The sequence below is a fragment of the Pholis gunnellus genome (genome assembly GCF_910591455.1).
Source record: "Pholis gunnellus genome assembly, chromosome: 11".
Lineage (NCBI taxonomy): Eukaryota > Metazoa > Chordata > Actinopteri > Perciformes > Pholidae > Pholis > Pholis gunnellus.
The window spans coordinates 22601521-22670272 of NC_136538.1; the positions used below are offsets into that span (position 1 = coordinate 22601521).

At 42.2% G+C, this 68752-nt stretch overlaps 2 protein-coding genes across 2 annotated transcripts in view; both read right to left on the reverse strand.

Annotated features, from left to right (window-relative positions):
* The window catches only part of ehbp1 (EH domain binding protein 1), a 129384-nt gene extending 111421 nt beyond the window's left edge, over window positions 1–17963 (reverse strand). The window contains exons 1-4 of the mRNA XM_079169122.1: window positions 17839–17963; window positions 5901–5958; window positions 5708–5803; window positions 3166–3219 (exon numbers count right to left, since the gene is read on the reverse strand). Coding sequence (XP_079025248.1) covers window positions 3166–3219; window positions 5708–5803; window positions 5901–5958; window positions 17839–17942 — 312 coding nt within the window. The 5' untranslated portion in view covers window positions 17943–17963. The remainder of the gene's footprint in view (window positions 1–3165; window positions 3220–5707; window positions 5804–5900; window positions 5959–17838) is intronic.
* Window positions 17964–35365: 17402 nt separating this feature from the next.
* Window positions 35366–55272, reverse strand: b3gnt2b (UDP-GlcNAc:betaGal beta-1,3-N-acetylglucosaminyltransferase 2b). The gene is made up of 3 exons (XM_079168419.1): window positions 55064–55272; window positions 43460–43613; window positions 35366–38941 (listed from the first exon to the last, which is right to left on the reverse strand). Exon 3 carries the CDS (start codon window positions 38914–38916, stop codon window positions 37726–37728), a length of 1191 nt encoding a protein of 396 aa, XP_079024545.1. The 5' UTR covers window positions 38917–38941; window positions 43460–43613; window positions 55064–55272; the 3' UTR covers window positions 35366–37725.
* Window positions 55273–68752: the final 13480 nt, after the last annotated feature.

A 68752-nucleotide genomic window follows, 5' to 3' on the forward strand; every position in this document is an offset into this window, starting at 1 on the left:
GCACAGACATCCCACATGTTTGGATACCTTTGCATCAACACAAAGATAGAGCTTCTTATTGACACACAAACACTGAAGTGACAGAAGGAGGTGATCAACAGATTTATCACTGAATGTTTTAGAGGAAAAAGGTTTTCACAGATCTTAGACTGCCCTCTTGTGGTAAATGTATAGAGTTCCTTAAACCAGGAACCAGCAGCACAATTCAAATATCATCTTAAGTGTAGAAGTAACGGTGTCAGTACTCAGTGACTCAACGTGATCAATCGGTGGCACTTCAGTACCAAACAAATGTCTCAAGGGTTTAGTTGTTGCTTTTCTATCCTCTCTGTGAAGATATCCTGAAAGCAGAATGTAAATGAAACATTCAAAATACAAAACAGCAAACTACAGCGGAGTCAGGACTCGTCTCCTCAGATGAATTTAATGAAGCTGCATTATAGAGTTATGATGTGACGAGTTATGGAAAACTGTTACTCAACATCTGGAGTCATGTAGCATAAAAGACTACAATCAAACAAGCAATTAACCTAAATATCTTTAACTATATCTGTATTATAATTATTCTGTGGGTTTTAATTCCATCTAGTGTTATGAATTATATATATATATTTGTTATCTTTTTTTTTATTGCACTTTGCTACACACTTCTGCAATTCTTTCAAAATGTACTTAACTTGATGTTATGCATTCTACACAGTGATCTTAAAAGTAGTTTACAGATTACATAACTTAAGTTAAATGTTGGACCTAAGATGACACTTTGTCTTCTAATTTAACATTTTTAAATCTCCACCATTGAAGTAGAAAACATAACGCAGCAGAGAATGGAGACCGTGTGACGCAGCAAAGTGTTCATTGATGTATTTTGAACTGATCTAAATATTATAACTCTTATTATTGATGTTATGCACTGTGTATACATATAATACATTATAATTTAAATCTTATTTATTATTATCATTAGTGTGGCATTCCAACCCGGTTTTATTTCCATTGTCTAATTTCCTTTATTGTGCAACATTTCTTGTATAAAAGGTGCAATACACATAACATTTACTATTATTATTATTATTATTGACACCCGTAACCATCTAAAAAGTATTTCATGAATACCTTAAATCCCACCATTAGTCTCTCATTTCATCATTTCCCTCCCTCTGTATCTGAGCGTGTGAGGGTATAAGGTTGCCTCCTCCCTCCCTCCCTTGTTTCCTCCCTCCTCTTTCCTCTCCATTCCTGCTGTCAGGGGGCTGCTGACGCTTTGATCTCTCTGTCATTAGTCAGGTATGCAGAGAGCGAGAGAGAGACAAACTTGTCTCTTTCTCCCCCTTTTCTTGCTCTCTTTTCTCTCCCACGCTCTGGCCAGAGAACACCGGTTGACCTGCTTGTCCTCTCGGCTTTCTATCAAAGAGAAGAAGGTAGAGCCGCTCCTGCCGGCGTTCCTTTGAGCTTGACGTGTACAGAAAGTGACAGTTGCGACTCGGCCAGTTCTCAAACTCTTTCCTTCACCTACATTCCTAAAGAGAAGTAGCTGAGGAGTCCCAGAGGTCCTTAATGATCACTAGTGGTGCACAGTTTACACATCAGAGCATCTGGAAGTTTTCATCAGCTTTGAGGATTAATAAAATATGTATTTGCTCATCTTAGTCACTCTCAGAACCTCTTAAACATTAAGAAAGTTTAAAGATGAATTAAACACCGAATGTTTCCTGAAAATGCTGCAAATCTGTTTCTGAAGCGTCACAGAAAACTACAACTTCATAAACACTTTGTGAAAAGCTCAGAAGTCAGAACGGGAATCAACATTTTGTTTACCCAAGCGGTGAAAGACATTCTTACTTCACACTATTCCACCAGGTTTGGTGACGCAGGTCACAGTTTGCATTTCTCAGAAACTTTAAACGTAACGAGCGACAAACGTGCTGAAGACTTTAATCCTGATCTTTAAAACCTTGACCAGCAGAAGCAAACGTCAGCGCCACACAGAGACACTTGAACACTTTAAGAGACGAGCGTGCACTGAAAACAGAGGTCAGGCTTTTCTTTCTTCAACTACAGGACCAGGACCAGGACCAGGACCAGATCCCTAACAGATCCAGAGGTGCTGTGGTAAATCCTGATCTCTGATCTTGCAGATTCACCGATTATTAGCAATTTGAATCGCTCCGACAACTAATAGGGTGACACTGAGATGAGCTGTTGTGTTTTCCTCTAATGACAGTTCAAATGTTTTTCTCCACCTTTTGCTTGATTTGGTTCTCATGGAGCGAGACTCTTTATATAATCTTGTCAGACACTTCTAAACACAATCAGAGCCTCGTCGTGGTAAAAACGAGCACGTTTAGTGGATGTAAATGAGCCAGTTTGCCCAAATAAATGCCAACAGCGCTCCCCTCTCAACACTGGACCAATTTGACCAAAAACCTTGGAAAAACAGGGTCCAGAGTCCCCCTACAAGAGTTTAAGAGACGAAGAGAGAAGAAAGGCTCATGTGTAAGTACAAACATGTCACAGACTCGGCTCCAGCAGACATATAAAAACACTTGTGAACGCCAAGTTTCCAGTTTCCTGGCAACTGGTCTCTCTTTTCCTCTCCTCAATCCATCCCTCCCATTTAAAAAAAATTGCTCAATCAACTCCTCTCTCGTATCCTTCTCCGTGTTATTCACCGTTTCCATCCAATACTGCATGGAAAGCAACAGAAAACAGTCGTGTGACTGATGAGAAGAGAACAAATAAATAAATCCATAACTAGGGTCAGCCCTTGTTGGTGGTGAAGTCACAGCTGGATGTGACACAATCACACCTTAAGGTTTTCAGCCTCAGGATGTAGACTGTAAACGACACTTCACACTTGCTTGTAGAAATGCAGGCGCTTGTTACTACCATAAACACACACACACACACACACGACTGTTTAACACTCATGTGTGCCAACATGATGCATGTCGTAGCAGAGCCTGACCACAAGGTGGCAGAACCCGCATGTGTAATGCAACGAGGTTTAACCAGAAACAAAGCTGAGAATTAGGTCTTGTTTTATGTCCACTCCAGTCATTGTGAGTGACCGTCCAGGAGCCTTTAAGCAAGGCACTCAATCACACGGTGCACGTATATCCCATAAGGTTGAAGAAAGTAGAAAAACAAAAAGACTCTACTCACATTTTCAATGACGAACGTCCACTCTTTGTCTTCAAACTCCTCTGCATGGGGGTCCTGCAAGGGCAATAGAACAAAATGTATGCTTAATAACAATAAAGAAATATTTAATTTGTATAGCACACTTAAAAATACAAACCAAATCTCAAGGTGCTTTACTTAAAGGGTTAAAACCACTATAGTACAACGTGATTATAGGGTTGAAATAGGATCAAAATCACATTATAGACTTAATATTTCAGGAACGTTTCTCTTAAAAGGGCAAGAAAACTTTAAACTGAACAGAAAAACATCCTTGAATCATTAAAACGCAGAAAAATACAAAACTATGGTTGTTTCTCTCTCTCCATCTTTCTGGTCCAGTTTGAGCAATAACACAAACATGCACACTGCACTGCTGGAACAATAAAACGCATCAAATCATTTTAATTGTCAATGCAAAGCCGAAATTGCAGTTTTATAGTTAAAAGAAGGATAGCTTCCAGGGGCCATAATGTAGTTCTATTGTGTTTCTATGTAAATGAGTTTCAATGTGTCCTATCTAGATGCAATATTATAGGTTTTAATGTACCCTCTTGTGTGGTTTTGCACATGCAAACCACAGACAAATGTCAGCCTTTTAAAACACAAAACGTAGACGTAGTGGTGGAAGTATTTCTTGGACTCATCAGTAATTAAATACCTTGTGCTTAACCATTAAATTGGTCTTCTACTGCATCACTTTAGGCTTTGGTAGTATGCTGTTGCCACTACTTTTTACCTCTAACAGACTAAACAATGAATCAATACAGAGTGTAGTCGTGTGTTGCTTCCTCAGTACTACACCTACACACACTCAGTACTACACCTACACACAAGCAAACACCCGTCTGACTGACTTCCTGTCTGACTGCGCCCCTGACACACCCCAGAAAAAAATCTATATTCCTGCAGTCTGGCACATCACTCAAACACAACACACACGGACACGGGGACACACACACACACACACACACACACACACACACACACACACACACACACACACACACACACACACACACACACACACACACACACACACACACACACACACACACAGCGTCCTCATCCTCCCGTTATGTCACTGCCACATAGAGTACTTCTAAAAGCCAACAGAGCCTGAAACTATCAGCCATCTGGGTTTATTCTCAGTTTACGGTGTGTTGTCGGCTGTGTTTTAGTGCTACAACCTTTTTATCTAACATACTGTTAACATGTTTAAAGGATAAAAAGGTTCTATTAAGCTTCCAAAAGCTCAGAAATGGCAAAAGCTTCACTGAGGATTGCTTCCTGAACATCGTCTCTGTTATGATTCAGTCACACCACTGCAGTCTGAAGTTACATATTCATTTCAGTAGGTTTTCCTGCCGTCTACCAAGTTAAACTCAGGCTGCCTGCCGGTGTGCACACCTCCCTGAAGGTGCAGGCTGCAATACTGCTGAGCTCAGCTGTTTTCACTGCAGAGCTTCAGGCCAGTGTGAGCCCTTCTTTAAATCTCTGTTTGCTTTAGTCGACACGCTGCAGAAATATACGAGCCGTTTACAGATGTAGGATGGCATTAAGTCATGTTTTCTATATTAAAAAGGGATACTCGAGCAATTTAGTATTGCGTGTTCATAAGGTTGGGAGACTCCAGAGACAGATTATACAGCAGAGGTTCACTATCCTTACTTCTACTGCCTCATACGTCTCACGCTCTGATAACTCTGGATTCTACCTCTGACATAACGCAACTAAACAGCAGATTTTTGTTAAGACAATCCCCGTCTAGTAAACACCTATGGATTGCTAAATCCACGGCTTACCGTCATAAACGTGCAGCATAACCACAACAGACTATATTATACAGCTATTTAAAACAGGCGGAGTAGGTCTCTCTGTGACGAGGGGAACTGACTTTATTCATTATTTATAAAACAGATGTGGGTGAACTTCAGTGGCTTTGCTTTGTGTCTCATTACAAAAACAGCTTTATTACTTCCTCTGGGACAGGAAGTGGAAGTGGGCCCCGAGTAGAGAGGTACTGTACAGCAGTGTGAGACAAGCATGGGCCGAGAAAACCAACAGTGTGCTTTATAAGTAAAACTACTGCGACACAAAGCAGAGGCCGGTACGTGATATTTGTGGTTGAGACGCTGGGAGAGGTCACGAGATACGGAGCTCTGGGCGAGCCTGTCAGCACAGAGGCCCAGCATGGGTTAAGTAAGACAGTGTGTCCCTTACAGAACACTACTGTGTTACTGTACACACCTAAATATGCCCCGAATACCTTGAATGCACAGATCAAAACGTGCCAACATCAACAGTCTTGGCAGGAAAATATAACCTACATAATATCGCTCTTTAATATTCATAATAAATGCCTTTTTATGTAGTAAAAAATACACATTGTGCTGCTTTTGGGTGCTAACAATTGGTGATAGATCTCCCAATTCATGAAGACCGTCACGCTCCATAAATGACCCTATTCCACCTTAAACACAGAACTGCTTGCATCAGCACTAATCACACATCTGCCTCCTACCTTGAAGAGAGTGACCGTGATCTCTATGTTCTCTGGTACCGGCCACACCACCACTCCTCTGTAGGGGTTCTTGATGCCAGGCTGCCAGCTGTGAGCCTGCAGCACAAGAGGGACAATAAACAACAATGTTTGCAAGTGAGAAACTTCTATTTGTTTTTAGCATTTCTTTAATGCCTCTCCCGCAAATACAAACCTTGGATGATTTCCGCCGACTCCTGCGTGTCCAAACCACCACCAGTTTGTCCGGTTGCCTGTGAGGAAGGAGAGGAAATTAGACAGATGAGTGAACAGGGCGACGGTATTTATTCCTCAATCCATCAACACTGATCAGCTTGTATCTTAATGCCTGAAGTTTAAAACCCTGATAAGCCTTCTACACACACACACACGCACACAATTGTAAATCTGAACCTGCTCACTAAATCACAACCGCAGCGCTACTTTGCCTTGATGTGAAAATAACACTTTGACGAATTAGGGACTGTCAAATGTTCTCCCTATTACGCACTATATATATTATGTTATGTGACTGAGAATTCATCCAAAAACACAGCCAGTGCAGTTCACTAGCTGGCAGGGCTGGACCCGTCACTCCTGGTCAAAGTAAGTCCTGAAGCTGAAATGTTTCATTTCTAAATCAAAAGTAACATTTAATCCGTAAAACGTATATTTACAGGGTTGCCCTGGATTGACGACCTTATTAAGCAGATCGGGCATCGGTCAAACTATGCTTTGGCTTTGTGGTCACAGAGAGGCACAGTTAGAGGATGACAGTCTACAAGATTATCTGTCAGGAGAGTCCAGGTTTAAGTCCCTGTGTTGGCAATGCTCTCGTTATTGAGCCTGACCTCTGACCTCACAATGGAGAAAGGAAAGGGAGCCAATAGCCCTCCAGAGCTCAATTAAAATCACTTTATTCTACTCTTCTGCCCTGCTCTGTTAGAGCCAGACTGATATAAGGCCGATATAAGCTTATTACAGATATATTGATATCGGTGTTAGATTATAAGTATCTATAAGATCTATTTATCGATAAGAAACTAAAATACAGGAATGCCAAAGATGTGGTTCAAGTAATTTAGGATCAGTGTCTCTATTACACAAATGTTGCACCCAAGAGCACAGACGTGGTGAGTATTGTGGCCGATCCCACAGCCTAATTTTACAAAGTCTGTGCACTTTAATTACAGGTGAAAAACTAATGTTAAGTCACTTAAAAGCATCACATATGGATGGAAGTCAACATGTACAGTAGTGGTTACATAGACTCTCATTACCCGTCATTTTTAACAGACAGGGCTGTAAAACATTAAGGTATAATCTATGATTAACCTGAATTAAAAATACTTTTATAATAAGATATTATGTATGTATGTATGTATGTATGTATGTATGTATGTATGTATGTATGTATGTATGTATGTATGTATGTATGTATGTATGTATGTATGTATGTATGTATATAAAATAAAATATATAATAAGTCCATCAATGATGTTATTGTGCAAACACTCCAGCAGCGTGAAGCACATCAAGTACAACACTGGCTTTATGTCAAAGACTCTCACAGAACAGCAGCAAAGGAAAGAATGAGGAAAAGAACGACAGAGAGGACACAAGAGAGGGAAGACAGAAGAAAAAGAAAGGAGGGAAAGAGGCGGAGTGAGAGGGAAGAGAGGAGCGAGGCCTCACATAGAGAAGCTATTGTCCAACAGCACAGACCGTATCAGAGACACACGAAATATCACCCCCATATTTACCCCCTTTGTATCGTACTCTCTGTGCTGCGAGGACAATTTAAACCATGAATACAATCCTGACAACTGTACCAAATCAATGCTGCTGCTGCGCTGTATGTGGGAATGCCAAAGAAATCCAGCTGTTCTGGAAGCACACAGTCAACCTGGTGTCACATATAGCTGCTTTAGACATCGCTCTCTGGGGAGGCAGTGCCCTTGATCAATGTGTACCTACTTCAGGATAGCAGAGTGATTACACCTGTGATGTGGTCACGAGTAATGGTGTCCTACTCTGTGGTCAGAGGGAAACGCACGCAAAAACTCATCGGGGGTGGAAAAACATGACAAAAATTTGATTAAGAAATGGCGAATTTAACTGAAAGGTGATTAGTTTGCATGTCAGGGAGAAATCACATACATTCAGGATTATTTTTGGACACTTTCATTCGATTCCTCGCTAAGATCCGGCTGAAATGAATGAGTTTAACTCATTACTTTAACTCGTACAAAAGCTATTTAAACATTAAAGCCTTTTAGTTTACACTATTATTAGTAAGATAGATGTAATGGAGGTGGGGGGGGGCTGGAGCGAGAGCGTGAAAGTGGGTCAGTAAAGATGATCGACATAAAAACACAGATGAATCCTCCTACATTTACATTTAAGGCCTTTAGCTGCAGCTCTATCCAGAGAAACCTGCAATTAGTGAGCATGTAGGTGTTCAGTGTTTTCCTTTAGGACTCTTTAGAATCACCCTCCAGTTACTGAAGAGCACACATCTCATGTTCATATTACACACTTTTTTAGACCCCACTTCCTGGCTTTAGTGCGATTAAATTACTACATTTTCTACATTCTAAATTTGGCTTTACGCTGCTTAAATGTTCTTTCGTGAGTGTGTGTTACACCATGTCTATTCCGGCTGTGTAGTGTAGCTGCTCCTCTTCATCGGTGTCTGCAATGTCAGCACTCGCAGCTCGATACAAAATCAGGTGCTTATGGACACGAGTATAACAAAAACCAGAGTTAAAGAGACACTTTGGGCTGCAGTTGTGCACATAAAGATCAAGTGAAGCAAGATAGCTGCTGACTGCAGAGCTGCTGCAGTGAAAATAAGAATCTCCTCCAATCAAATGTAAGTCAGGAAGGCTGAAAGATGTTCGTACGTCCAACTATTTCATCAGAGCTCAAGGAAACAGATGGGGATTCTTTCTTTTTACAAAAGCTCTTTTAGGATAATTTGTAATTAAACAGACGTAAAAACAAAGCTCGCTCATCAAAGACATTAGTTCCGCCGCTTGTATGTGCTCGTGGTTCTCACTCGAGGCTCTGTGTGGATCTGATCTGCATGTTTGGGAGTCGAGGGTGCGACAGGATGTTGCTCTATCTTTCCTGTAGACAGGAGGAAGGGACCACTTCACCAGTCAGACCAGCACTGAACACTCCAACAAACAGAGTGTTATGAAACACAAACACGTAGCAGCGTAGGGCTCAGTAGTGCTGCCATATTTCAAGCAATATTCAATCAACTGCTTCTTAAGCACTGCTTTAAAAAGGTGCAAGATACAAGACTGTAAACGCCAAAATCACAGTAAATGATGTTCATATAATTGTGGGAATCCGAAGTCATGATCGCAATAAATGTGTTTTATTGTGCAGCCGTTGTGGATGGTAATATACATTTGAGGCATAAAGAAATATACGAGAGAAGAACACATGCTAGTATTTCTCCAACAGGAGGGAAAAACACCGTCATAGGTGAACTAAAAAGCCTCTCGTCGTACTTAACATCCTCTACCATGGATATTCATTTAAACACTGCCCATCATGCAACATGGACGTAACAATCCAAACATACTTCTTTTGCTTCTCTACCATTAACTGTTACAACACAACAGTGACTGAGCTTGTGTATGAAAGCTTTTAACGTTTCTCTGATCTAAACACCTCATGTATTCTGTCACACATTCACAGAAATATTGAGTGTTATGCTTCCAGCGACAGCAATGGCTGGTTAAAAAGCTTGGATTAAACTCAACTGATCGCTCTTTGACTTGGATATCCTACAGTTCTGTTGTATGTGTTGATAGAGAGGTCTTCTTTTTCTGGTATGGGCAGTAAACTTAAGCAAAACTGTTTGACAGATATCAGTGTGGTATAGGGCTGTCTAAAGGACTATATACAGTAATATAATAACACTTAAATGATCTGCATTTGTAGAAATATGGACCAGGACAGAATGGAAGAAAAAGACAACTACAGACATTTAAACCTCCCCATACTTTCAAATACGAAACCTAACAGCCTCATGAACAGCTGAGCTTTTTAACTCATTTTACTGACCTACTTGTCAAATTTCTGAGTCAGCAACAAGAGGATGGTTGAAAGTGGGAAGTGAGAAAAAATAAAAAGAGGAAACAGAGAGGGATGACTATCAGTCACTGTGGCCTTTACCATCAAGAAATTAAACACACACACACACACACACACACACACACACACACAAAAACACACACACACACACCCACACACACACACACACACACGAGTTTGAATCTTCTTTACGTCTGTACAATGCATTACTAACAGGGTGTGACAAGCAAAGGAAGAAACACAAGAGCCGATCTATCTATTGTGTTGTCTCACATTATTCAATATGTCAAACCATCACTCTCATTGAAGCAGAAGCTGCGTCTTTGGTCCTAAACTTTAAAACAAGAGCTATACTGAGAATAAAAGAAGAAATGGATTATGCTGAGGAAGCGGTATGAGAAGTTTCATTTCAGTCATTAAAACCGTTGGAATCCATTATTAAAAAAATGTAAGCTGGTAACAACAACACCAGAAGTGTGTGTGTGTGTGTGTGTGTGTGTGTGACTGAGTTCTTCTCGTCTACACTGACAGTCCCTTGACCTCCGGTTAAAGAACAGTCAGTCAGTGTTTATGAGGCAACCAGGAGGTCAATGGCACAGAGGTAACATTGAACACACTAACCCAGACACAAGTGTCAGGAGTGAGAGAAACATCCTTTTACTAAGCTTTAAATAGTGAATGTTCTGTAACTTATATTATATTTTCCTGCATCCAAACATTTTTAAAAAAGGTCAGTCAGACTGGCACTGAGCATCACCTTTATTTGATCAAAGTCTGACCATTATTTATCCAAATATGAACTTTCTTCTTTCTGGCTCAATTTAAAAGACGTCATTGCCCAGTTGGATTCAGCTGTGTCACATCACTCTTTTGATGAAAATAAACTATTGTTAACATCAATACAGTATCTGAAGTGACAAAAAAGAAAGCTAAACAGTTGTGTGTGAATTGGGAACTGCAAAACATTTTGCGAAAGACTTTATTATTATTCCCAGTGAAAGACGTGAAGACTCTTAAGTTGCACTGAGACACTTGTAGATGGTAACAGAGAGAGTACACATTTAGGAATGGTATGCATCTTTATTCATCTTGTTGCTTCAGTTTACTGGCTCTTTCATTCCTTCCTTATCACTAGAGTTCTGCGGCGGTGGGGGAGTCCACATTAACTGGGTGTGTGGAAAAGGCCTGTGAGGATCTGAGAGGGGAAACTCAAAGCATCGTATTTTATTTGATCTTTCCACTGTTTACCTCATGAGAAAGAAATAAGGCAGATTTGGCTTCTATTGGTATCCTTAGCAGTGCTGCTAACATTACTAGCTCTCCTCTTATCAACACCAACATGGATTTATTGATCACGATGTAGCTTTATCAAGAACAGCGACTAGAAAAGTCATAAATGCTGACTCATGATCGCATATTTTACCTGAATATCAGCCTGAAATGATCGTGAGTAAAACATTATTTCACACTATGATGGTTAGCGTTAAACTGTGTAATTAATCCAACAAGATAAATGCAGTTGGATCATGGGTTTGGGAGTAAAGGAGGGAATGATAGGAGGCTTCCTTTCAGTGGGTAAATAAGATAATAAAGCAACAACAACAGCTCTCCCTATACCAGCTTGCTAACAGCCCAAAGGGTGAGACAACACAGTGGGAATCACAACCAACAGCAGAGAAACAAGGAGCTCTTAAGGCAACGACATGAGCAGTCAGGCGATGCTGATTACTGCCCGACAGACAAAACATATTCATAAACACATCAGCTTGTTTTTGTTTCTCTCAATTCATCATCGAGCCGGCAGCAGCATCATCATCCGACCGAACAGTTAGCGGGTGGGAGCGTCTGCAGAAGGAAGTGTGTTGAAGGATTATATTACCGTTCTACCTAAAGGTACATTACCACCACTTGACTACAACGTGATCAATCAGGAGCTACTAAGATGTTCCATTAGTCCAGAGAGCCGGTACAATAAAGACAGAGGATTTAAATGGCCTGCAGAGACGACATCTTTGCTTTACAGAATAAGAGAGGAGGGGAGGAAACTTCTTCTTTCACTACCAGAGAAGGTAGTAAAAATCATAAATTACACATGAACCAAGTTCATTTTTTCCTAAATGAAACACCAGAACTCTGGTGGTGTTTGCTTTGCCATCATGACACATTTGTCAGCCTGCAGACGCTGCAGCATCGCTCTGCAGGCTGATAAATGATGAGCAGTCTCCAGGGCCATGTGTTTCTGGTGTGTCTGTTTCTACTGCTGCCAGGCTGTTTTCACCACATTTAACACCCCATTGACTGCTTCACAACCCGGCAATGTCTCGTGTCTCATGGTGTGCGTGTGCGTGTGCGTGTGCGTGTGCGTGTGTGTGAGGCAGGGGGGGGTATGTAAATGCCCATTCGTGTCCATAATTGCAGTGCAGAACTACACTTGGGAGAATTCTGCTGCAAAGCAGTTAAAGCGACATTATTGGAAAGAGAGAAGGAGGGGAGAAGAGAGATCAAGTGATAAAGGAAGAGAAGGAGGGGAGATAAGAGTGGTACAGGGAAAGATGGAGATGAGGAGCTGCCAGAATTAAATTAGCAGCATGTGCTATGATTAAGGAAGTTATAAGCAAGCACACAAATTACAACAAATCAAGTACTAACTATGAAAAAAAAAACTGTGCGTTGGCCCCAGTTTAGTTAAAAAAATGTCCAAATCATAGACCCATGAGCAAACACAAAAGACAAATCAGTGACTGAAGCCTTAAAAGCCAAATTGTGTGGATTCATCCACAACAGGAACTACTGCTCCACGCTATACGCTGGCAGTAGAAACCATCTCCTGCTGCCAAAAACATATTCTCAGGAATGTGTGGAGGCCTTTTTAAATGTGAGAAGAATGAAGAGTTGGCAGGAGGAGGTTTCTCTGGCAGAGACGTGATGGACGCCTGCCATGAGGCACACATGTTCAACAGAAAGTCAACATGTCACAGCCGGTGACTTCCACTGGACTTGCCTCTGCTCTTATTACTTATAAAGACACTTTTATTCAGTGACAAGTGAGCTCGTTGACATTATGTGATGGGATAATGTAAATATAATAGGGCTATTATATGTTCTATAATTTAATATAATAGTAATTTAATGGTTTACCTCTGAAGAACGAGAGCTAATCAGCCGCTGCTCAATATTTTAAACTCATCACTGGACACTAAAACACGATTAACTTTTAGTTTATATTAATTAGACAGCTCAGAAATCGTCTCTTCTCGGGAGATGGATATATTTTGTATTTGGAGCCCAGCGTGGATGCTTTTCAAAAACACCTTGTAGAGAAGTGTTAATCTGCGAATGCGTGTTCAGAGTTTCTAAATCCCTATGAAATGACTAGTGTGTGTGTGTGTGTGTGTGTGTGTGTGTGTGTGTGTGTGTGTGTGTGTGTGTGTGTGTGTGTGTGTGTGTGTCTGCAGGGTTTTCAAGACATCCTCCATCCTCGTCTTGTCATGTAGCATTGAGTGAGTCTTGATTAGCCACGCTCGCCTACCGCCCGATAGAATCACCGTGTAATCAATAGCGTCTCTGGGTCGTTTCCAGCGTATTAGTCTCGGATCCTCGCCGCACGTGTCAACACCTTTGTCGGCGGCAGCGACACTTGTTGGCTTTTGACTCAGTTTTTTCTTTTTTTCTCAAAACTTTGTCTTTTCACCAGACAGGTTGACGAGCAACACATTCTTGCTCAAAAGCAGCAGCCTCGAGGGAGGAAATACTAAAAGCATTCATGATTAAGTTCACACCGAGTTGCCTTTCGCTGTGGGGGTTGCACCCTTTATGACGGTAGTATTGCTATGAATCCGAGGGGTTTGAACCAACAACTCTCTGGTTACAAGCTTATATTTCTAGTCATTGAGATGCAGCCCAGTCTAAAACATAACATAGCAGAAACCAGCAGAGAAAGGAGAAGGTTTCACACAGGATACAATCCTTTTCTAAGGGTATGATCTGACAATCTGCAGGGTTTGAAACCAGCAACTCGCTGGTTGTAAACTTTTCTGTCTGACTAATGAACTTTACTCCGCACTTAACAAACACAGCCAGTTATTTTCAGACCAGGAGTTTTAGTTTTACATTCATTGGCCACAAGAACAAGACTTAACTGTACGCCGCATTCGTCCACAATTAATAATCTAATCAAAAAACACATTCAAGAGCTAGAAAGAGCACTGACTTGACCATACAGACCTGGACGCTTGACATTGACGAGCTACGTTATCAGAAAACAAACCAACCTGCGAGACAAACAAGAACAACAACAATTTGTGGAGCTCTTGCCTTTATGTACAAGCAGCACGCACACACAACGCACAGACCTTTCCACACAACAATACACAGGAAAGACGAGGCTAAAAGACAGATATGGTTCTGGTTATAAAAGATGAGAGAGAGCATTTTGTAGACAACCGCTTAACAGCAGGAGTTAGATATTAAAGGCAGATTGTGCGCCGTCACACCAGTGTACATGTAGAATATTTGTTCACGCCTTAATTAAAAATTATATTAGCTTCTTTCTTATTGAGCCTGTACAGATGTACGCGTGGAAACAGAATATTTGTTTTTTTTAGCCGATGTTGAAACAGTCTTAATATATATGAAGACAAGCGGGATATTTGCTCAGCCATCTCTTTGTGTAGCCATCAGATGAGATAAACAAAGAGATCTCAAACCTATGACCGTTTAAAGCAAAGCCTATAACAGCAGTAGTCCATGAATACTCTGTTACAACAGATTTATATTATAACTTGTCTTTTCAATCATCTATTGTAATCTGATATTGAACTTTCCTGTTATCATCCTCTCAATGATTGATTGTTAAATGTCTGATTTTACACTGATAGCTCCATTAATGACACTTATGGAGTCAGTCAAACAGATGAAAAGAACTACAGATTAGAAAATATCAGAGAAATAAGTGATGCAAGCATGTGCATCTAAACGAGGCGTACAACAACAGACAGTCAATTGAACAGATTGTACAATCACAACAGTGAAACAGGGTACAGAACATGCTTGTGTGTAATGGTGAGATGGTGGATGTAATGGGATCCGTCAACTTCACTTACGTCAACAGATTTGGTGTATTTCAGCCATAAACATCACTGAGTTTATCCATTTCTATAGAGGTCAACATATACATTTAAAGAATGCTACTCATGTGCTCAGGAGGTTTGATTTCTCCCCCTGACCTGACTGATCACAACTATCTGCTACTGATGGAAGGCAACAGAAAACACGGTTTGATGGATCAGGTTTCAAAAAGGAGGCAGTGCTGCAACACCGTTAATGGTGCTTCATTTCACTGGCAACACACAAACACTGAGACTCATTAATGTTTTAGTGGTCGGTCTGAATTGATTCTGGAGTCTGGAAATTGGGTGTGTGAGAGGAATGCTAACTACAGCAACTAGGGCAACAGATAAAGACCAAGAATGACTTTACAATCATACATATATATATAGGGTAGGATGTCTCCTAGTCTGTCACTACTTTCCTTCCATCTCAAGGATGAAAATAACAAAGATCTTAAGCTTGTAGAAAAAGAAGACGTGGGGAAAAACAAGCAGATTGATTTGCTAGTAGCCAGAAAGCTCTCTCACAGACAGCCTCTTTTAGCCACTGATAAGGGCCGACTAGTGCAAACGCGAACAGCAATATTGCAAGAAGCTTTGAGCAACAGTCAGCAACAGGAGCTTAACTATGATCCAGGGCCCTTACATTTCCATTATCTTCCATCTAAAAGGCTCAGATGCTTCTACCTCCTCTTTAAAAGAACCAAATCAGTTATTATGCATCATGTAACCTGGCAGGTCAATGCTCTACAACTCATCTTAACTACTTTAAAAAGGTCCCATCTGGAGTCACGTTCTGTCTAGAGAAAGAGACCAGAGACAATTTAGGACGATTCAAGCACCAAGACGTTTATTATGGAATGGATTATTAAGAGGAGTCAAGCGACTTATCACAGCTAACCTCAGGGAGAGACTTACTGAAAAAGTACCCCTTTAACCCCATATTTAAACAATATAGCTTAACACCTCTCTCTTCTCTCTACGATGGCCAACTTTTCACTCCACCTTCAAGTGTGGCGTTTGATTTCAGACGTGATTGTACAGCCTGTACTGAAAAATGCAAAACAGACCCTTGAACTTCTTACCTGTTGATTGTTTGAAGTGAACCTAACTTATCTAGACTTTAGAGGTTATTCTACTGAGCCTTTTAGGTGTCAGCCAAGTGTACATTTCACACAGTGTACATTCAAAGCACCCACATCCTTATGTATGGAAACACATACAGTAACTGAAGGGCTGTAGTTTTGTTTTTTTGAATCACGTCTGAAGGCCTCAGGATTTGAGATCTATTTGAGCTCTGGGGACTGTTTCCAGTCTGCGTAGATGGAAAGTTTCCACTGAAACAATAACATACCGTACTGATGAAGTCCGAGGAAGGCAAGAAAGCGTGCGCCAGAACACACGCTACGAGCCAGACGTGCACACGTACACACCAACGAAGAAGAGCAGAGACCCTTTAGGCTGCACTATCAGCTGAAGGTAGACCCTTCTCGTATCACAGTTTTATGCTGTAAAGCTGACATTTAAGAAGAGTGGTAGCATCACACGCTGTCTGGTGGCAACTGAAATGAGCAGACTTTTTACTAGAAGAAGAAAGACTGAGCCCTAATCAATCCATCTTCAAGGGCTGCTCAAATTAGATGTTCTGTCTTTCATTTAAGAGCTAAATTATGAAACAACAATTACATATTTCTTCCTTTCAACGACATAAAAGAGATCAGCTCGGATTGTAAAAACAAAGCGTATTGCTGACGGTGTGCTGAGCCCACCCACCCGTTTTTGCTCTGATGTACATTTTTCTCATTCCATTCTCCGACACGTTAACATCTGTCCCAGGTCTTAGTCACGCCTACGGCAAGAAGCTGGAGAATCCATGTCTGCAGGCTATGTCTTCTCTTTACAAGTCTCTGCTGTTCACTCGTTACAGGACACACACATACCTGCAGGCTCCAGTGTGGCATACATCCACATATCATTCATTCTTTACAACAGAAGTGTCTCTGAGTTGAACTTTTATACAAGATGCTACACAGTCCGTGTAGATTACGTCATTGTTTCTCAATTTAACAAGGTTCTTTGTATACGTAACCTCTCAAAGTGCACTGGATTGATGTATATTATATTTAAAATGCATGCCTCCAGACCCCCTTAAAAAGGTCCAGGCAAGGTCCACTAAGTCTCACAAAATCCTTTTATCCATCCAATCCATTTATGATTCTTGACTTTGGCCATACATGTTTTTCGTTACACACCAAATCACAGAAGAAAATTACTTCCGACATGGCAATAAACCAGTTCTTCTTCTTCTTCTTTTGCAAATAGAAAAGACACAACGTGTGGAGGAAATAGTCAGCAGGTCATATTTTCAATAGACGCGCTATGAACGACTACACATTATCCGTTTGCTGATACAATAGCGCCCAAGAATAATTGTCTCATAGCTCCTCTACTTCCAGTGGGATCAGAAGTCAAGATCAGATTCCCAATAGCATCCCTGGAGCTGGTAGGTGTTTAGTGGTTTGCTCAAGGACATATTTCAAGAGAGCGGGGGCAGCTTTAAACCCAACCCTTTTCGGGTTAGAAGGAAAGGGAAATCTTTCTTCCTGCAACCCTCTTCGTGACTCAAACCATACAAATTCTACATCAGCGGCACAAGAGAGAAAAAACATAGCAATTTTACAAGGAAGCCGGGCCCCTCCCAGCATGCAGACATGCCTGAATGTGTGTGTGTGCTCAGCATTCCAACACACACACACACACACACACACACACACACACACACACACACACACACACACACACACACACACACACACACACACACACACACACACACACACACACACACACACACACACACACAGTGTTTCATGGGGGCTTTAAATGACACCTCTGTGGCCGACAAAAACTCACCATTTCTTCGTGCATTCCACCATCAGTTCCTGATAGGAAGCCACGAACTGGAACTTGGACGCATGCTTCCCAACACGTTGCAGTCTCTTCCACACAGAGGCCATGTTTCTTCCTTCTTTTTTTGGGGGGGGGGGGGGGGGGGGGGGCTTCCTTTACACGAATTCACGCTATAGTAGTGTTTATAGGAGTCAGAGCATATCGAACACGTGCTGACACATAACTAATGAATAAATAAAAATGCACATTCAGTCAGTGGCTGCTGCAGATAAATCCAAATGTAAAGGACACGGAATCTCTGCAGCAGTGGAGGTTTTTTGGAGATTTGATGGCGCTCATGATGTTATAAAATACATTTTACTCCATATTTTATATTATTGAAAGGCACGATGAGTTAATCCACTCGGTCTTAATATTATATTTGCATCTGGTGATGATCCTCCTGCAGAATAAAAGAAGAAAGAAGCCACAGTCAGTAAGAGAAACAGCGGGAACGTAAATGTCCCGGAATTCCAAAATCAATTCTCCTGCCAGCACGGCGTGCCGGGGAGGCGGTGGCTATTTCCTGGCGTGGTTAAAAAAAGATAACTTATGATGTTTTATAATAATAATAAAAATATGAATGTGTGCATTGAAACATTGTCAGCTAAGCTATGACATTACATTACAAATATAAGTCACCACATCAGTCTACAATAAACCTGCAACCGAGAGACTCACCACCCAAGACGCGAATAAAATAAATTGTAAACATGTTATAATTTGGTTGGAATGTCTGTGAATCCAGGAAATAGACGGCGCCGCTGCGCTCTGCTATAACCAGAGTGATTCAGCTAGCTGTGCTAACGCGTTTTAACGTGTTTAAACTAGGTTACATGTGTGACACTCACCTCACTGGGATATCCGAAAAAACATAATCCGTTAAGTGGCCTTATAGGCGAACTGTCTACGACAAAAAAAGTGTTTATTATATGCTAATTATCGCTAATTCTCTGCAGCGGTACCAGACACCAGCCATTACAGCTAGCTTAGCTGAGCCTGCTAGCGGACGACGGCGGTGTTGCCATCACAACAACACCGCACGAGCGGAAACCGTTGCTCGCCAGATGACACATTTTTTTGCTCCACAGGTAATTAAAGCGCGAGCTCCGGGACTCGGGACTAAGTCATCATCGATATATTATATATATATATTTGAGCTTGTCCCCCCTCCAAAAGCAAACAAACAAAGTTAACAAAAAGCCAGGTATTCCCACAGCAAAGTAGTCCCAACTGTTAACTGGTAGTGTGTCCGCTGTGTTCCTCTGGGTAGTGTAAAGTTAGCAAACACTGAAAATGTATTTTCGTTTGGGCTTTTCAAAATAAAATCGTTACGTAGCACCTAATAGCAACGTGGAGTTACATATATATGTGATATTTTATAATAAATATAAAGTTAATCTGATTACAGTTGATTGCATTTAAAACAACATATTTTAAACACAAGCGTGAGTCCTTACTCTTTCGGTACATTTGTTTTATTTTGAAGGCTAATCCATATGTTTCCGTTCTTGTTCTATGTGTACACTTCTAACTTGATGCAGCTTCGCCTCTCCATCATTTCGCCTGCCGCCTGGATGATTGACGGCTAAAAGGAACGCCCCCCCGGGCCTCAGCCATTGGTGGGATTCTTGTGCCATTTTACAGATTGTTTACGATTCATGAGGCACCTCTGGGCTGTTTCTATCACACACTGGTCAAATCCTAAACCCTTCAAAGACATTTAATCCCTCACTGTGAGAGGAGATATAAAAAATAATCACTGGCTCTGTTTGTTTTTTTATTAATTGCTGCTGTCCTAAAGACTTGTATATCTCACATTTATCATTAGATATTCTTACAAAATAAATACAGAGCTTTAGGGAGGAAAACATCACATTAAATCTCAGCCCCTCACTTTAGTGCTAATGAGGATGAGACCTACACTTCCTGGTCCTGTCACATTAGTAAGTGAGTGTTAACCTTGTCTTTTTCACATGTTGAGAGGAAATAAAACACCCAACCATCCATCGGAAATCAATACACCCTCCTCCACACACACACACACACACTTCCCTGTAACCACATGGCTTGTAAATGCAGTGGAAGCAGCACTGTAGGAAAGACAATATGAGGCAGATTAATTAAAACAGATATGGATGTAATAACAGGAAATTGATATCATATCCGTTTACATGTTGCTCAGGGTTCTAAGCTGCAAGAGAGATGGAGGATTTGTCTGCTTTGACAAAAAAAATGCTGCTTTTCATGAAACAATAATGATTTCCAAGTTACATTTGTTGACCAAAAACAAATATTTCTGATCATAATATCCACAATCTTTACAAAAGTATAAATATTCGCACCCTAAAACAGTTTTGCAAAGATAGACGATAAATTGGGTGTTTTGGGCTCAAACTGTCACAACACACAGCAGTGTTTCAGCTCAGCTTTCATTCAGATGTGTGTTTGTTAACTGAGAACATTTCGGGGTTTTTTTTTGGGGGGGGGGGGGGGGGTCAGAACCGATTTGACAGCGGGGGGGGGGGGGGGGGGGGGGGTTACATTTTACGCTCCCAGATTACAGGGAGCCTCCTCTCTCTCTCCGATGCGTCAAAGAATGCTTTGATGTGACAAATGACCCGGTGCTAAGTGACGCTTTGTCTGTCCGCCCACATGTCGGCGGAGGCCTCTTTTCATACACAACACGGGGGTGGGGGGGTATTATAGAACGACAGTGAGAGAGAGCGGCGAAGGTCAAGTGGAGCTCTGGTGCTTCAGACACCTCCTTCCCCCCAAAAAAACAAAGAAATGATCATTTGCATCCCCTTGTAGCCAAATTATGATTATTATTATTTTTTCACATTTACGCTGCTTTAACGGATTAATTACCGGAGGAAGATATTCATAATAGAGGAGTATAGACTATAGAGAATAGTAGAGATTTAACCTATTTGGACAAAATATATTCTGTTTCCAGCACTGTCAAACTAAAGAGAGACATTAAACTCCAAACATGATCAATGAGTGATTGGAGATATAAGCAGGTCGTCTCTGCTGCTCGTAACATTTTGACTCTTGATTTGTTTTTGTTTTGTCTGATTCTACTTCAACACAAAATGCTCAAATGTTCTGACACGTTCCTTCTTCTTAATTGAACACGGTCACTGTAGTAACTAGCACTAAATGTGTATCAATCCGCAGCTTAATATAGTCCCCAACAAGTCAACTTTTTACTCCTTTTAAAAACTTGTGTCCAGCTGTTTTTGAAAAATGATTGAGAGACGGATTAAAAAAGGTTCAGTGTGCAGATTGCAACCATGTATTTACACTCTGTGTCCCCCTTAGGCCTTAAACCCTGAACCCTCAGGGCCTTACCGAGGGTTCCTACTTACTGTAAATACGAATGATACCTTGAAGCTTTGTCTTTACACAGGTTGAATCTGCCAGTATAGCAGCAGAGAGGCTCTTGTTGTCGGCTTTATGTCGATTGTGCTAAACGGTGACTGACTGTGCAGAGTAAAGTTTCACGCCGAAGTTCTCTCTCTAGTGTCCGTCTGTGACGAGCCAACAGAAACACGTCCTGCAGGATAGCAGACAGCTCTTCGGGCGCTGCGGCTCTGACAGTTGGACCACTTGAAAAAGAGCTTGTTAACAAAGCAGAGTCCTTTAGATACAAAGCCAAGTGAGCCTGAACCACTTCAGTGGAGCACAGAGAGCCAAACGTGTCGCTGCCGACAGCTGAAGCCGTTTAACTTTGACACCTTCAGTTGTGATCAACACACACTTTAGTGAGTTAGTGCTTTAGTTCTAAAGACTATTAAACAGAGTTCAATCAGTGCAACAAGCCTCATAGAAATACCATGTAGTCAAGTGAAAAAGATCAAAGTTAGACCGAAGACCAAAAATGAAAAAGAATCGGTCCTGTTGTGTAATCTGTGAATCCTAACCCGGATATATCTTCTTCCTCTGTGCCTTAGAGCTCCTTTGTTGGACCATAATATGTTTGGTCGTCTATGGCGTGAAACAATTATATTTTATATTCTGTTTGAACTGTGCGATGAATTAAACATGTGATGTTTGTCAATTTAAAAGAAGTTCATTCAGCGGTTTCACACAAAACTAAATGACAAACTGAGGAATGTCTCAACTTGTGAAATGATCTTTTAAATTGACAAACATCAGCTACGTAATTCATGTTTACGAGAGCACCACTTTTGTATTCATTCACAGCTGCAAATAGTCCCCAACAAAACATTTTACTCCGTTTTGAGCAACATTATCTGGTTTTGGAAATTATTCTGCCTGTTTTTGAATAACGTTTAGCGGGGAAATTGCAAAGTTTTGAGAGACGGTTTAAAGAGAACAGGTGACTTAAAATGTTTCTCTCTAAAGCCAGAGTTTGGTTTTTGTCTGTTCTGGGCTTCTGTAGAAACATGGCGGACTTTGTGAAGAGGACCTGCTCACTACGTAGACGCTAACAAAATCCTTACAGGTGATTATACACAAATGAAAACAGTATGAATATTATATTCCATTTTGGTGAATAGATCCTTAAATGCACACTGAACATGGACTGGTATTTAGGATTATGATGAGGAGGGAAAACTCATCCTATCAACAGAGCAAACCCTAACAACGAACAAGAACATATAACTGATCTTCACAGAGGCAGCTCGGGTCATCGTATCATATTTTCCTCCTTCCACAGATTCCTGTTGGTGCTGCAGTCCCCGAGGAGACGCGAGTGCCTGATAAGCATCTTCTGCTCCGATCTGGACCATCTTGACCCGGAGCTCAGTGACAGGGAGCCTCTGTGTTTCCGGGTGGATGATTGGATTTACAGATGGATGAAGGGCGTGGTCGTTTCCTCTACGACTGGGTTAAATATGGATTTGATTTATATGTGATTTGGTTCCATAGTTCACGATGCAAATGTTATGTTGTGTTTCTTGTAAATTGTTTTGGGTATTTTTCATAGTTTTAGTTCTATAGACCAACTATTAATTAATGAATCACTAGTTTAAATCAAAAGAATCGTTAGTTGCAGCCCTTAATCCAGTTAAAGCTACAAGTAACTTTCATGTTGTGTTGATTCTGTCGGTCCCTGTGGACGAAGGCGATAGTGTTTCTGAGCACCAGACGCTTTAGAAAACCTCTCGTCTAACTGCAGCAGGGTCTGACAGTCTGCTCCTCTCAGTCCTGGTTGTGGTTCTCCCGTTGCCCCCCTTCCTTCCAGCGGTCCGAACAGTTGGGCCTGTGTCTCCAGCAGCGTGGTGTCGGGTACAGTAACTGTAAGGCCTCCTGAAATATACTCACTAATGTACATTGTTGGACATTGTTTAATGTACCTTGAATACCTTGAAGCGCTCATGAATGCAGAAAGGAGAGATCTCCACCAACAACGGCCCAGAATGCAATGCAGCCACAATATTTGCATAAGTGACAGGTGCAATCATGAAAATATGCAAATATTTCATCGTTTACTGAAAGCAACAAGCTCACACCTGATCTACGAGAGGCTGCCAAAGAAAACGAAAGGTTTGAAGTAGAGTCACACAAGAAAATGTAAATGATTAACTCGAATAGAACACCGAGAATATGTATCAGTGTGAAGGTGGATCAGAGGATTTCTTCACAGTTATAAACACATTTTATTGAAGTCTTAATTCCGCGGAGGTCAGAGCTCCTCCATCTGCTCTGGAATCACAAGTTAATGAATCTGCTTCGTCTCTGCTGAGGAATGGCTTTTTACCCCGTTTACACTCGTGATGTCGTTTATCAGACTCATGTCTGTGTGAAATTAAACCCACATTGGAGAAGAGGAGAGCCCGGACCGAGCACAAGTGATCCCCTCGTATGAAGAATCGCTGTCCCTCCAGAGAGAAACATGGCCGCTGATTACATGTGGGCCTGCTGGCTGCTGATAGCGAGAGCCAAACACATCACGTTCACCGTTTTAATGCTGACTGTGAGAGCGCTGCAGATACTATAGCGGCCGGTATTTATCTCACAATGATTACAAAATAAATGTCTACTCAAGCAGTCATGGTTTGAAAATCCCATCGTCTGCTGAGTGCAGAATTATTTGAACGACCTGCAGTTGAAGGTGCTTCTAGAGCAGGCAAAGATCCATCGAGGGCCACGAGTCTATAATATATAATAAATAAAGGTTTTAAGCATATGATACAGCAAGATACAGGGTGAATGAATTAAGAGGTATATGGAGATTATTTCGGTTGAAAATGAAGTTATTCTCACTTTTGTTTGTGCCATTAAACGGGACAGTCCTACAAAATGACTCCCATACAACTAAACCGCCCTCTCACTCGTTCTCAATACTTCCTCCTGGATTATGGTCAAAGTTTCAGAACACATGGTGAACATTGTAAACTGAAATGAAACAAACAAAACTACGTCGTTAGGTTTACAAAACATCATTGTTTGGCTTAAAATTACTACGACATTGAAATAAAACAAAACAAAAATGCAACAAAAGTATTGTTCACAGCTCCTGGATGAAATCCACGTGTTTTTAATTCATGCAGACTTTCACGGACTTATTGAATCTTATTTTTGACACGTCAAATACAAACATAATCCACTATATCTTTCCTTTAAAACGTAACTCCCGATGCAGTGGAGTCATTAGGAGACAGGTCTGCATGAAGAGGACCAGCTCCCTGAGTACATATGAAGAGCTCTTTGTCACAACAAAAGCACAATCATTTGCACAGCTGATGATACACTAATGAAGCTATTATTATCATGTTCCATTTCTGCTAATAGAGCCCCTAAATGATTCACAAAGGCCCTTAAAACGAATTTTGGAAAACCATCCACACTTCCCTCTGGGACTCATGGACGTGGAGGAGAAAAGATAAATAGATATAAATTCACGGTGGCGTGATGGTGGAAAAATACGAACACGCACCCTTTTGTTAACCTCCCCGACAGAAAGGGAACGACCCGGAGAGGTGCCACCAGATCAGCACACTGCTGCGAGATCATTAGCTAACAAGCGTCAGCCAGTATCAGTCCAGCAGACCAGCCACTCTCCAGTCACTCCCCCCTAGAGAGAGAGAGAGCTCCACTTCCATTCACACAACCTGAACAAAAGGCTAAATTAGTCCCTGGATGTCTGTCTCGGGGGCCTGAACCCAGTCAGGCGGCGGCGGCGAGCAGAATGACTTCCTTGTGAGCTCCGCCACCACCAGCCTAGATTAGACACTTCCTGTTTAAATGGATGGTTAATTAGCAGCAGGGCGGCTGGATGAAGTAATCAAGAGGTTCACTGCAGGAAGTGATTCATCAACACCACGGGGCTCGTTTAACCCTGAAATCAATACCGCCTTTGCTGCTCGCTGAAGGTTCTTATTGGTTTTTACAGGAGCTGATCTGCAGTATGTGAGGCACACTTTCAAGATGTTCTCTGTGTTGTTTAATTTGTCTTTTTAAGGCAAGCTAGCGGTGTAGGGACATTCATGGTCCTCAGAGGATGAATCCTTTTGACGTTAAAGATCCCCTGAATTATCATCTGAGGCCACCAGCAGGCCAACATGTTCAGTTATCCGGTTAAATATCTCAACATCTACTCCTGGATGAACTGGCTCAACATTTTGCACAAACATTCATGGTCCCAAGAGGATACATCCTACTGATGTCGAAGACCCCCTGGTTCATCCTCTAAGGCCACCAACAGGTCAAAATGTTCAGTTTTCTAACGGAATATCTCATCTACTGAACTGGCTCAACATTTTGGACAGACATGCATGGTCCTAAGAGGATGAATCCTACTGGCGGTGGTGATCCACTAACATGTCCTCTAAGGCCACCATGAGGTTGACACTTCTTGTTTTGAATCAAATGTCTTGTCCAACAAATATTGGATCGATTGCCATTAAATGTGGTCGACACATTCACGTCCTCTTCAGGATAAACAGTCTCGGTGGTTCTTCACTCATCAACCTTCTTCAATATAAGTCACGTTTCCACCGTGAGGACAGTTTGTTTGTCGTCATCTTCTACTTTAAGCCGGCTCCTGTGTGGCCGGTCAGGTCAACTTACCTTAAAAGCAGAAAATAAAAAGACACTTTAGGGCGGAAAAACGCGACAAATATCTTGAGGGGCTAATCTGAAAATGGATCCAGATGTGAAGACTTTTGGTCGACACTGCGAAGCCTTCAGTGCTTGTTAATCACGACTGAGGACACATAGTGCTGATGGAGGACGGAGGGTCACTTGCGTTCAAACACCAGCACCTGGGGGCCTTTTGAGGGTTTTCGGGAGGGGATTGGGGGCTATTCAGGTTCGCTTCTACGAGAAGAGGAAGTGTCACCCGCCTCACTTCCACCACCCAGATATTCAGCTGATTTGTCACGAGGCCTCTTATCTTGCTTTCCCCCCTCAGCGTAAACACAACGAACCATCGAAGCCTCAACACATTTTGAGTCACACATTCATGTCACTAAACACAAGAATCAGACGCTGCCGGGCTCCCGTTTCTCCCGTGGAACCGAGCTGAATATCAGACTTTAACGTCTTCTCCTCCCCGCGGCTGCTTTGTCAGACAAGAGAAATGGAACTCTTCCTCCTCGTTTGTCAACAAACAAACGAGAGCAGCTCCCGTCTGCTCAGCGTCAGCTGCGGAGCTTTTATTCCAGGCGACAGACGGCCGACAGTGATTTATAAATGTTCAGCTGAAGGGGGAAACAAATTGAGTTTGAGCTGCAAAACTACAAGACAAATCCCAGCAGAGAGATGTGAAGCAACAGATAGGAGCACGTCTTCTGTTCCCTCGTTGCACAACGGTTGTGAAAGATTTTGAGGAACGGTTGCTCTGTGAGGTCGGAAGTTCACTGAGAATCTGTCGTTGACAGACTTCTTATTCATGCTCCTCCTCGTGAATGTCACCTCTCACTGATACTTTCCATCTAAACACGAGGACGTGAGCACAGCGGTGCTTTGAACATTAGCTTTATGTTATAAGAGCAAATAATCTGACTGCTTACAGACTTTGATGTGAAAAATCACAGACAAACTTTGACTAAACTGCTGATTTTGCCCATTTTGGAAACCACGAGTTTGAAAGTGTCTTTAGTTTTTGTCTTTTCTTCATCATCATGTTTGATATTAGGGCTGTAGTTTAAGTTTATTCTCATTATTGAACAAGAAGCAGTTCAAACCCAGCAGATCACCAGCATTTAAGAAGTCAAAGAAGCAGAAGAATCACAATCTAGAGAACATATTTACATGTCAACTGATTGTTGTTGAATTAAAAAGACACAATTACTGATACGGAACTAAAACAGAGCTCGAATACACACTGCGCTGCAAGAAGTGATGACTCAGCAGTCACGCTGATGAGTGCTAATAATAAAACTAATTTTTCAGAAGTCACGGCTGATTTGCTGATGCAGTTAATGAAACACTGCTTCTGTTGTGCACAGTCTGCAGAAACAAGAAGGTTTCTGATGTGCTGCTAACACCCCCCCCCCCCCTCTCAGGGAGAATTGATTTGTTCTGGAGTTTATTATCAGGAGGTTTCTTCCTCTCCGTCTGTCCAAACATATTGAAGAGCGTTAAGACTGAACAGCCTTGGCTTTGTTTCCACAAAGAATTTGACGGGGAAAGAAAAAGAGACATTTAAAAAAGGATAAAAAGGGAAGAAGGAGGATTCAACGAATACCGAGCCCCGAGTTCATCGTAAAAAGCTTTTATTGAGGGAATGAAGAGCTGAATTAAAAGCACACATAGTGGCGGAGTGTGGAGGCCCTGTTACTGTCAGAACTGCTCCGGAGACACTCGACCCAGATCAAGAGAATCCCGTCAAACTCCCTCTGATGAGGTTTCAAATAAAAAACAATGAAACGAGCAGCTGCATCAAAAACAGAAAGGATCAAGAGAGAACGTGCAGCAGTGGGAAGCCTCATGTTCCTCCCTGGCTGATCTCCAGTGCGCTGCGGATCTTGCCGGCCCGCTCATTGCTTGCAGGTGCAACAATAAGGACTGATCCAGGATCGAGGTCGAGGGTTCAGCAGCTCACAGAGAAGATATTTCTAAAGATGCCTCCTCCTCCTCCTCCTCCTCCTCCTCCTCCTCCTCCTCCTCCTCTTCCTCTGGAGCAGCTCAGCTGGTGAATAAAGTCAGACATCGTGAGTCCAGACGAGGCTCCCTCACACTTTTATTATCGCTGTTCTGTTGCATTAAATCACATTAAGTGAGCTGGACCTGAAGCCACACGATCGCAGGAACATCTTCTTTAAATCATGTTTAAAAGATGAAACATTTTGGAATCCAACATCAGTAAAGTTTAAACGTTTAAACTCCGCAGTTATTGTGGTTCAAGCTGCAGGTATGAGCAGAGTATTCATAATATCCTGACATGTTATTGATCTCTGGAGGGGAATTCTTTCCTCCACTGAGGGTCAGAGGTCAACGAGTCGGGTTTGTGTCCCTCTGTCTGTCACTGCTTCTTCAGTTATTTATATTTATTCTATTTTGCTTTTATATTCACTTTTCTCTCTCCATCATAATAAAAACCCTTTGTAGTTCATTTATAAATGTGGATGCAGGTATTTCTGAATGCATGCATGAATGAATATGTACAATATATATATATATATATATATTAATACATGTGTGTATACGGATGAACAAGCATGTCTTTTATGTTCTCTCATGTTGGTATCACTGCATGTTTAAAATACAATAACAGTAAAAACATTCGACATTTTGGTGCATGTACTCATTCATAAGTTTATCGCAGTAAAAACATATAAAAATGATCATTTATTACCTACAATAACGTACAAAATGACGACATTTCCATGCAAAGTGTACAGTTAATAAAGAGACAATCAAAGTAACTCAGGCACTAGGAAAAGTGACTCTGATAACGAGCTCCAGTGGCGCAATCGGTCAGCGCGCGGTACTTATAAGACAGTACGCTGCAGAGTGATGCCGAGGTTGTGAGTTCAAGCCTCACCTGGAGCATTTATATAGTTTAATGTATAACACAGTGTTAATATTACCTGTGATGTAAAGCAGCTGCTAGTCGATGGACAGTGACAAATAGTAAACACATCAATACGAGACAATTCTGGGGTTTTACAGAACAGTTTGAAGCTTCCTTCAAATGCTGCTCTGATTTTATTTGTACATGTCTGTGAGGGGCGACTGTGGCTGAGTGGAGAGCAGGGCCGTCTTTCAATCAGAGGGTTCAAACCCTGGCTCTGGCTCCGGCACCACTACTTGCAAGTCGATGTGTCCTTGAGCAAGACTCTTAACCCCGAAAATTGCTCCTGTAGCTGTGCCTACGGTATGACAGCATCTAAAATGTAAGTAGCTTTGGATAAAAGCGTTAGCTAAATAACTGTAATGTAATGATAAGAGGATGACTGCTGCCAACTGAGCTGAGAGGTCATTCAAACCAGATGCTGGTTCGACTTCGGGTCACATCTGGATTCATCAGGACAAAAAGAGACAGATGTTACGAGGTAATACAGTCACAACTATTGTGATGTTTTTGGTGCTCCGCGATCATGATGAGGAAAAGAGCTGAGACGATGTGAAATCAGACTTAATCGCTCCACAGTCACCGATATCTCTGCTACGACACGATGGAAACGAGTCCCCAGACTTCAACGGACAGATTTGGAGCCAAAAATGAGCCCAAAGTGAGGCTGAAGAGCGATGACTCAGCGCTTGTTTGCATCTGTAACTCTATTACAGGTTTATATTGTTAACATAGTTGTCCTGTTGAGACAAATAACTCCTTTAAAGCAGCACTTAGCGAGCTGCTATCTTCACAAACTTCCTCCCCGTGCTCCTCTGAGAGTCGAGCATTTCAAGTGCTGCGAACACAATTATGTTGAGCAAACACAGAGGCCTCCTGGGTAACTCAATCAGAATAATTCAATTCAGTTTATTCTCTAAACAGGCTGCTCGGCTGTAAGTTAATTTAAAACAGTTTACGCTACATTTAGACAAAGCGGCCTCAGTGTCACGGCTGATAAAGGAAACAGGAGCAGCACCCATTCCACCGTTTAAGGCCTTTACACATCGGGGGAAATGGATTTTTGTATTACTGTTGTTATTGCCACGAGGACTTCACACAGATGCAAATATTACTCAGAGGAAAAGTCATATTTTAGATTTTTCAGAGCTTTCGCACTGCGAATAAAAGAAGATAAAACAATCACGTTGTGTTGAACGGACACATTCAAATCACACAAAAACACGGAGGCTACGTATTCAGATTTACTCTTTTCAACTTTTGACAAAGAGACAAGATCCACTCCGTCCAGTCTTACCTTTCACAATAAAAGCCCTAGACCTATAACATTGGCAGGCGAGTATTTCACATTTTCGTGTGATTATTCGTCACGCTCCTGGTGTGTAAAGGCTTTTATTGTGAAAATAACTTACAGGCTTGAGAGTCCAAATGCCGGCAGGTGACGGCGGTCAGGTGTCATGTAGATTTTAGCAGCTTCAGGGAACAAGAAAACCCCAAAATCAAGAGACCAATAACAGAAACACAGAGCCGGACCACTGAACACCGCGGTATGAACAAAGGAACCGGCTGGTTGATATATGACTGATTGGGGAGGTGAGGACAGGTGAGGGCTGAACTAATGGACAGGTGAGACTAATCGGGGCGGGGCAGTGGAAAACACTCAACGGCAGGAAGTGAAGCCGTGTGAAAGGAAGGAAGACAGATGAGGAAGGAGGAGAGACACAGCAGAGACCAGAGGTCACAGTTTCCTTCCATGGCAGGATGAAAAGCTGCTTCCACTGAAGGGAGAGAAAGATGTTTCTGCTTCTGCTGTTTGATTTGGTTTCGATGCAGAGAGAAGGCCGTCTGATGCAGGCGGAGCTCAGATCACCTGAAACGGGAGAAGAGTGAAGCAGAAGGGGGGGAATGAACAGAGGAGTTCAAGTGGTTCAAAGAATTGAACTTGATTGAACAGAAGAGGAGAGAACGAGATACAAAGGTGAGAAGAGAGGAGACGAAAGAGGAGAAGGTTCACAGATCAAATACGATGGACGGAGCTGCACTGAGAGATGAATTAAGAGTGTAGAAGGGAAATTAACAGATGCTGTGAAAAGCAAACACTTCTCATCCAAGATTACATTTTCCTCAATTTTACCCCAAAGTCATCAAAAGGAAATATGTGCTTTTGTTTTGTTTCGCCGAGCAACAAAATCACCAGTTAATCAACAACAACTACACAGAGACACAAAACAACAACAAGGAGACACCAAACAACTGTAAAGACAAACACAACAACAACAAAGAGACACCAAACAACTTTAAAGACAAACACAACAACAACAAGGAGACACCAAACAACTGTAAAGACAAACACAACAACAACAAAGAGACACCAAACAACTTTAAAGACAAACACAACAACAACAAAGAGACACCAAACAACTGTAAAGACAAACACAACAACAACAAAGAGACACCAAACAACTGTAAAGACAAACACAACAACAACAAAGAGACCACAACAACTACAATAAAAGGACAAAACAACTACAGAGATGCAAAACAACTAGAAAGAGACACAAAACCACAGATAGATGTGTAATGACCTCAAACAACAACAACTCTAGAACACAAACCACCTCTGGCTGAGTGTTGTGTTCCTCTGTAGTAGAGTCGGGGGGGGGGGGGGGGGGGGCTCCTCTCATAACCATGATGGAGCTTCATGGAGCTCTTCATGTCGCTGTAGAGTTCACAGACCCTTTCATGTTTCACCTGCGTCTCTAGAGGACCTGGATCAGCATGTTTAAAGAGTCCTTCTGCTAATAATCGTCTGGAGTAATGACAGAAATCCGACCTGCAGCACAACATGAATCCACATTTCTAATTCTCCATCGTTCCCGTTTGGTCCGTGTTTCTCTTCTTCCCCCCAAAAGGATGCAGAGAACGAGAGCACGACTTCCTCCCTCTGAGACACGGCGTGGAGGAGCTGCATGCTCATTAAAACCAGGGAGGCAGGATCATCCATCATAACTCCCTCCACCTTCAGGACGCTCTCAGACAGCGCTGCAGTAAATTGCTTCGTCTTCGCCTCCTGTGAGCACAAAGTGCTTCATGTTGAACCGTTCAGAGGGTAAACACGGCCTGTTTCAGCAGCATCATTAGTGTTATTACTGGAATTAGTGGTTATTCTTCCTCTGATAATTATGTTTTTATTGAGATAACCGAGAACATTTAAACAGTTTCTTTATGGGTGTTTATTGTATAAGTTTGAGGCAAACTATGATTATTCCCACTGAGTATTTAACGAAAACACAGTTTGTATCGGACGTATCTTTGCACATTATTGTGTTTATTGTTTTTTTATATAATGTTCTCACATCATGTGAAGTAGTTCTTCAAGCTAGCTGATCTTTTTGTTCTTATTTCTTAGTGACACAAAAACAAAGCAGAGAGAACTTCTCACAGCGAGGCCTTCAGGTGTGTGCACACTTATTCTGGAATAACAAGTTTTAACGCTGCGAGCACCACAGATGAAACTATCGGGGGGTTAACGGCATAAATCTCAGACAGAATCTCAAACACGGTATCTCTCGGCTATAAAAGTCTCTACTTGTCGTATTTTGCCGTTCAAACGTCAACAGACAGACATTTTTCCTGCGTAGCTGTGATGTGAAACCGAGGAAGAGGAGACGTGGATCAGAGGAGTGACTCACTCCCTCCATGTCACATCCTCCTCCTGACGAAAGCCTCCTCGCTCACTGTGACCGACTGTTTCCTCCGCCGAGCTCGTTCCAGTTCGGAAAAATGAAATGGAAAAAAAAACAACTTTCCAACATCTTTGCTCGATGGAATGAGAGTCTGTTAGTCTGTTAGACTTAGAGGACGTTTCTCAAGCGTATTCACACAATGTCAAAGCTTTGCTAAATGTGACAAACAAGTACATGATATATGCAAGAATATAAAGATGCAAGACAAAACATATTTTAAAGATCAGTGTGATATAATTTACACATGGAAACGTCCCTTTTCTTTCCTCTATGTGCTGCAGGAACGTTAACCTGCCCGGCCAGAACCGTCTGATGCTACATCCCCAAGCTTTAAAACAATAAACAACAAACTCCAGACTGTTCTCACACAGCGTCTGTAGCTTACCTACCAAAACAAATGCGCTCAGGGTCAAACAAAAGGACTTTAACCCAGGAGACCTCTGTTAGTGTCCCGTGTGAAACAGAAAAGTTGGAGACGGAAGTTTATTTTGAAAAGCTGCATGCATGTAACGAGTGGAATTTGGCTCGTTTGGCTGGACTTGAAAAACGAGTAACTTTTCGTAGGATATCATATGGAGAGTTGCATGAGGATACGTTGGCTTTAGCGTTGATTCGGATGAAAACGTAGAAGTGTGGATGTAGCCTGAGAAGACGACGTGGAAACTGTTTCCAAGGCGGCAGAAGAGCGAAAACATCTTTTTACATCGAGAAAACATCCTTCAGTGTCGTTCTTTCCACTTCTGATACAACTGATGCTATCGCAGCTACGCTAACCTCTTCACACACACACACTTAAGCCCCGCCCACGGCTGTTGGTAGCTCCTCAGAGGATGCTGATTGGTCCGTGCTCTGGCTAACCGGACAAAAAAACGGATTCGTTGAAGCCCGACAGGATGAATTTTTCGTGATCTCGTGAAAATGCGAAAAATCCAGCTGCCGCGCAAAGTTGAGCCGGAGTGAAAGCCGTGTTCTGAAGAGTGAATACTGTCGCCTCACTCCCGCTCACTCTTCTTCTGTAGTTCTCTGCAGGGTCCAGTTGATGCCAGAGGCTTTAAATAGTCTAGGAGCCTTACAACGTGTTTGCATACGTGTCAGATAGAGAAGGTGAGAAAGAGACGGCGTTCCACCGGGATTTCATTCACTTCAATGAGAGATGAGGAAGTGAAACCTCCTGAGACTGAAGTACAGATCAGTGTGTGTGTGTGTGTGTGAGAATCACTGCTCCCATCTATTTTCCCAGAAGCTTCGGTTCATCCTCTGGCTTCCTGGCAGCGAGCTGACGGTGACGCCATCCGAGAGTCAGGATGTGGTCGGCTTTAAGATCACTTTTCACAGTCAGCTTTTTAGAGTCTTATCCATTAAAAGGAGGCCTGAGGGACCAGCAACTGGTTTAATGTGCTTCTGAGGATTCTATATTTAATGTTTTAAGACCATTCTTCATCTTTACTTCAGTTAAAATGTTGATTGCAGTTTATTGTCAAGGATTATGAAGTGAGATCAAAATAATTTGGAAAAAGTTTGTTTTCTGCAACAACAATCCTAAAACAGATAATTTATTAAACGATAAAACAATGTTCTTTCATTTGAAACAGACACGTTATCTCTATTTAAGTAAAATAAATCAGTTTAAACTGATTAAATTAAAACTAAATAGAGGAAGAGAGAGAAGCCAAAGTGGAACTGGACTAACTTTGAATAAATCGTGTTTCTGTTGCTGGAGGAGAAAAGTGGAAAAGAGCTGAGTGGTGCGAATGACTCAGAGAGCAGCTTGTTTTATCCTGCAGGGAGAACCAGGCGGGTGGAGTTTGTTCTGCAAACAGAAGCTTCAGGTGTCATCAGTGACAATCGCAGCTTTATGGAAAATACATTTATTTATTTAATTTACAATTCATGTCTGCCACAAATTTAAATTATTTTATTTGATATGTTATATTTGATCTCTTTATTTTAATTTCTGCATTACTTAATATTCTCTTATTTCTCTTGACCCCCGAGCAAGGCACTGAAGCTCCAGCCTCCCTTTCAAAATAAGAGTCTGTATGAAATCACACTTTTACCATGAAGCTGTTGTTACCACAACAAAACAAACGACAAACAACCAACAAAATAATCCAATAAACAAAAAGTGAAGTATAGAAACAAGACAAAGACAGAAAAAAGATCAATCTATAAATAAAGTGATTGAATTTGTTTAAGTTAAGGAAACAATATCTACGAGTCATTTATTTAAATCTGTCCTTTTAAAACAAAGAATTGTTGTTTTTTTCAAAATAAAACGTTGAACCCTGACCCGAGTGTTTAACACAAACAAGTATCCAAATACTGCAGAATGGATGCATTGCATTGTGGGAAAAAAACTATTTTTCTCCACTAAAGACCTTTAGTTTATAATCAGTGTTTGAGGAACGTGGAGTCAGTGAGTTTATACGCTGCTGCCCTCTGCTGGCGAGACGCGTCCACTGCACCGGTTCATATGAACGAGACGTGGGAATATAATCACAATAGATGTATAATAAAATAGATAGATGTAGAAAAAAAATAGATAATAGATATAGATATAAAATAGATGTAATAAAATAGACAAAATAGATGTATAATAAAATAGATAATAGATGTAGAATAAAAGATATAATAGATGTATAATAAAATAGATATAATAGATATAGATATAATAGAATAGATATATAATAGAATTTGTTTATTAAAAATAAACATTTAACAAAAAATAAATAAGTATGAACAAATCAACTGAACGTTTACTTCACATAATTTATTTGTATTGCAATAAAAATGCATAAACGACATATAGACAAAAACAGCAAAATACAACTTTATTGAAATAATCAAGTCATTCTAGGCATTTAAAAAAAGCAATCACACTTAACATGGCTGATGGATAAACACGCACACACGCACACACACACACACACACACACTACAAACAAACAGGCACAGATTTGGTAATCATCTCTGAATAGTGCAGGTGCGACACATACACACACATTCAGAAAGTATTAAAGTATCTGAAGTATTGTGAAATACTTGTAACTGAGAGTTGAAGGCGTGTGAAAGTGGTAAATCAAAGTATCGATCTTCTCTGGGTAACAAAAGACAGATCCTGGTTGATTAAAAGCCCAAACACTCGTGCACTTATCGCGTCATGTGGATTAATTTTTCCCTGTCGTGATGATTAATACGTTTCACTTCATATCGATGTAAATATGATGCGCTTCCTGTTCTGCCCTCGAAAAAAAACAAAACATCTACAGAAGCTCAGAAATATGAAATGAGACCAGAGGAACAGTGACTGTCCGGACACAAAGAAAAGAAAAGAGGAATAACTGTGAAGCTGAATGACAAAATCCAACAATCGGACAATTCTAAAAAAGAAAATAAGTGAGTGAGGACTTTTTAAAAGCATGTAAACATAATTCAAGTAGCCACATGAACAGAGTGACCTATTATATGATCTCGATATATATTACTGAGGATACATGATGCTTCTGTCGTCTCCTGCTCCCTCTCTCTCTCTCTCTCTCTCTCTCTTTTAGTGTTCGTTTGATCCTACATGGACTCTTTAAATAGTGTCCAGTCAGCATGTAATCCCAGGAAAAGAAAACAATTGACCTCACTGTGATTGTCTTTTTAACTTTCCTTAATTTCTTCCGACACCAAAAGTGACCACACACACACACAAACACACACACACAGTATAGTCCCGTAACAGTAGCGGGAGCGATATGTTGCTGTAACTTGGGAGAGAGAGTGAATTGGGTCAAGAGCTTTGGTCGTGATGCTAAACATCAGCATCCTGACCAGCAGGGGGAGCTCTAACAGAGGCCGTCTGAGGGTCTGACTGACTTCTCTTTAAAACGGACATTCTGAGTGTCAATACTGAAGAAATACACACAAAGATATACATTCACGTAACGCACTTCTCTGACCTTTTTCCTAACGGGAACACAAAAACCACATCTCCTTCACCGAGACCTGTAACATCACAACACACAACGAGCAGCACTTCTCTAAAAAAAAAAAAGACTAAAAAGCCGCACAGTAGTGAACCGAGCAGACCTTCAAACATGAACACAGTTTAAAGCTCCATCAGCGAACGAGCCGGTAAAACACAGACGACGACACGCGACCTCCTCCTCAAAACAGAAGCATTTTGAAATGAAGCCGAATGAACTCGGCAGAGACCGTTCGTCAAGTAAAAGAAGAGCTGAAGTAGCTTAAAGAGGAAGTTCCACCTGTGCTTTACAGCAGCACGATCAAGTTGAAGCGAGTATATCTCTGAAGATGCACTTTTGGTTCATTTGAGCACAACCAGACAGCATTTGGGATTTTCTCCGTCTAAACCAAGCCCAGACCTGCTGAGCCGGACTCACATTCCTGTTTTCCTGACAGCGAAGCGTGCGTTCGCTCCACCAGAACATCTCGAAGCTCTACCGGACGAGCTCAAGTTTAAGGTTAAAGCAAACTCCAGACGAACGCTTTGCACGTGAACACAAAGCGAGGCTCTCTGTGAGAGGAGGGGAACCGGTTTAGTTTGTAGTCGGAGCGAGTCACCAGTGAATACTTTAGGGGAGTGTGGACGGGAGTAGCAGCACAGACTGAGCCTCCAGCTACACTTCACCGGGACGTGTTCACCAGGAAGCTCCTCCAAAGCCAACAGGAACAAACGGAAGCATGTAGGAACCTCTGCACCTTTAATAACGCTGCGTTTGAGAAGTTCGCTCTGTTATTTTTAATTGATTTTCAACAGAGACTCCCAGGTGGACACATCCCAGTTCTCTATTCTATAATACAGCATTGAGGTGCTCCGTCGCATGCACACAAACACACACACACACACACACACAGTGTTAAAGCATTACGAAGGCCATATAAATAGTTGTGATATAAATATGTGCACGCAGAGAAGTAGACACGGCCACTTTGGGTGAAGCTCGTTTTTGGACAGTGAAGCGGGGTTCAGCTCGACATCCAGTCAAACAAATACTATGGCGGTCATGTTGAAATCAGTCCTCCGAGCGACCGTTAGAACATCTTAACTTAAAGCTGCCAACTCTGAAGTCACGACCCCGTTTTCAAAAATAAAACGTTTCATCACTGGCACTTCAGATCAGGGTTACTGAGCCAGGCCCAGATCTGGATCATCTCCTGCGGCGTCCTCGGGTGAACCAGCATCAGGCTCTTGTAGGCGCACGGGTTGGACCGGTACTTCTCCTCGATGTTGAAGGTCCTGAAGCCCTTGTGCTTCTCGGGGGCCAGCCCCAGCTTCCTGAGACACATCCCCGTGTAGACGTCGTCTATCGGGTAGAGCGCCACCTGTCGCGACACGTTGTGGAGGCGAGCGGCGATGTCGCCGGAGTACAGGTACCCGCCTCCGCCCGCGTACGGAGGGTACATCCCGACGTACATGCTCTCCGGGATGAAGTACTTCACCTTCTTGTCCCGGTGCGGCCCCGCGTTCGTGATCACGTCGCCCACAAACAGGTCCCTGGCTTTGGGCTCCGAGAGGCCCCCGAGGAAGTCCAGGATGCGGAAGGTGTTGACGAAGACGTCGTCGTCGCCTTTGAAGACGAAGCGAGCTCCGGCGCAGCGGGTCTGGATCCACTCCAGGAACAGAACCTCCTTGACGGTCAAGTTGAAGAAGGAGTCCCTGTAGTCCCACTGGACGATGTCTCTGTGACGGAGGCTCTCGTAGCGCAGCATCCCGGACAGATCCGGGTGGTGGTCCCCGGGCGTGGCGTTGCCGAGGAGGAAGACGGTGACCACCGTCCGATTGGCTATCACGCCCGCCCGGCCCCACGACTGGCGGATGGCCTGGCGGCGGTCGAAGTGCGGCGCCAGCGACTTGACGGCCAGGAGGAGGAACGGCGGCTCCTTGCAGACGTCCGGCTGGTCCACCATGATCGGGTACGACCGGCAGTGCATGAAGATCAGGAAGTCCTTGAAGCGGACCGGCAGGGAGTTGTACTCTTTCACCTGAGTGGTGACCTTAAAGTTCGGCTGGCACGGGTAGGACGTCAGGCTGGTGTCGTTCAGCCAATCGGGCACGTCCGCCGCGCTGTAGTTAGCCGCCAGGACCGGGTTGTTCTGGAGGTCCAGAACCTGCTGCTGGCGGTTGCAGTACGCCGTTTTGGGGACCAGCTTGGACCAGAACGGTTTGGAGGGGATGCGGACCTTGCTGAGGCCGTTTTTGTCCTGGCTGCTGTGTCGGGAGATGATGATGAAGATGAAGAAGTTCACCATCATGATCACCATCACAACGAGCTTCAGCCTCCTCCGCGCCATGGCAGGGTCCGACACCCGTCACCACCTGAGTAGACGAGCACAGGGGGAAAAGAAACACGTTAAGAGTCAAAACATTGAGCTTGAATAACAGTGTGAACTGCACGTGCACTTGATTCCGGCAGCGACAATATAAATATAAATAAACAAACAAACCAGCCAGCGACAGTGATAACGATTAACTTAACTCGTGTTGAAAACATGTTTGTAATCGAGCGTTCTCATCTCAATGATCATGTGATTTTCCATTTCAGGGAACACGAGATAGTCATCTCATTTCTATGGTGAAGTAAAATCACTTCTCTCTTTGTTGAGAACACGTCTCAGCATCAACAACCACTGAGACACAAACGGTCACATGAAGACGCCCAAACGATTCATTTAAAGCTTCACGAGAGATCTATTAATAATAACAATAATAATAATAATCTCTTATTATTATGCAAACTCTGCAAATCCACAACCAACAGATGCCGTTCAGGTGATAAAGTCTTCACTGAGAGAAGTTATCTCGGTCATAAAGTATGAACTGAGTTTTGGCTTCAGTCCAAACAACATACAATAAAGCACATAAAGGTAATTACTCCTCATAAAAAGGTTCCTGACTTCATGTAATAACGGCTGCTGTGATCCGTCTTTTGTTTAAATCGATATAAAGAGAGGAACAGAAAAACTCTCCGTTCGGGTTTATTAGGAAATAAAATCTTGTCATTTAGAGTTTAAATGATGTTATTATAAGATGCTTAGAGTTAATTTAATCAGCTTATAATTCATCTCTAATATCTACCTATGTTGTTGTCAAACTACATTTTACAGATCACATGTGAACACATCATGATAACGTTATAATAACGTTAATCTGGTTAATCAGTTATAGTCGTTGAGGGTTGCAACAGACAACACATCCTGTCATGAACACATGACACATCCCTCGCTGATAACTTTCATTTCCCCTTTTACATAAAATCTGTGTTCCAGCTTCCTTCCCTTCACTTCCTAGGCCCCTCATTCCTTCCTCCTTTTTTTTGGACAGCGAGGCGGTCACATCTGGAGGATTTGCATCAGTGAAGTTATTGACGGGCTAAGCCGCTGACATTCTTGTGGTGCCAATGAACAGAGAACACAGAATGACCATATTTAAAACGACTGTACTCAGACAGCCGGCAGCAGAGAGGCGACAGGAAGTGAGGGGAGGGTTGACGAGCACTAAAGATCTCAAACTAATTGATCAACGGCTACCAGGAAACCGCACTTCAACGCTTTCATTTTGATTCTGAAGCTGTAAACTTCAAAACCAATAAAAGCGATACTTTGAGCTAAATGCTAAAAACATGCTATGCTCACCGAGGCTGATGTTTAGTGGGTACGTTTACCATGTTCACCATCTTACTTTAGCCTATTAGCATGCTAACATGTGCTCGTTATCAGTAACCACAAAGTGCAGCTGAGGCTGCTGGGAATGTGAGTCCGTTTTGCAGGCGATGATGGCGTTTAAATGTAGGAATCATCAAAGCTACAATTCATCCTGAAGGGGACACGAGTGTGTTAATGACTCCATAGAGCAGTTTCACTGAGAAACACGAATGTGAACCTCAAGGTGGCGCTAGAGGACAAGTCAGGATCACCCAAAAATTAATCAAGAGTTCATCCTCTGGGGACCTTGAATGTTTCACAGCAATCCAAAAGAGCCCAACGTGACGTCCTGCAACCGTTCAAAACCAACAAAATAGTTAATTTATCATCATATACGATGGAAACAAGCAACAGATCCTCATATTCCAGAAGCTGGAACCTGCATATATTTGTCTTTTTTAGTAAAAACTCAGCGGTTTCAAAGTGTGAGTGAACTCTAGCTGACGAGTTAAAATGGAGACCAGACTCGTGCTGCTGTGCATCTCTCTCTGCACCACCGCATGCATCCTTCCTGCCTCTGTGTCGTGTTGCTCTCTCGGCCTCCTAGCAACGCTGCTTACTTTCCAACTCCCTATCCTTTGTTTTACCCCCCCCCCCCCCCCCCCTTCCCCTCTCCTCAACCTGCCGTCTCCTTGTTCCCTTTCTTGTTATTTTTCCCTCATATTGAAGTGAAAACAGAGAGAACGGATACATGATCCTGGAGGTATACATCAGAGTTACATTACAAACAAGAGACAAGCGCAGACATGGCCTCTCTCTTTCTCTCATGGATGATCGGGCTTTCCCGTCCTCTGCATCCCCATACAAACAAGGAGGCTTCTAGGAAATGAGTGGGTGGAGGCGGGGAGATTATAAAGAAGGAACAACATGTTGACAAGACCACAGCTTCCGACGTCTAATTACCCATCAGCAGCGCAGAGCCAATGCGTCTGACGGAACATCTGTGGCCGGTTGAAAAGGAGTTTGTTCTTCGCTGCACCGTGTTGTTTACTACCTTTACTTTTGACTGTAACCATCTGAACACTGGCCTTTAATAAGAGCTGGTCACATGTCTGACTTATGGTGGACTATTCCAGTCACAGGTTCATGACTGAGGAAGTGTTTTCCCTCCAGTATTCACACTGGTTGCTGCTGCTGCTGCTGCATCGGTTTATACCTGCGGTCGTCTTTCTGTACATTGAGCACAAACCAAACTGGTGCATGAAGAAGCTCTTTATGCACGGAAGAGCACGAAAAGACGAGTCAGGAAGCAGCCTATCAGCAAGCAGCATGATTGTACTTAAATAATAAACAGAGAGCACACACACTTTACTGTACCGTCACCCTGATGCTTTATATCTAAAATCAGATACCAAGACTCTACTATTTTTTGACAATCATAAAATCCATTGGCTTGAACTATCTAACCTCTAATAACAATCCTACATGAGATCAGATATAGAAAGATAAAGCAGCAGAGACAACGTGCCGACAACAACCTTTAGTTGATTTAACTGTTGGTAAGTTTAGCACGAGTGTGCACAACCATCAGGGATAAATAAAACACATAAAAGTGTTTTAAATGGCCTTTACGGAGACCGGCATTCCTCTTAGTCTGGCTCTGATATTTGGGTAAACGTTGTAATAAAACTTTACTTATGTTAGACAGTACAAACAGTGGGAGCTACAACTCAGACTGTCCAGTGATGAAATAACAAGAGAGTAAACACTAAACATTATCACATCACGTAAAGAATTCAATCAAGGAAGAACATCCTGTTTCAAAGGTGGATTAGCTTCATTTAAATTTAATCCAATTATATATTAAGCAGCCTCCTCATGCAGGCCTTGTGTGATATAGATATATATATATATATATATATATATATATATATATATATATATATATACAACAATGAATTAAAAAGTAGTGTGTTGTGCACTTCTATTTTAAAAGTACTGCTATATGAACAAAAGTGCAATAACATTTTTTTTTTTTTAACAGCAGCATTCCCTTCACACAGTATCAGTTAAAATACAGTTATAATACAGTTATAATGATTCTGATAATGGATATTCAGCCGGTGTTTTTTTTGTTACGTTTGTTAAATTCTCAGTAGCGATAACTGAACTATATGCTCATTATACATATTCCAAACAAAAACGCTTTAAAAACTCATTTGAATGAATCATTTACTTCTGGTGGAGGTTTTGTGAGCTTGTAGATATTTTGCAGATAATCTACTCCAACTGGAGATGATGTGGAGGTTAATGTTTTACATATTTATCTACAAATCAAACCTCTTTTTAAACAATGCAGGTTATATGTTGGAGATGACAGCGAGATGTGTTTTCAGTCTCATTGATCCGCACAAACAAAAGGTCTGTGACACAGCGATTACATCGTTTACAGGACAATGGACGGCCGTGTTTGACCACGGTGGGTTCAGCTGATAGCAGGTTCAGTGGGGGGGAGGCCTCTCACCTGTGTGTGTGTGTGTGTGTGTGTCTGTGTCTGTGTGGGGGGGACGGGGGGACGGGGTAGTACTACCAACTTGTTTTACAGTATAATTAGTTGAGGTTATCTTTATTTTCAATTAAAATGATCTGAACCCCAAAATTGCAGGCAGCTATGACATTAAAATGCATCTTACATGTCACTGCAGCAGTAATAATAATAATAATAATAATAATAATAATAATAATAACATAATTTAACAACTTAATAACTTTATTTATATAGCACCTTTAAAAACAGAGTTTACAAAGTGTTTTGACAGACAAAAGCAGCAAAAGCAAGAAAATAGAAATAGAAAAAAAAACAAAATAGAAAAAAATAAAAAATAAATAAATAAAATAGAAATAAATGAAATAGAATAAAATAAATAAAATAAATAAAATAAATAAAATAAATAAAATACAATTTTGGGAAATAATTTAGTAAAATCAACAAATAACAATAAAACAGAAATACCACTCAAGAGCTCATTTGGCTGCAAAGTGGGTCATTTCACTTTTATACTTTAAGTAGGCTACAATTTATACTGATAAACATTTATACTGATTATGCAAGATTTCCAATGCAGGACTGTTACTATGAACCTTGTGGTTTTATAAATCGTTGGTATTCTGGTTGTAATAGTGCTCATCTTACCTGTGCAGTTCAGACGGCCTCCTCAGCTTCTAGTCGCCTTGGTGTCTCCTCTCTCCTCTCTTACCCCATACTTAGCTCCGCCCTCTGGGGAACAGCAGCCAATGGGTGAAAAGGGATCAGGAAGGGAAGGGGTTGGGGGGGGGAGCGTCAAAACCTGAAAACCAAAAAAGAAAAAAAAAGAGCCTCTGTGTCAACATGAGGAAACTCCAAAATAAACATTACTGACCACAAGCTGAAAAGCAAATGAGTACAAAAGAGAGAGAAGTAGCTCTGATGAAGCAGTGAAACAAGTTAATGAGTGTGAGCAAGTTATCTGTGACTCCACGATCCTCTACATTCTTAGAGGACCATATCGTCGTCGTTATTGAGCTCCATCGCTACCCGATAGGATCGGGCCCTAAAGCACAGGAATGAACAAAATGCAGCAAAAGCAATGGACAGCGATGATAACTCAGCCTGCAGATGATATTAGATTAAAAATGATTCACTATTAATGCAACAACAAAGCATATCTAGTTAACTAGAGAGGCTTAAAACGATGATTACTTACTTTATTTGCCTAGAGAGCTGCAGGGAAGACTTAATAAGAAGTTAACCTGGCTCCTTTGACAGAAAGTCAATTATTTAAAAATGAAATAAACTCCCAAAAATGATGAGGGGTATCCGTGATATAAGGCCAAAACATCAGCTCTCTCCAGGGGAAATCAGGTTTGTGTAATTGCAGAAAACCAGGCTTCTCATTAACATGACGCCAAAGAAATGAGATTACTGCAGAAACCAGACCAGAGCCTGGTCACTGACAGCTAAGACATCACGTTATGCAGAAGAGTAACACTCAAAACACCACAACAGACACGGAGCCTACAGACGGCGTACGATCAGCCCTTTCACAGACACGGAGCCTACAGACGGCGTACGATCAGCCCGTTCACAGACACGGAGCCTACAGACGGCGTACGATCAGCCCGTTCTCAGACACGTAGCCTACAGACGGCGTACGATCAGCCCGTTCACAGACACGGAGCCTACAGACGGCGTACGATCAGCCTGTTCTCAGACACGGAGCCTACAGACGGCGTACGATCAGCCCGTTCACAGACACGGAGCCTACAGACGGCGTACGATCAGCCTGTTCACAGACACGGAGCCTACAGACGGCGTACGATCAGCCTGTTCACAGACACGGAGCCTACAGACGGCGTACGATCAGCCTGTTCACAGACACGGAGCCTACAGACGGCGTACGATCAGCCTGTTCACAGACACGGAGCCTACAGACGGCGTACGATCAGCCTGTTCACAGACACGGAGCCTACAGACGGCGTACGATCAGCCTGTTCACAGACACGGAGCCTACAGACGGCGTACGATCAGCCTGTTCACAGACACGTAGCCTACAGACGGCGTACGATCAGCCTGTTCACAGACACGGAGCCTACAGACGGCGTACGATCAGCCTGTTCACAGACACGTAGCCTACAGACGGCGTACGATCAGCCTGTTCACAGACAGAGTCACAGATGTTCTTCCCACCACAGACACCAGCAGCTGCTCTAATAGTTGTTTTCAGAGACGTTCATCAGTTTACAGACATTCGTGCTCACCCATGTCATTTTCCCTCCTCTGGCTTAGAGCTCTTTATGTTCGAGCCTCTCTTATTCATGCAGACAAGCTACTGCATGAACGTCTGCCGTGCTCCACATCCATCCTGGGTCTCAACGTTCAACCACAGCTCTGTGAAGCACAACGCCCCTTTTACTACAAGTGTGCTTGTATGCAAGTCATGAAGGTCCTGTTCAGACTGTGTATCTGGTATCCAGATCGGCTAAATTGTGCTTGAATCCAGTTAAGTTGTTTGTACAAAAACAAATTAAAATGACCCTTTGTGATATTTCTCACTTTCTTTCACATTTAATTTTACATTTGGGGGAAAACAGAAACCATTTCCATGAAGCCACGCTGCCGGAGGACAGCAGAAGCTTTGTAGTGCATCTACTCGACTTAGAAACCTTGTTTGTAAAGTCAAAGATATTTCCTGAGCTGCTGTAATTAAATTAAAAACTAGTGTGTAAACAGGGGTGAGGCCAAATGCATAGCGAGAAAATGATTAAGGTGCACAACACGCTGGTAAACTCCCATCTAAAGCAGCAGATAAAACAGCACGTGGTCAAACTAAAATAACATCTGTAGCATTCGCCAAAGACTCCCTTTATACACACGACTGTGCTTAGTTAATCATTAAACCACCGATTCTACTGGTTAGATACGAGGACACATCGCCTTCCACTATGTGGCGTTAACATACAAACCGTCCGTGAGATATTCACTTAAAGATCATCCAAGAACCCAAACGTGTTAAAAGGGCAATTTGAGCAGAAGAGTTAATCAACAATGGAATGTGTCTAATCTAAATACTGTGTAGAGTTCACTCTCTGTTTGTGCTCCTTTACAAAATGCAAAGTACTTCTCAGTCTGTTTGACTTGTTCGGGAACGTTCCACCTTTAATTCCTCTGCTTCTCTATTTTAAATGGTAATCAAATGTCACATTTAATGTTGCGTTTAAAGAGAACGAACAACACTGCACGCTGTCGAGCGCTTACAATCGCCTCATTCACTCGCTTATTTCTTTAACAGACTGAAAGCTCGACTGATCAATAAGGCAGGCTGGCTTTAGCTTCCTGCAGATGCAAGTAACCACATTGGTGTGCAAGGGTTGCTTTTCAAACGACCACATTAGCATGCATCATGGGCACAGTTCATAAAAATCAAAACTAATTTAAGTGAGTTCATGTTTTACAAAAGCGAAGGCCGATATAATTGTTTAGAGTTGGTTATTTGCAGAAAAACACACAATTCAAATGATGAGTAAATGTTTGAATTTTCATTGAATTATTACTTGTCATTGGTAGTTTTAATAATGTATTATAAGCTGCTATTAGAGCTAGTGTTAGGAAGTTAAACACTTCATATTGCTGTGAAAACATCTACTTTAAACAACAGTATTCATTCAAGCTTCTCGCCAAGAAAACATGAAGATAGCGTTATAATTTACCTTTACCAGTTTTACTGAGTCGAGGTTGAACACCACATAATAAGAGTCAATGCAACCTCCGTTACCCGTTAGCTTCCAAACAACTAAACAAGCTGCATTCTTCCTCCACACCTTCATCACTGCCTGCCACAAAGAATTAACCACAAACATCTCCAATGACTTTCTGGGTTGCCTCACAGCCACAGGGCCTTTATAACACCTCTTAAAAGGGAAATAACAGTCAGGTTTATTAAGGACAAGTTAACTGCCATTCCTATTCACAGATGAGAAAACAAGCAATGAAGCAACGCTGATGAGCACAAACCTGCTTTTCTGTCAACCAAACTCCCAACGGCAGGTCCCACAACTAAGAGCGTTTCGGTCATTTCCAAATATTGTATGCAAATAGGCTACAAATAAAATGTGTACAGATGTGTCCTCTGCTGCAATAAGCCTTTCCTCATTCAGCCGAGTGCTCTGTGGTGCGACAGCAGATAAAGAGAGGCCACATCAGGTGTCTGGACAAAGTTCAACTCAACATTTTTTTGGTTTGACCGCTTATCAGACTAAAGGTCTGAACTAGCATTGGCTATCTGCACTGTAACAGCTTCTTATTTCCAGTCTTCCTCCCAGCGGTTAGACACCGTAACAATATCAAAGAGTGCATCTTTCAGCCATGTTTTTACTTGATCCACATCTCTCATGTTGTACTTCTTAAACTCCACAGCGGAGTACCATGCGACTTCCTCGGTGGGAAATAGAAAGGAAGGTTACGTTACACGGGCGATGTGAATAAGCTTTCCTTGTCCCCGTCGTCATCCTGCACCTGTGGACATCACAACTACCAAAGACATATTTCTGAGGTCTATTGACACAGGTCTGAAGAGTATAAGAGCGCGTTATTGCATGAGGGAATGTGGGTCTCATAGCGGGACGGTGCGAATAGAGAGCGCCAGAAATAGAGCTGAGAGGTGAAAGCTGGAGTCTGCCCACTTCTGGTTGTCTCATCGCCGTCTTATCGCTCAATATCTCGTTAAAGTGACTAAATGAAAACCAGGATATATAAAACGTCGGTGGAATAAAGAGAAACGTATATCAGCTGGCAATAATCTAAACACACACAGACACACATAACACGCTTTATATAGAATGGAATTTGTAATTATCAACAAATACTTGTCACTCCGTCTCTCCGAGCTAAAGGTCACCTCTCTCTTTGGCGCGACTCGTTCACTCACACTCAACGTTATCTAAATTTAAAAGGTGTGTGTGGACGTTAATGCATTACATAATCCTGACACACGGCTGGCAGTGTGACCTGAGGAGCAGACATTGTGTACATATCAATCCCTTTATACTGTTGTGATTATACTTATAAATAGAACTGTGGTGATGTACAACAAACAGTGAGGATTACGATTTAATGGCATTTTGAAGCACCGTTTACAGCCGTGTATACAAACGCATTAGAGTTGAAACTTAACTATCCACCTTAAATAACCTACAGTTTAAGCAGTTGCCCACTTTCACAACCAGCAAATATGGAGGAACATTATCTTTCATTTGGAGTTGATATGAAAAAGTTATTGTTCCAACAATATTAAAAACTATAACGGTCTTCACATAACAGAACGACGATCTGTTATAAACTTTGCACTATATTCAGTGTCTCGTTCTCTTGCTTCACCACATTGTTGTCAAAGAAAAGTAACAACATCCCGGCATACGTCCGGCGCTGTACCAAGATATGTATTAAACATTCAAAGCTTGTTTGCTGATTGAGGTTTTTAAATGAATCTTTGAATGTCGGTCATATTTTACGATGTTATCAACCGAAGAAAATGGGGAAAACATGATTGTGTTGTGGGTATGTAAAGTTAATTTATGGTGGTATTAATAATACAAATAATATGAACGTCGACGTTATGAAAGAACCTTTAAACTTTACGGTAGTAAGCTGTAGTAATTGTAACCCACACGAGGAAAGATGTCCGCTCTTCTTATACAAATGCACCCGAACGGAGAGCCAGAGAACACGAACGAACGATTTGTATTTTGATTAAAGCTGGTCGAAGACATTTACACGTGACCCTGAAGAGGTTATTTTTTATCTATCTAATTAGCGATCTCATTCATTGTTATGTTGAAGAACAATGCAGCTTTCCTGGGATGATAAAGCAACTTAAACAAGTAAAAAAGAAAGAAAGGCTTCAGGCTTTACTCTCGTTCCACAGCTCTGCATTTTCTGCCGTTTCTACCTTTAAGTGGACAAAAAGCCTCACTGAAGCTGTGGGTGACGTGGTTGTTCAGCCTTTAAGTGAAAAATTGCATCTAGTGTCTTTAGTTATTACGGGAAGACAAAGAAAAATAACCAGAGAAAGAGAGGCAGGATTACTGAGTGCGTCTTAAAAGTAGAATTATCCATCGTCATCTTGTGAGCCTCCAAGTCAAGTTGCAGTTCACATCCTCATCTTTCCAAAGTAAAATCAGTTTACCCAATCAGACGTGTGTGTAAAAGCGTCATAATTAGCATATGAATTCTTGACTAATGGCCGAAAGCCTGACCTTTGACCACCGAATTGTTCATCCCTGAGTCCACGAGAACGTAAGAAGAAAATCCCTCCGGCAGTTCTTGAGATATCGCTTTCACAAGAGTGGTGTGTATATTTGGAATATATTGGCAGTTTTACAAAAGTGGGAAATTGATATCATTGATAATAGTTATGGTAGCCTCCTATAAATAGGGCCCGCAGAGCACGTTGGAGGCCGCACGCATCTAGAGGTGCGTGGGCATTGGAGGATAGCCGATAGCTGGCATGGACCTTGCATACCTGACGCTGTTCTCTGCAGGCACCATCTTGAATCTCATAGAACTCTTATATCTCACAGCCCTTAAAACAGCCTCCAGCAAGCCTCCACTGTGCTCTGCTGCTCCGCCATAGATCCCAAGAGGGAGATCGGTATGTGGAGCGTCTATTGGGAGAGCTAGCTATCGAGCTACCGGGTATAGCTTACCTACGAACAAGGGAACAAAGACGTGAGCTGACAGGTAAGCATCATAGCTAGGCTAATGTTAGCGTTTTGCAGCCAGTAGCCAATCAGAGGCAGGTCTTCCCACAAGGACCCACTTCCCTTCTTTTCACATGACACAATGAGCTGCTCACATGAGCACATTTCAAAACAGGATGCTGAAGTGTTCATGTGGTGCAGCTGGAGTGTACTAGAGGGCAACTGCAACCAAAGATCAACTAAGATCAAAATCACATTAAAATGAATCCAATCATAATTGTTCACTCATTGAGTTTGAGTGTTTGTAATCAAATAGAGGAGAGTTATCATATTACTGAGAAGATGAAGCTGGAGCCTGAGATAACATTGACCTCAAACAACCTGCATGTGATATAAAACGTGGAGCCGTTGGAGTCTGTGCAACATGAGATATCGAGCATTACGGCTGGATTAGGATCTAAAAACGGCTAAATAAGTACGCTACACATCCTCAGGGACTGGGGCAAGGAAGGCGGTACGAGGAAGAGTGCAGACAAGGTAACAAAAAGCTCACGTGTCATAAGCAATACCAACTTATTCAACTCAACGCGTCTTTGTTAAGTGATTTCATTGTTAAGTTTCACTGTGCTTGTGAAACTGTTGGGTGACAAAGTAGTTCCTCCGTGACTGCGTTGTATCCTCACATGTCTCCCAACTCCAAACAGTCATATCCTGTTACACAAGCACCCCATTAACCCATCTGATTGTCATCTCTGCCAGACAGATCACAGAGAGGAGGGGGGGCTCAACAGTTAACTGAATACCTTTTGGTTTTGTACTTTTGGTCAGACTAAACAAGACATTTGAAGACGTGACCTTGGCCTCTGCTATTCAATTTATAGACAACACAACTGATGAAAATGATGCATACAAGACGTTGCATTGCACCACCCTGAACGGACATGGAAGTTGGATTTAGCCTCCCAAGCGGTGCTGAAATGTGTCTCCAGGAACTGATCCGCAAAGTGGGCAGAGACCGGTATTAAAAAGCAGAACTGGTGAATAAGGCTACAAGTAAAGTTAAAAGTGCTTTATCCAAAACTAGGAGCATGTGTATCGCCTCTCAACTTGGCCGACGGCTGAGCCGGCAGATAGGAGCTAACAGTGCAAACAGAGCTAACAGTGCAAACAGAGCTAACAGTGTTTACCTGAGGGGGAACCGGAGGGACGGCGTTATCAGCTGTAACCGCCATGAGTGCAGAGCAAGGCGGTGGGCTAACCAGTGAGGCATGCTAACTATGCACTATGTAAAGAAAACTCTCTTACTACAACCAACAAAGAGGAAGAGTGACTGTGTTCTCTGCTCAGGTAGACATTACTCAAGTATATCTTTACATAGCTTACAGCCTATAGCAATGCTCTGGATCTTGTATATTGCAACTTTAAGGCTTCACTGAGACAAACTCTGCAAACTTACGGTCCAGCAGGAGAGAGTATTCGTTCATTTTGTGTATTATAAGGGAAAATATTTCTTCAAGATTGCTCAGCTGAATAACTTTCATCAAATGTTGCTATTACCCAAGCTGATGAATAAACACTGGGTTCCTCTGATGTTGAAGCACGAACACCAACCAGTGTGATATATTGAGACCTTTGTTTTTTGTCAGGGCGAAATTGATAATTGCCATTTAGCAATTCGATCTTAATCTGACCACAATCACAATCAGCCGGGGGGGAGAGAGAGACCCCAAAAAATCAAGCAAGAAACCAAGATGGCTGCAGCTCAGCCCTGGCAGAGTCTTCGGGATGAAGATGTTACTTCTGACATAACAAATGTGTGTCACTGTGCTAAGACTGTCTGAATATGTACCTGCTTAGAATGTAAAACTTTAGTTTGCTCTATTGGGCTAAAAACATACACGGTCCTACTTACAGTACGGCTCTCTGTGTGCATTATAGGCTATACCAGCGTCAGTTTATATCTTCCTCTTAATGCCTATAAAGAGTTTAAATCCACTGATGTATTTGCCGTAGTCAGGAGCTGTGCTGTCGGCAGACTGATGGTAACATTATGGATTAGCTATGTCCATGCAGCAGTAAGCTGGTTTTAATGGATCTCGGAAAACAGCGGCAGCCAAGCACTTTAAAAAGGCAGCATCTGCTTCTCTGGAAAATCTACATTTGAGTTTACATTCAGAGGCATTGTTAGTCATAAGAAAAAGAAACACGGTCTGGCATTTTAAACCATGGCCCTCTTTTGAGAGTTGCACGACATGTGGTTGGAAGAGACGTTAAAGAGTTTTTGTTCTGTGTCGTCTGACTTTCACTGTGCTTCTGTGGTTTAACTACAGTGTCATCAGAGAACTAAAACAGAGGCCGAAGCAGTCATTCCTGAATTTAGTACCTTCCTTGAGTAAGAACTTTGTGCGATCAGAAGGTGTGGGTGTTATCAAGGTATATTTAGTCATGTCAGCATGTAAACCGCACGAGAAGACGCTTGAAAAGTGATAGTCAGGGACACGTGCAAAAAACAACGCTGACATTTTGTGAAACAATACTGCATGCTCGTTTATTGTATTACAGGTATTCTGAAGAGGAGATCAATATCGGTTTTCTTTTTGGGCGTGTCCTGTGTGGCGATACATCCACGATGAGTTTAGCCTCGCTCAGCAGAACATGCATTCAAAGCTGTCTTAGATGCACGTTTTAGAAACCAAAAATGAGCCATTGTGGTTGACCTAGCGACTCAATAAAGCTGCATTGAAGGTAAGCAGCTAGAAGCTAGAACCTGCAGCTGAAGACTGAAGACGGCTGGTTGTGTTAAGATTAGGGCTGCACGATATCAGAAAAAAAAAAGAACGGACATTGCATTTGTTTTCTGCAATATATATATATATATATATATATATATATATATATTGAGATATGAATATAAATACAAGAATATTCATACCATACGTTGGTTGTATGACTGAGTCTGTGTTGGTGGCAACGCAGGAGATAAATATTTCGGCAAAGGAAACCAATACTAAGAGGACTTCACAAGAGCTGGTAGACTGCTGAGTGTTTAGCTGCAGATAATAGCTAGCGAGCAGAGGTAGCAGGTGGATGCTAACTATCTTTCTGTTCCGTATCATGAACGTGCAGAGAGAACACTTTAAAGTCGGATGCGATAAGGATCTCAGGCTAACCGTCAGGTAACACAATCCCTCGAGGTGCCGCCGGTTCAGATGCAATGCAAACTAGAACTATTAGCGGTCGTGTGACAGTCTCTCTAAACAGGACAGTGCTGATTTCTGTGTCAACATGAATGACGACAGTGTGGTTTATAGTACAGACCTGGTGGGATGTCCCCATAATTAGCAGCACTGCTCCCTGTTGGGATGTGCTGAATTTACTGACCTTGAAATGAGAGGAAGGACCAGATCTATCAATCAGCTGCAGCCTTCAAGCCAAAACCGAATTTCACAAAAACAAATTCCGGTTTTCTGCCATTAAACACAGTCAAGCTCGTCCATTTAATAGTCAACTGGCTTTGACAGTTTGTCTTCTTCAACAAGAAGCTCCATGCCACATGTAGATGACCGTTATTACTCATCCCTGTTCCTCACCACAGCCACAGAAACTCTTAGTCAGCCACTGTCCGGAATGTGCATGGAATAGCAATGGTTCATTTAGGTGGCGCACGGGTAAAGTAGGACGAATACATGAGGGTGGGTGGAGTAAATGTCCTGCATGTAGAAGAGAGGTCACAGGTTTGATTAAATCAACAGGTGAACGCACATCCTGTGACGGTCAGAGTGTCCTTGAGCAGGAGACTGGAGCTCTGAGCCGGCTCACTGAGCCGGAGAACAGAACTCCACCTGGTGTGTGGAAAGTATTGGCTATTTATTCAGAGTGCTGGCTGTGTTTGAGATTCCCCAAGAGACTCTGTATTTGAAATTTAAATCGTATAATACAGCGCACAGACGTTTCTTGTGCTCCGAGTTCATGAAATAAATAAAAAAATGACACCTCACACGTCTCTATCTCTGCCAGAGCAACTTGATACGGCCACCAAAGAAGCACCAAACTTGAACAGATTTCTCATGACTGCAGCCCGGTGTGCAGAACAGAAAGATATAAATGCAACAACATATGAATCCAGGATAACACATCTTAAGAGTCGTGTGGTTTGTGATGCAAAAACGGAGCCAAAACACCAAATCAGCCAATCGTTTTGTTTCAAGACGTCGTCTTTTCCATATGAAAGCTCAAAATAGCTAGATCTGCCCTCGGCTGGATGGAGGCTACTCATCCAAAGTGTGGTTTGGACTTTTCTGTCTAAACATAGCAGGACTTCTAACAGCGCAGACACACACACACACACACACACACACACACACACACACACACACACACACACACACACACACACACACACACACACACACACACACACACACACACACACACACACACACACACACACACACACACACACACACACACACACACACACACACACACACACACACACCTGAGCAGTGACTGGAAAATATTGCTCATGTGATCAAAAACTTTTATCTTGGAGAGCACTTATGGCAGCATAGAGAGGAGGAGGAGGAGGATGGACGGAGGAAGCGAGGAGGAGACATGAGCAGACCACAAAGGTCTGTTAGAGGAAGAAATGTAGGATACACAGAAATAAAAAGACAGCTATCAGCCGGCACACAAAAGCACCATTCAGACAATATTCTGTCGGTTATCTCGACCAAATATTGGATTTACATCTCCCGGCTGTTCTGCCTCACACGTACAGTACCCGTTTGAGTCTCTATGGTTTCATGAACGGATGTGATGGTGTAGGATTTTAATCAGGGGTGATAACATCAGTCTAGACCGCCAACTGAAAGATAGATTATTAATCAATAAGAAAGAGCAGAGTCACACAATGGGACTATTGTTTCCCCTAAATGTATTCATGCTATATTTATCCAGAGGGGCCTTATGAGTTACTTTATTCAAGTTTGTTTGATTGTTTTCCATTAAAAAAAAATACAATTGTATTTCCTGAAAGAATACATGTTAAACTGGGAGAATGATTATCAGGATATCTTCCTTTGCTTGCTTCAGGGACACTAAGCTTGGTGAGTGTTTACACTGACCAGGGCAGCAACCAATGATTATTATAACTATTGATTCATGTGTTGGTTAATTATTAATTGTTTTATTTTTTTTAACCATAAACTAATCTATTGTTTAGTCTAAACATATTGGTATGTTTGGTTTGATGAATGCCTTTAAAAGGAATAATCAACAATCCCATTTATTGTTTTAACTCCTTGCAGCACGAGAGCGCAGCACCACTGCTAATGATAGCTGCTAACGTAAGAAACGTAAGAAAGGTAAGCTGACGTAAGAAACATAATAAGTCAGCTAACGTCAATTTACTTACGTATACGAGTCCACAAATGTTAATTTACTTACGTATATAAGTCCGCTAACGTTAACTCACTTTTCGTAATAAGTTCATTAACGTTAATTTGCTTACGTATATAAGTCCACTAACGTACACTTCTTTTTCGTAATACGTCATACTCACTTCTCAGGGCGGTGAGACGGTCGCTCGTGATATGAACCTCACAGAAAACTCCTCCGGAGGTTAAACACACTTGTTTTCAGTCGTCCTTCGTCGCCCCAAAAAATGGCGGAAAAGTTAAATAAATCCATGCGACTTCTTTTATTTTTCTCCAGACAGCTAAAAACAAAACAACGTCGTCTTCTTTCTTTTAAACCGCGAGACACTCCTGTGTTTTTACTCCGACTGAAGACTCGCTGTTAAAAGGAACGTCTTCTTCTCTCGGCGGTTGCGACGAAGATGACGCTGTTTTTGGGGGCGAGGCTTTCTTCTCTCTCTCTCTCCCTCTCCCCCTCTCTCTCTCTCCCTCCCGCTCTCTCTCTCTCTCGCTCTCCCTCTCCCCCTCTCTCTCCCTCTCCCCCTCCCTCTCTCTCTCAATTCAATTCAATTCAATTTGCTTTATTGGCATGAACATTTAGAAACGGTATTGCCAAAGCATCACAAAAATTAAACATACAATAATATTAATAAACAATAATATTAATACACAATCTCAAAAACACTCTCTCTCTCTCTCTCTCTCTCTCTCTCTCTCTCTCTCTCTCTCTCTCTCTCTCTCTCCTTCTCTGTCTGTCTGTCTGTGTGTGTGTCTCTCTCTCTCTCTCCCTCCCCCCCCCCCTCTCTCTCTCCTGTGTGCACCCACACCCATACACGAAAACCTGTTAAGCCTCATTTAAAAATATTTATGTTGTTTAATTTAAATATTTTCTCTTGGCTAATAATGGAGTATGACAGAGGAGGAGAAGGAGGAGGAGGCGCTGCTGCTGCCGGGAGCTGAGCTCTCCTCCTCCCGCCGGAGCTCCAGGTCCAAGGCTTCAGTGAAACCTGATCTGACTCAGTCCACGACGGACTACATTAATACGGTTACAATAACTTTAAGTAATATAATTGTCACTTCAACACAACCACATCCACCAGCAGTCACCTAGTATTCTTCATAGCATTGATCCGGCTCTCATTGAGCAAACACGGTGAGGCGTCAGTCATCAGTTCATTGGGTGTGACACAACTTTCACATTAACGCCTGCTTATGTAATTCATCCGGAATAAAATAATCTGTATCTGGTGCTCGAAAGTTAAAGAAATAAAAGAGACAGAGACTTATAGAGACAGCACATCAACAGCGGAACTAAAGGGTCCAAACAAGAGGCACCCAGATGGCAGTTGGAGGTGTGTTAGTGTGTGTGTGTGTGTGTGTGTGTGTGATGGGTGTGGGGTCTCTGAACAGCAGGGGGGCCCGTCCCCAGGCTGTCCTGTCTCTTAATGACCCAGGCCGAGACAAAAGGGGGTGTGGAGGCTCTACATCCCTGTGTGTAGCAGACCCACAGCTGGTCACTCCCACATGGAGACAATGGACACCAAGCCTGGGCTCATAAATAGTAATTCACACACGGACCCGGCTGTGCTGGAAGTCTGGTACAAAAAAATGTCCCCCGGACTGATCTCTGTGGACGTAAAGCTAATGAGCTAAGTTTACTGCTGAAAAGGACACGGCTGGCGATATTCTATATTTGTCTTATATTGTCAACAGGTTCTGTTAATCGACTCTGGTATTGTCGCCATGTTGTTTTTTTGGCAAACGACAGGAAGTGACCATATTAGGACTGAGGAGGAGTGACGTAGAGACGCCTCACACGTCTCTGGTAGAGACCTGTCAATCACAGTAAGCCCCGCCCTAAAGCATACCCTGCTTTATGGTCTGTTTGACTCTATTGTATTGAAGAAGATATGAAACTAGAGATTGAGACCATAAACTCATGTTTACAATGTTTACTGAGGTCATAAATCAAGAGAGAAGTAGTCATTTTCTCATAGACTTCTATACAACCAGAGGAGTCGCCCCCTGGTGGTCAGTAGAGAGAATGCAGGTTTTAAGACACTTCAAAGTCAAACATCATGTTTGGGCTCAACATAAGTAAAACATGTCACAGATATCACTGAAAATAACTCATTAACAGCAGGCTTATTCTTTAATAGACATAAAAGTGCTAAAAAACAACATGTTAGCATGTTTTTGGCCCACTTGTTTTGCCATATATTTCCTCTATATGTCATACATCCTGTATTCATATTGTAATGGTCTTCCTCAATAGAAAACGATGCCAATTACCGACAACAGCTCACAGTTGTCCTGAATATAATTACATCCGTGTGGTGATTGCTTAATTTTTCAAACAACGTGCATGTGGTCCACATCCTGCTGTGTGTTTGGGTTAATTGCTACTCAAACATTTAGAGCCACCCACCAATGAGTGTGTCATCAGCACAGAGGGTCTAACGACGCTAATCTCAGCTAACGACGCTAACGAGACCGGATAGGATGACCGGACGGAGCGGCGGGTGTGAAGCAGCTCGCCGGCAGCCAGGACTCAGGTGTCTCGACTCCGTCCACCGCCCAGAGTCTCAGGTGGTCATCAAGGCGTTGTTTTCCTGTGTGTGTGTGTCTGAGTGTGTGTGTGTGTGTGTGTGTGTGTGTGATCAACCAATGGTGTCACTGTTGCCACCCAGCTGCTCGTGTATCAGGTTTAATCAAGCACACACTGCTGTTGATGGGACGCGGGAAACGAGAGTGAGGAATAACAGAAGAAATGATTTGACTGGCTGAGCTGCCTTCATCCGGGTCTGTAAGCTGTCTTGAGTTCACTCACATCACTGTAGCGACTGACAGGAAGACTTCAGTTGACGCATTAACGGGACTGATGATTAGCATTGATGTATAAAATCTCTCGTGGTCATTCAGCAGCAGTCCTTCTGTATATTTAATGAGAGCGACGGTGTGTGTGTGTGATTACATCCTCCAGGGTAACTGAGCCAAGACCCGACACAAAGAGTGTGTCCTCTGTCCAAGACACACACACACACACACACACACACACACACACACACACACACACACACACACACACACACACACACACACACACACACACACACACACACACACAGCTGCCAGTAAGTCGATGATTTAGAAACAGAAAGCAATACAACATGTAAAAACTCAACTGCATGTGTTGTACTCTTTTATTGTGCGGTTGAACGGCTAAACGGTTGAAACAGTTGAAGCACACACACACACCCACCCCCACCCACACCCACCCCCACCCACACACACACACACACACACACACACACACACACACACACACACACACAGACAGACAGACAGACTCACAATCACACTCACACACACACACACACACACACACACACACACACACAGACAGAGACAGACAGACAGACTCACAATCACACACACACACACACACACACACACACACACACACACACACACACACACACACACACACACACACACACACACACAGACAGACAGACAGACTCACAATCACACTCACACACACACACACACACACACACACACACACACACACACAGACAGAGACAGACAGACAGACTCACAATCACACACACACACACACACACACACACACACACACACACACACACACAGACAGACAGACTCACAATCACACTCACACACACACTCCTTATCAGCTCATCAAATAGCAAACAAACTTCAAATGTAAACTGTGAAATACAAACAGAAGTTATGTTGCGAACAAGCCGGTATCTAAAATGGTAATAAAAACATTTAAATAGAGAAAACAGCTGCAAACTATCTGCAGCTGGAGATGAATGAATACAAATGATTTTACCAGCAGACCATTTCCTTTGGCCATCTGTGGATCGGACAAGACGACAAGATTTCTCAGAGGTGCAAAGGTTTTATTTATCCCAAAAATATAAATATAACGTTGGTAAAAAGTTTTATGTGACAATGATCTCATCTTTAAAGCAATAATGTACTAAAAACGGATCTGAAGGCGTGTCTGGCGGCTCTCGTGCAGATTGTGAGGAGACCCTTCGTTTACTAAATAAAATGCTTGTTGTGTCAACATGAGATGACAATGTAAGAAATGTAAACCTCAGTGCTGTGAAATACACCAAACATGCGTCTGCAGGTGACACATGAGCACATTTTATGACTCGTTATTTAGACAACGATGTTGAGAGCGACGGCTGACGTCACGAGGGGGAAACAGAGATGCATTTGCTGAGAAATGAAACTCGCAGAGGCATCAAACGGAGCTAATGTAGGCTACATGCTAACGCACTGTATGCTAATCACTGAGATCCTGACCTCAAATACCATGCTTCACAAACACACGGTGTCTATCACATTATACCTTTCTTCTGCTGATTAAACATCTAGAAGATATATATAAAGTCAAAATAGTTCAATATAACAAGTAAAATAAATATAACTACACATCTATAAAATAATATTTTGTGAAATAATTTAGAAAATTATAAAAATTAAACAAATTTCTTTACACTTTAATTTCATAATACCACATTTCTTTTAAGACGTATTGGTGTCGACGCCCAATCCCCTTTCAGCTATCCACATGTTCCCCGTTATTAGAACAATAAAGATGAGTTTTCATAATTTCACAAATGATTTCAGATTTTTTACACAATTCATACATATCATTATTTGTGTCACAGTGTCTTTATAATAACTTTGCGGCTCCACTAGGTCTAAAAGGAAGACGAACGGTAAACACAGGAAGCCGAAGCTTCGCACGGAAACATTGAGGTCAATCTGAAGCTGCTGTTTTGGGGGCATCCAGGTTTAGGGTGGGAAATTCCTGAGACGTTGTTATTCTGGGTCAGGCGTCTGTGCGGTCGGTCACAGACACGCACATGAACCCACTCACGGATATTTAACATGCATAACCTTCACTTAAACACACAGAGAGCGCTCTTGTTGTGTGTGTGCAACAGGTGAGAGTCACGAGACGAACGGCTCAAATAAACTTCACACTCTTTGGATTCCGTGAAATATCAGCTCGTGCCAACTCTTCAAGACCGTGTTGGATTTTATATGAATTAAAAAGAAGTCTGAGGACGTTGACAGATGAAGATGTGCAGCAGTTAACTCTAAATACTCGTCTTAATGTGAGTAATGAAGTGGTGAGGTTTCATGGTGATATCTATGAGGTAATGTTCACCTGTAGAGTCTCTAAATGTCTGTAATTTAACTAAACATCTCTTTAAAGGACGTTTTCTCTAAATGAGTCTGATCCACATGTTTCAGATTATATCCACCTAAAGCCAATAAGCTGTTAACTCAGTTTGTATTTTATATTTATTATATTGCATCATAGACGTTGCTGCGATTGCATGAAAGAGAAAGAACACTTGAAAACGTATTTTCAAGTTTTAACAATGAAACACGCTGAACTCTCAGACGTCCCCGTTTCTTCTCCAGTAGCTCTGGGTGGATGTCAGGGGAAGGTCTGTTGAAATTCTTTGTCATTTGTCCGCTCGATGTTCCTCTCGGAGCAACAATAGCAGCTTTGTAGCTCTCGTGGCACAGATCCTGGCAGCGATGTCCTTGGGTCCTGTGACTTTTGGTCCCGGGTGTCCGTCTGTTCGCTCCTCTCACACAATCCCAGCGCTCTTTCTGCAGATCAGAAGACCACGATGTGCCGATAAAACACATCACTGATCAGACCGTTCCGTTTCCTCTGGTTGATAATACACCTTTAAAAAAGCTCTGCACACACATTCAGGTGCTCTCTATGATTCTGACTCAGGAGACGGGTTGGATCAGCTGGGAATGAATAACAGTATTAAACATGACATCTTTAACAAACACCGAGCTGGAATCTCAGAGAACAGGCTCTACAACTGTGGAAGTGACGGAGGAAGTGGAGGGTTGAGCAGAACTTGGTTTGAAATCCAACAACTGATTGGTGACGAGCATTAAGAATAACTATTTTAAACTACTCGTTTACTTATGTAGGTCATTTAGAGGCGTCGGGATCAAACTGAGATTGCAGTTAGAAGTTCCTCACAGTAACTCTAAATAAATGATTACAAGATGTGTGAATCGTGTTATTCTAACTGTGTCATTTCTAACAGATAGGAGTCCAGTATCAATCAATGAATGTTGTGGGAATGAACGCGTTGCTCAGCTGGACTGTGTGTGTGCACGACGGTGGAGCAGATAATTACCCAAGGCCAGCATGTGAGGCCCAAGCGTGTCTCCTGAGCTGGTTATGTCAGCTGATCGTTAATCATTATCTGTGACAGGAGCGACTGTTAGAATGTTAGCTCTGTGCAGGATGTCGCCTGGTTGAAGACCGCAGCACACTATCACATCAGTATTTTGGGGAGAGAAACTCGTCCTATCTGACGGTGACCTTCGTTCTTCTTCGTTGTTTGTCGTTGTTCTATAGCGTCATGTGTCGGTTTCAGATCCCTTTAACTAGAGGAGGAAACTGCTGACCCGTGGTCACGGGACACAATCAGATGCACTGATGTGTGGAACTTCTCATGACTTTAGACTTCTAAAGTGCTGCGTGTCCAAGTGTGTGTGTGTGTGTGTCTGTCTTTACCACACACAGACACACACACACACACACACACACACACACACACACATCCTCTTTGTGAGGAGGCAGAAACGGAATAGAGAAAAATCAAGTTCAGACATATCGAGGAATCATTTGAACGCCTTACAACAGAGAGTCTGTCAGTTATTTTGCATTTTTAGTTTTTTAAGTTTCATTTAACTTTTCAGAGTGTTTGAGTTTTGTTTCTGCTTCTGTTTGTTTCTGTTTCTGTTTACTGTTATAACCTTAAGCTGAACAAAAGTCAAAACACTATTTTCCTCAGACTCAGACTCTCTTTCTCTCTCTCTTTGCATGTGACAAAACAAATCCATCAGGACAAAACAAGACAAAAACTCCTCCTGTAACCTGCAGCCCGACTCGTCCTCTCGGATCCCATTTAATCCGTTGAGAAGCATTGAAATGAATCTGATACCTGATCTCGTATTACAGAGACGGACGAGGATGGAGAGATTAGAAGAGACAACGCAGAAGCATCCCGCCTCGCTGAACGCCGGTGACTCATGCTTTTAACTCAGCCTGCTGTGACGTCAGACGTGCAACGAGGAGGATTTACGTAAACTGAAATTGCATATAATATACAATGATGAGTGCTGATTAAACTGGGATATATGCAGAAGTTAAAGCCAAATATCTGCAACTTAAATGTTTAAAAATAAGTGAAGTGTCAGTGGATGTGTGTGTGTGTGTGTCTCAGGTCCCAGCTTTGAGCAGGTAAAAGCTTCTGGTTGGGAAGAGGAAACAGTTTCCATAGTGACTCAGTGAGTCCTCGAGAGACAGCGGAGGGTTGTCGTGTCAGCTCCGGGCTGACAAATGCTTTCCTGGTTACTGAGCAAACAGACATTTGTTTCACTTCATCGTAACAGTAAAACCGTTGAGTTTCTGGTGACAGCGATCAAACGCAGCTACACAGGACCTTCAGGACCTTGTAGGTTCCCTCTTCATAGCCTGAATTATATTTTGGAGTTCTGGTTAATAAAAACAACTCGTACTGTGTTTCTGCAGGGTAGAAGAGGAGCTCACTATTGTACTATGTTATCAGTGTTTAACCGTAGTTTGTGATACTTTTGTTGTTGTACTGCTTTATAAACTCTGCTTTTTAAGGTGATGTATAAATAAAGTTGTTATTAGTATTATTGTGTAAAAAATAGGCATTCCCCCACAAAAGCAATTTCATTAATCCAAACTTTCTTTATGATTATTAAAACAAAAATATCTCCTGACGTGATAAAAGCCTTTAGCAGTGACCCTGCAATGCTTTTAGACTTCTGCATTAGACGATGTAGCAGACATCATACAGCTGAAAGCACTGATTACATACAGTAGTTATATAGCCTACTCTAAAAAGATCTATATCCACAATCAATAATGTTCCTGCTGCGCCTTTTAAAGACGTCTATACAACACTCTCTCATAGGTCGTAGTTTCATCTGGAGCAGAATAAATGTGATGTGACCTGTGACCCCGAGAAGCATCCCCACCCAGCTGTTATTTTACACTTTCTTTACACCGTGTCTTCGAGGAAACGAGTAAACATGCACATAAATTCAAACATTTGCTGCCATTAGAGGAAATGCCAGAGACACCAACGACCGAATCGCCCGCAGTCATCACCACGCTGAGCGTCATCACCACGCTGAGCGTCACTGTTTGCATCTGCGGTCTCCTCGCTCTCCTGAGAGCTGTGCAATTATCCGTGATGGGCCTTCCACCGCGGCCGTCACACATGTTCTAGGAATGTAGTATGACGACGGAGAGGGAGGCAAACATCTTTACATTCATTGCAGACCTACAAGAAATGTTTAATAACAATCAACCGTTTTAAACTTGATTCATCACGTTTTAATAGTGAAAATAATCATAAGCTGCACCAATCACACTGCCTGTTGTGTTTAAACCTGAGAATCAAGACTGAATTTGAAACACGAAAACTGTAGATTGTCTTTGTAATTTACAGAATAGAGGAAGTTTCAGAGGAGCGTAGTGCTTTGTGTCGAGTGTATTCATGTGTGTCTTTGTGCCTGCCGTTGTCTGTGATACGCTCTCACGTGGGAATGACGAAGCCACACCTGGAGCTCAGGTGCAGCTACCGAAGAACCTGCCCTCCCCTGTGTGTGTGTGTGTGTGTGTGTGTGTGTGTGTGAAAGAGCCACCTGGCATCAGAATCTCACTGACTCTATTTGCAAACAAACATGGCGATCCTTTCCGTTTGCAAAGATCAAATGTGTTGTTTTTTTAACCGCTTGTGTTTTTTATTTAATAGAACAAAAACAATCTTCGTCCAGATGAGCGTTTGAGCTCCGTTTCATAAATAATCTCTACCACACTACCTGAAAACGCACATCACATCACCAGTAATTCATTATCTATGTTGACTCCACCACTGAATCCAGGCTGGGGTTGTTGTTTTCTTCCACATAGAGGTCACATGACCGGGGGTCATTCGCTCACAAACTGCTGATAGAAGAATCACCTTTGAATGTGTCTGAGCGATCTTTTGCATAATAGTCTGAATACCAGCGTGTGTGGGGGGTGAGAGGTGCTGGGTTTTAATGGCACTATGGTCTTGTTTCGTAGCTGGATAATGAATTTTGACTTCAGTAGATCTGTTCCTAAACGCTGGTTCTGGGCTCATCCTTCGCCACTGAATGCATGAAACTGACCCTAAATGTAAACATCTGACATCGTCCTCAACTAAGTTAAACACGATATGAACGCCACAAACCAAACTCAACTTTAAACTCTCAAATGTGTGGATTTTAATCTTTCTCTTCCCGTAGTGCGTCGTGGCACAGAGAGCACAGAAATACAAGAACACAGACATGTAGAGACGCGCCTTCTCTCTCTCTCTCTCTCTCTCTCTCTCTCTCTCTCTCTCTCTCGGGAGAAGAAATACACATTCTGACTCATTTAGTTTCATTGTACTAAAGTTTCACTTACAAACATTTCAGCCACTGAACTTTTCTGATGTCTAAGTTCATTAGAGTAACTTTCTGCACTCAGATAAAAGCTGAAGGACACGTCCACTCAACCAAAGCAGTGCACACAGAGAAATTTCCATTTCTACCGATGCATGCGTGACTATGTGTACGTTTGTTTAACATGACAGCTCAAGAGCACACAGGTGAGCTCATGAACGGTGAAACAGTATCTTTTTGTCCATAAATCTGATCTGAATACATATTTAAACGTTTGGATGAGAGAACCAGACCGCCCAGTCTGGGAGGTACTTGTGTTTTAGTTCTTTCCATGCCTGATGGGTATTCATATCCAAATAGGAAACGCATGATCACGGTCACAGAGGTCATGCGCTGTTAAAATTCTTCGCTTCTAATCAAGTTGTCTGCAGACGACAGAGTTGTTTTGGGATATTTTTCATACATGACAACATGGAATAATCTTTCTTTTTAACTTCAATGATATTTTATTTCGCAGTAACGCGGCCGCTCCCAGAGGCTGGTCCTGCTTTAAAATCATGACGGGAAAAATGATCGTCAATTTCTCTTTGAAGCTGATGACAAACTGCCAAAGAAACAAGCTTTTTGTGATGCAATCGACCCGGACAGATGTGATCACGATGGAGTGTGAAGCGGACTTTTTAAATGGCGCAGAAAAAGTCCACCAAATTTAATTTAATTTCGACACTTCTATGTTCTCTCTCTGGTTCTCAGCTCGTCTCGCCGTCCACCCCGTCTTCTGTAGCTTCTGTAGTCAAACTCTTAATGACCTTTATGAAGAGGAGGCATTTTCATCCGTCACGTCCCTGTCAGATGAATTTAATCTGAGCCACAGCCATCTCTCTTCCCTCTTTTTGGAATAAGGCTTTTTGTTCAAAAGCCGTCCGCCCAAGTTTCCCCAAACCCTGTAATCCCCGTAATCATGAACGAGGAAGTACAAAGCCTGCGGGAAGGTGGACGGGTCCAACAAAGACTTTCCCAGGAGAACGTTAGTGAAACGACAAGTCAAAGTTGATTTGTTTGTCACGTGACTTAACGTACTTCAGCACTTATTTGAACCCAAATGATGATCTTTTCCTGAACCTCACCAAGTAGTTTTGTTGCCTAAACCCAACTGAGGAATTTGACACGTGTTGCAGGAACATGCACGAAAAACGAGGAGTAACTTTTTGTGACATATCATACGAACCTTTGCATGAGGATACGTTGTTCAGTGCATGGCGCTCCACAGAGGCCCACTGTAGCAACGCTGCTTTGGCAATACAAATATTCCCTGATGGAAGTGTTGCCTGTATTAGTGGGGATTCCCCAGTCGACCATTTACTTTATTGGTCTGATGTATTTAAAACCCTTGAACGGGCCCACAACACAAATACAGACCTCAACCCCCTCTGACTGCTTTGCATCCTCTACGAACCCATTTTCACATCTATGCCTTTGTGTTCAACAAAAATAATCATTTCAATCGTTAAAATATGTGTATTGCTGCACGAAATGCACGTTATTCACAACTTTGCATCCAAACTGACTATTCCTTATTCTGCTGACGACTCAATGAAACTGACATCAAACCCGGAAAGATGCCAACTTTGTGTTCGAAGAGTGTAGATAATCAACCTGCAGCTACGGGAACACGATTACAATTATTTAAAAATGTTTCCTGGTAACATATTTCCAGGCAGCATATTTCATTCATGCAATCGATGTTGAAGATCAGACGCAATGCCCTGAAGCCCTGAAGCCCAGGTTAGTGTCCGGAGGAACAATAGCTCTAGTGAACAAAAAGGACATAAAATACTGAACACTTACAGAACTTAAAAAAAAATCACCTGGTCCACTTTTACAACCAAATCCGCCTGATATCAAATCAGAAAGGCGCTGCATGCTTTTCATGGAAACGCTGACTCTGGGGAACTACTGCTGGAGAGAAGCCTGCCGTAATGTTGTGTTGTAAAACGCTCACTTGCTAATGTATCCGGCTGGCGAGGCGTTGCCCGTCCTCCGCTGTAATCCATCTACTTTGGATAGAGAGGTCATGGAGGCCGTGGTGGCTACCGTGTTAGCGCTGTGAGCACGTTAGCAGTGATGTGTGAGTGACTGCGAGTTAAAGTTAGAAGGAACTTTTCATTTTGTGTTGATTCTGTTGGTCCCTGTGGACTAAAGTGGTCGTGTTTCAGAGCACCGGAGTCCCTTTAGAAAACCTCTCACTTTACTGCAGCAGGGTCTGACAGTCTGACCCTCTCAGTCCTGGTTCTGGTTCTCCCGTTGCCCCCCCTTCCCTCCAGCGGGTCCAGCAGTACGTCCTGGGTCTCCAGCAGCGTGGTGTCGGTGTCGGCTCCAAGTGGAGGCCGGAGGAGCAGAAAGGAGAAGTTTCTGGTAAACCTGCGTGATTTTATTAGATTTCATCCGGTGGCACCGATGACAAGCATTAACAATAACATATAGAAATAGTCAATCTTCTCTCTGATCTATCGCTCTTTAAGGTTTTTAGTGTGCAATAAGAACAGCATACTTGCTTTCTGTGTGTCATTTTACGTTATATAATCTGCACTGACTGCAATGTAAATGCACATACGTGATCATGCTATGCTCAGAGCAATGAACGTTCCGTAGTGTAAAGACATGAGAAAGACTAGTTATGGTGGGAGGAAGGGGAGGAGGATGGCTCAGACGAGACCGGTGTTCGTCACGTTAAAAAGCACGCGAAAAGCCTGAACTGTGTTATCATGACACCCACAATGAGTTTTTACACACTTTCTAATGAGAGCCGGTTGGAAAAATAACATTCCATCCAAATAAAGTGTTTTTAGTTGCCTTAATCGTGCTTTAACGAAGCTGCACTGCACCTTTAATGGGCTTCATTCACTTTGTCTGTCCCAATATTTGCAGCTCATTGGTTCGTATTTATTTCCTGACATTGATAAGTTGCTTCAGTGAAGCAAAGACCCTAGTTTTGCATTTGCATTTTCTTAAAAAACCCGCATTTAATGCATTTCCCCAGAAACTGGCTTCCTCTACTGGACACAAAAGCACCTGGTGCAAAACCAGTGAGGCATGAAGCCAGCTCTCACGCACACAGGTGTCAAACCGACTACTGACGAACTACCAGAAAGTGAGACTCTGAGTCTGTTCTCAAAGAGACGACAAACTCTTCTGTTTCTCAGGAAAGGAAAGCAGCACGATGGAGGACAAAATGCTTCTCTGATGAACTGATTGAAAAGTGACTCAGTGACGTAAAACCCCTTCAGTCAGAAACAAAACTCAACTGACAGTAAATTCTGTGCTCAAGTCTTTGTAGTTCTTAGTGTCCCTGTAAACACAGTCAACAATATGTTTTATAGGTCACAACTTTTTCTCTGATTTTTGCTTCTATTTAAAGAAATGAATGTATATAAAAAAATGGAACAAAGCGCTTTCTTCCTCACAAAACAGAAAAACTATCAAAACAATTAATGTCTAAATATATTTTAAGTTTTAAGTGGATTTATTGTCATACACTTTTGTCTGTTTTCTTTTTAAAACTATGTTTGCTGACAGTTAAAACAACAATAATACAATGTACAAGATACAGCTGTGGAGGCTTTTCCTGTACTTACTGTCTCATTTTTGCTTTCGGCATTCACAATCAACACGTTCTCACTCGTCAAATGAAGCAGATTGGTCTCTGAACCTCAGCCTCAAACTTCCCCCCGAGCGTCAGTTTTGGACAGCGAGTCAGTTTCCATTCGCTGCTACATTGTGTCTTTTCAAAATAAACTTCCGTCTCCACAGAAAAGTTAAGTTGAGGCAACAAAACCACTGAGTTAGGTTTAGGAAAAGAGAGTGGTTAACTTGACTTACTAACGAGTCAAGTGACAAACGACACTAACGACTCACGTGACTACCAATAAGGAAGTGTCTTCAACCTGCATTCTCTCTCCAGGGGGCGACTCCTCTGGTTGTATAGAAGTCTATGAGAAAATGACTCTACTTCTCTCTTGATTTATTACCTCAGTAAACATTGTAGACATGAGTTTATGGTCTCAATCTCTAGTTTCAAGTCTTCTTCAATACAGCATGATGTTCATTTAGTAAATGATGGTCCATTTAGAGTCAAACAGACCATAAAGCAGGGGATGCTTTAGGGGCGGGGCTACACAGTGATTGACAGGTCTCTACCAGAGACGTATCCGGCGTCTCTACGTCACTCCTCCTCAGTCCAGATAAGACAAATATCGCCGAAATCGAGACAAACCAATGGGAGACTACACGAC

What these genes read in the sequence shown, in the direction of transcription:
- b3gnt2b (XM_079168419.1), bottom strand. Translation starts at nt 38,916, where the DNA reads ATGGCGCGGAGGAGGCTGAAGCTCGTTGTGATGGTGATCATGATGGTG.